Here is a 72,089-nt window from a genome sequence, read left to right on the forward strand (position 1 = left end):
TTGGCCTATCTACAGATCGTAAAATCACTCAATTTTTTCAGGTTAGCTGTAAAATCATCATAACTTTCATCCCTGAAAATTTCAAAAAAAGTTGCGAGGAGCGTGTGCACTCCATTCGCCACGGTCCCGGACATTTTTTTTCGAAATTTCGGGAGATTGTCCTGATTGTATTTAAAAGCTTAAATCTAGGAGATTGGCTGATTTTACTGAAATTTGCTACCTCTAAAATTCAAAATTTTCTCTCTCTCCCTAGTGCATGAGTTTTACAACAATAAGCCCTACTTACACTATTCCCGTTAGACGAAGCCTTAGAATTAAGTCTTTCCAAGGTTTAAATACTGAGAAGATGGAACCTAATTTGAATGGCCTTTTTAATGAGGACATGGGTAATTCCTCTAATCCTCTTAATGATGAAGAAGCTCTCCATGAGGTTTCTGTAGAACAACTTTCGAAATTGGATAACCAATTTGATGATTTTCGACAATGGATGTCTCAAGAGTATCCCGATAGTCAAGCTCTTCCTTTAATTGAGGGTCTAAAACGTATGCTTCAAAGTGATAAGAATGGAATTGATACTTTGCGTGGTATTGCACACATTGTGGATTCAAATGTGATGCCTATGAAGAGTTGTGCCGAAACTTTGGGTTATACACAACCTCCTACTCAAGTCAATCATTTTATCCCTTTGACAACTTCTATTGCTAGTATACCTACTTTTACATCAAACATAATGACTACTTCAATACAAGACATTCCACCTATGATCACCAGTCATGGGGGCAATCCTTCTTCTTCAATTAACCCTCTTCCTTCATTCAATCCTTCTTCTTCATTCATTCCTTCAATAAGTGTTCCTATTATATCTCCACAAATGAACCTGGCGCAAGGGGGCAATTCATTTAATCATTCCATTCCTCCTTGTAGTGTTCCTCCTTTCCAATCATCTCCTATGACTAACTATCATAATGTCCCACCACCTTACTCTCAATCAATACCTTCTTTCAATAACATAATACCTCCATCACAATCTAACACGTCTAATATGAATTCTTCGACTGAAGCGACCATTAACAATCTTGCACAAACTGTCTCTTCTTTGCAGCAACAAATTGCCTCTATGAATCAATCTAAGTTTAGTGTGCTGACATTTGATGTTGCGAGCCCACTTTCTCTTGACATTGTTCGAGCTATTCCCCCTAAACATGTTGAAATTCCGCATTTGGAGCTTTATAATGGTAAGGGTGATCCTCTAACACATGTTAAGACTTTTCAAACAATATGTACTGATTTTGCTTATGACCAAAGGTTGCTTGCAAAACTGTTTACTAGAACATTAAGAGACAAGGCTCTACAATGGTATTGCTCATTGCCTTCCTATTCTATTACTTCTTTCGAACAACTTGCAAATGCTTTCATTCAACAATTTCAAAACAATATAAGTCCTAAAGTTACTCTGATTGATTTAATGCATTGTAAACAAGGTGTTAAAGAAAAAGTGACTGATTTCATTGGTAGATATAAGCATTTGTATGCCCAAATTTCTTTTCCAATACCTGACAATGATATTCAAAGAATCTTTATTTCTAATTTACAAAAAGATATTAGAGAAAAACTTCTGTTTTCTGAGTTTACTTCTTTCCAACAATTATGTGCAACTCTTCACAATTATCAACTGACTGTGAGTCAAATGGAACATGCAAATCCTATGGCTCCGAGTGATAAGGGTGATAGTAGTCAACAACCATTTGGGAAGTTTAAACCGAACAAAGAGTCCATTAAATTCAATGAAAACATCATCAACAACAATGTGAATGCAGCATCAGGTGTGCCTCCTATTTCTAAGTTTTTCAGGAAAGAAAGAAAGTTTACTCCTTCGAATGAATCATTGCATAGTATTATGAATAAGTTGTTGGAACAAAATGTGCTTACTCTTCCTCCTATAAGGCAAATAGATCCTGCAAAGATTAATTCACCCTATTTTGATAACAAATCCTTTTGTCAATTTCATCGTCAACCTGGGCATGATACTGAAAAATGTTTTGCTTTAAAGGGTAAAATTCAAGATTTGATTGATAATAATACTATCTCTGTTTCTGGTGTGAATGATAAAGGCAATACATCTGTAGCTCCTCCTAACCAAAATCTTCAGATTTTTACTGATCCATTACCCTCTCATACCTCTAATGCGATTGATACTAATGATTCCTCTATCTCACCTGATGATCTCGTGTCTATGACTCCGAATGTGATTAACTTTGTAGAGCAGCAGAAAATCCCTAAAGAACCTTCCATCACCTTTGATTCTAGTGAAACTATCAGGGCACCTGATGGTCCTTTATATATAGTTGCAAAAGTCAAGAATACACCTTGTCGTGGAGTGCTTATTGATCCTTCTTGTATGGATAATATCATTACTGAAGAATTTCTTTTTACTTTGCAATTGAATCAAGTGATCTATGATGAAACAAATGTGGTTGTGAAACTATTTGATGCATTTTCTTCTCCTGCAATTGGTTCTATTACATTACCTATTGAAGTCCATAACAAATCCCTTGATGTGAGCTTTGCTATTATTCCATCTTCTGAACAATTTCGTGTGAAGCTAGGCTATCCTTGGCTATCTTCCATGAAAGCTATTGCTTCTCCTATTCACAAGTGTTTGAAATTTCCCCATAATGGTGAAGTTGTTACTGTCAATCATAGTCTCTTTAAACTGGTTAAAAGAACTTCTAGCATTCCTATTGATTATTTTTGGCCTAAACAATTCCAATCTCTTCCACCGCGAAGTGATCATCTTTTCAAATCTTATCAAAAGTGGAAAAAAGATATGATCCTATCTCTAAGTGAACCTAGAACACCCAAACTTGATATTCCTATCGTTCTTGAGAAGGAAGTTCTTCCTTTGAAAGATAAAACTAATGTCTTTCCTCAAGAAGATTCCCAACCCATCCCTATGGATGTGACTATGTCTATGCCTAATAAACTTTCTAAAAGTAGACCTATACCTCCTCGTCACGATGGACTTGGTTTCCTTTCTAAACCAAATATTCTTCCTTTATATGGAGTAGTTCCTCCTCCTTCTTTTTATAGAGAGAAGAGACCTTCTTCTTCTCCTATTATCCAGCCTAAGAGACCACAACCTAAACACCCAAGTGATAAGGATGAGAACATTCCTCCTCCTCAATCTTCTCAACTTCCTACTAAGACTAGACGAAATCGTTCTGCGTGTGAACGCCGACGGAAGCGTTGTCTTAGAGCTCAGGCAGCTGCTTCTCAAACTTTGCAATCCCCCAAAACACCTTCAGCTAGCATTATTCCGTTTTCTCCTCAGCCGAAAATTGAGCCAAAATCTCCTAAACATAAGATGCATGATGGTCTTGATCCTGTGCGAGTTAAAGATCCTATTTTTATAAATCTTGATGATGATATAGATGAAAATGTTATTCATGATGAAAATGTTACTTCTTTTCATTTTGATAGTGAATATGCATATGTTGATGTCGATAACCATTTATCTAACGAATTTTCTAAAGCACTTATCCTAACTCCTAGACAAGAACAACGTGGCTTGGAACATGAACACAGCCCTTGTTTGGATCTTGTGATAGCTCCATCTGCTGTGTTAAATGTTCCTCCTCTAGCGTGTTCCCTACCTTCTCGAAACATTGATCAGCAAGATCGGGGGGTAGATGACGTGCTAGACTAGTTCATTAGCATAGCAGACTCTTTCCTCCTCTCTTTTGTTACTTCTTCTATGTGTTATTCTCATTCTTCTATTTGTTGTCCTTAGTGTTGTCTACTTGAGGACGATGCAAAGCATTGAGATCTCTTTTGGTCTCTCTCATGTTGACTCAAAAGACACTTGTGTTCCCTTCTTCTAGGTGACCTTCCTTGATTGGGGAATGAAGAACAATTATGCATACATACATATGATATACATGAATTATCATACAACATATTGACCCCAAGGAAAGCGAAGTCACCTTGTGCTTTGTGTTTTGTGTCTATTATCCTTGGGCTTATCTCACACTTGGGGGCTAAATCCTTGTGATAACGTGCTCCTTTCCTTCTCATTTCCTATATGTATCACTACCTTAAAGCAATCACCCCCGATGAGGCGTGTGCGATTGCTTTAACATAGGGGGCATACACCCCGTTCATATCTCTTCAAGATACTTGAAAATTTCTTGACAAATTTAGCCTTGCCTTGAAAATTTGTGATATCTTTCTTGCATGACTCATAGTGAGGGAACCTTACTACTGACAGTCATGGTTCTCCCTCGTGATCTTCCCTTTTACTTTGTCAATCGAAGTTGTAAGATCCTTAGTCCACTGGGGGCTTGGTATATCTTGCCTTCTTGACGTGGTGAAAGTTTTTCAATGTTGTTTCCTTGTACTTTACTGGAAGTATTGGCGTACGCTTATACTCCCGCTAAAGTGGGGGCTAAATGCAGCGTCCTAAAATTGCGACACTTGCAATTTCGATTGCATTTGGGTCTTCACGATGGCGGCGCAACACTGAACCTGAATGGAGACCCCGAAACTTGTTCATGACATCAAAAACTACATTTTCAGCACCCTGGCTTGATCCTCCTTGCACCCTGCTGTCCCTGGAGGTGGGACCATGGCGCCCAGCGCCCTGGTCCTTGGCCCTATTTTTGGGCCCGATCTCTTTTGGGTCTCGGGTCTTTATGTTTGCAAATTGGAAAATAATCTTCCCAGGTCGGCCTAAGGTCGGTAAAATCAGTCTTTTAACCCTAAATTGACATGTATATAAACTACATTTCCTCTCCCATTTTGGTAGATGGAAGAAAGGCGGAAGCAATATTCAAACATTCAAGCATTCAAGCATTCCTTCAAGCAATTGATCATTCTAAGTCTCCATTCAAGGCTAGGTGTTGCATTCAAGACAAGGATTCAACCATTGAAGAGGAGATCACTTACAACATACAACATACAACAACATTTACACCTTCGCATGTAAGAATACAAACATTCTTACAACAAGGTATTGGTACTTTATTACATTACAATCATTTACATTTACAGCATTTCTCATTTCTTGGTTAATTCCAAAACCGGGGTTTGACCTAAGGGAAAACCCCTAATCCCTAACCCCCCAATCATCCTCTCTTTTCTGTGTGTAGGTTGCAGGTACACGACTGTAATTGAAGATCTGGAACCCTTGTGCAGAGACGAACAGATCCCCCTTCGTTTTGCGGATTTTTCGGAGGACCGTGTGCACGCCGGGCACCATCGTCCCGTCAACTTTCGCCTGAATTTGCAGAACAACATCATCTCAACATTTTACTGCTAATTCCAGGTCCGTAGCTTCATCCTATATTCCTATCTCCGTTTATAAGCGAATCTTTCTTGCTTCTACATACATTCCTAGTTCAATCTTCTATCTACATTCTTTACAAAAGAGGGTATCCTTGATGTCTCAGCCCTTGAAACTCATTTAGAATCCAATCCTGCATTGTGTGGGATTGGATCTTGTGGGCTTCAACCCCTCTTTTGAATGCAAAGTCCCTCCTAAGTGAAAACCGTCAATCCTAGTGACCCCCTTTCTCCTTGGAGTGGGGGAGAACACCTAGGGTTCGATTTTCCGCTTTACACATTCATTGTCATCTGTCTTTGAATCCTTTGTTGTTCTATGCATCTATATAGTGTTTTAGCAAGTACCTTTTGTATTGATTAGGTTATATATTGTGCCAAATATTTTGTTTCAGCTTGTACAATTGTATGGTTCATATTATCTTTCATACAAATTGAAAATAATGGCCTCTATATGAAGTGCTTATGATCATCTTATGGATCAAGTGAGTTGTGAATTTTATAAGTTTTTTTTTATTGAAACAATTGTAATCAGTCAGTTTTGAAAAATCAAAAAACAAAACATTTGGTGCATGACCTCAAGTAGCAGTAGGTTTTCATTTCCAAAGCATTTCTTCTACCCTTTTCTTTGTCAAGAATTTGTAGTTTTAGGAGGTTTCAAAGGGAACCGTCCCTCTCTGGAGGCATACTTCCATTATAGGGTACCCACAACCTAGAGGTAGTCCCATGTGTCACAGTTTAGCTGAGTCTAGGCTTAGCTAGGGTGCAGACCTTAGAGATAACAGTTTTTGGCACATCTGGTGGGACCTCGAACTGAGTTTCAGTTAAAAAATGAGCTTCAATATTGTCGTTTTCTTGGTGTGAGCAGTGGTATACAAACCTTTGGAAGCAAGAAATCATCACACCTGACAACTCTAAGTTCATATCTTCTAGTTTCAAGCAAATTATGTGTTGATATGTGCAAAGGTCCATTTGATTTGTTCTTTGTTTTGAGATTTCCATGAGTTTGGAGCTTATATGAATGCATTAACATGTCTACATTTCATGGAAATACTACTTATCACCCTCCATATTATGAGCATGCTCCCCATGTACCTTATTATTTGCCATATCAAGCTCAACAAGTTGCTGCCCCAAGCCAAAATAACCCTACTACAACAACAAATCAACATACTCAATATGTGTAGGATTTTGCCAAGATCAAGGGCACAATGAAAAGCATAAAAAGAGACAATAGAATGACAAGAACAAACTGTATTCTCATCAATATGCAAATGATCAACTGGATTAACCAATACAATGAATATAGGCCTGCTTATATAGGCAAGGCCATATGGATGTATGAGGACACAAATATGACATGTGGCTCAATGAGAAACAAGGGTAGGTAAGAAATACTAGGGGTAGGTAGGAGAAATAATATAATATTCCACAAGAGGTGGATGACCCACCGAATGTGGAGTGTAACAGAAAAATAAGACCACAAAAGGTGGAATTTCTCCTACAAGCTCTATCCCTATGTGCACACTTCCCCAAGTGTCTCAAATCCAAACTACGAAGAGATGCATTATCCTAAGTTAACTTAAGTAAGTGTAATAATATCCAAAATGAATATTTATTTACACCAACACCCCCCCTTAAGTGCAACTTAGGGGATTGAAGACTCAAGTCAACAATGCAAGATGGGTCCCAGCTACTAGGCCATGATAGGTACCCAAGTACAATATGCAAATGCAAGCAAAACTATGCAATGCAATCTCTCACAATTGGAGAAAGGGAGAAAACCCAGTGGGAAAAAAAACTCCCCCCCAAAAGAGAGATGAATGGACAAAAGACTCTCAAAGAAGAAGGACAAAACCTCAAAGAGGAAAAAGTCCCCCCCATAAGAGAGGAAGGAGAAGTCAGCTGACCCCCCCTAATGACACATCCCGCCCCCCCAAGAGAGCTCGCAACTGCTGGAACTTGCTCTCAGTGAAAGGTTTGGTGAATATGTCAGCAACCTGCTCTGCTGTAGGACAATACTGCAAATCAATGACATGCTCCTAGATGAGCTCTCGGATATAGTGCATATGAATCTCGATGTGTTTGGTCCGCTGGTGCTGGACCGGGTTCTTCGAGATTGCAATAGCACTCTGATTGTCGCAATGTAGAACTGTCGGTCGTGGAGTAGTGAATCCAAACTCTGTGAGAATCTGCTGGAGCCAAATGGTCTCAGTTGCTGCATTAACAGCGCCTCGACCCTCAGCCTCAGTCGAAGAGAGAGCAATAGCATGTTGCTTCTTGCTCTACCAACAAATGGGGCCTGAACCAAGGTGAAAACTGTAACCAGAAGTAGACTTACGATCATCAAGATCACCAACCCAATCGGAGTCTGTGTAACCAACCAAGCAAAGTCCTGTGCCTGCTGCATAGTGAATCCCATAGTGATGTGTACCCTAGATGTAATGAAGGATGCGTTTGGTGGCTTTCCAATGAAGCTCATGTGGTTCCTGCATGAAGTGGGAAACCATGCCAACTGCAAATGAAATATCAGGGTGTGTATGAGTCAAGTAGATGAGACTACCCACAAGCTGACGATACAAAGTGGCATCAACTGGTGGAGAAGAACACTGAGCCTCAAGCTTGACTCCTGAAAGAAAGGGAGTCGGGGCAGGCTTACAATCAGCCATATGAAAGCGTGCAAGTAGATCAAGAGCATACTTGGGCTGCGAGAGGGTAATCCCGGAAGGTGACCGTGAAATCTCTATCCCGAGAAAATAGTGCAAAAGACCCAAGTCAGTCATAGCAAATCTGTCATGCAAAGCAGATTTGACCCTGCTAATGATGGATGAAGTACTCCCTGTAATGATCAAGTCATCAACATAGAGCACAACTATCAAGTGAGAGTCATCCTGTCGCAAAATGTAGACATTCGGATCAGAATGACACCTGGTGAACCTTGCGGAGAGAAGAAAGGAATCCATCTTGGCGTACCAAGCCCTGGGGGCCTGCTTAAGGCCATAGAGAGATTTCCTTAGTCTGCAAACCAAGGAAGTATCCTGGATGAAACCCTGTGGCTGCTCCATTTAAATCTCCTCATCAAGATCACCATGAAGAAAAGCACTCTTCACATCCATCTCATGTACAACCCAACCATGAGCTGCAGCAATAGAAAGTGCCAAATGAATGGAGTTCATCTTGGCTATGGGTGCAAAGGTCTCAGTATAGTCAACACCTGCGACCTGCGAGAAACCTTTCGCAACAAGCTGAGCCTTATACTTATCCACACTACCATCTGCTGCAAACTTGGTCCGATAGATCCACTTACATCGAACCATCTTTCTCCCCTTAGGGATATGGACTAAATCCCATGTGTTGTTCCTCATCAAGGAACTATACTCTTCCTCCATAGCTTGGTCCCACTCAGGAACCTCTGATGGTTCCCTAAATGTTTGTGGATCGGAAGCGGTAGCAATGAAGGCATGTGGAAGATCCTGATGTTGTGATCGAGTTCTCCGTGTATCTGAAGGATCCCCAACAAGAGAACCCGCGGACTCAAGTGTCTGTCGAGCCCAACGAGGTCTAGGTGGAGGTGGAGAACGAGGCTCCTCAACTGCAAGTGGACCCTGCGGAGGTGTAACCCTACGAGTCGGAGTTGAAGGAGTCTCATCATCTGAATCACTAACATCACTATCCACAATGGAGGAAGGTAGAGGAGGTAGAGAGGCTAAGCTAGGAGAGTTTTCCTCAAAGTGATCACTCCTCTCAATGAACACCTCATGTGTCTCTGGATCCATCAATCTGTATGCCTTAACACCCTCAAGATATCCAACAAATATGCAAGGCCGACTTTGTGGTTCCAATGCCTTGCGTTTCTGCAGAGGTATGCGAGCCCATGCTGGACACCCAAAGACTCTGAAATGTCTCACAATCAGTTTCCTACTAGCCCAAGCTTCAAAAGGAGTAATACCTTGCAAAGCTTTGTGAGGAACCCGATTTTGGATGTGTGTGGCACAACTGATAGCCTCTGCCCAAAAGGCGGGATCAAGAGAACGTGCATGTATCATACAACTAGCCATTTCTTTGAGAGTTCTATTCTTGCGTTCTGCAACCCCATTCTGTTGTGGAGTGTATGCGACAGAATGCTGAAGATCAATCCCCTCAAATGTACAAAAATCCTCAAGTCTTTTGTTCACATATTCCCTTCCATTATCTGTGCGAAGAATCTTGACCACTTTCCTTGATTGCTTCTCCACAAGAGTCTTGAAGTCCTGAAATCTGTCAAATACTTCACTCTTATGAATGAGAAAGTAGACCCAAGTGAAGCGAGAGTAGTCATCAATGAAGGTGAGAACATAGCAGGCCTTACTAAATGAAGGTGTTGGAAATGGACCTGCTACATCGCTGTGAACAAGTTGAAGAACTTCCAAAGCTCTCCAAGCTTTCCCTTTATCAAACTTCTCTTCGGGATGCTTGCCCATGGAACAACTTGAACATACACCCTTTGAAAAACTAATTTGAGGTAGACCTGTGACCATGTCTTTAGTGCTTAGCTGCTGAAGATAGCGGTAGTTGAGGTGACCAAACCGCTCATGCCATAGCTTACTTTCTGAATTTGAATGAGTAAGCAAGGCCCTAGAAGGTGAACTTGGCACAAAGTGGGAGAATGAATAAAGCCTTGATTTGTCATTGACTTGTCCCACTACTACCAAGGAATCATCATCAAGTTCCTTTACCACAACTGAATCTGGTGTAAACTCAACCTTTTTCCCATTCCCATAGTGAGTGATTTGGTAGATGGAGAGAAGGTTGGTAGACATGTTAGGAACATAGAGAACATTCTCAAATGTTCCATCATCCATGTCAACTGAACCTTTCCCTTCAACCTCTACTTGTGTGTCATCGCCTATGTAAATGTGGGGTACCTTAGATGGCTCCAATGAAGAAAACTGCTCCTTTGTAGAACCCATGTGATATGAGGCACCCGAGTCAAGTATCCATTGCTGTGAAGAACCTGTTGTAGCCACAAATGCTTGCCCTTTTCCCTTAGACTGTGAGGAAGAGGAAGGAGATGAATCCTTCTTTGTGTAGGTGGATGGCAAGTTGATGTTGTTTTTCTTGAGAAGATTAGTTAACTCATCAACTTGTTTTGCGTGGCATCGATGCTCATCATGACCATACTTCTTGCAATATGCACAAGTGGGTTTATCCTTCTTAGGTGGTGTCCCCTTCTTGGAAGAGGATGAAAAATCGCCTTGTGATGGAGAGGATGATTGTCCTTTTTCCTGGTGTGGTTTAGACTTAGAGTGCTTCTTCTTCTTGTTGGAATCTTTGCCTTGACTTCCTTGATTCCCTTGATTAGCCACCAAAGCCTTGGACTTTGAAGACTTGAGAAACCCCATGTTCAACAACTTAGATTGTTCCAATATTAACATTTCTGTGAAAGCATCAAATGAAGACATAACATAGGAACTCCCCATTGTCAAACGATGAGTTTGGAAGCTAGACACAAATGCTGCATATTCTGGTGCAAGCTTGTCCAACAAGTTGAATATCAACTGAGCATCCTTTTTGTCAATTCCACAATCCTTAAGCTTTGCTCTTAGCTCATTTGCTGTGGTGACATAATCTTGGATTGTATCAAAACTCTTGGGATCCAAGTTGGTGAGCTCATTGTCAATCTAATAGCCTCTGATTTCATCAACTTGACCATACAATTTCTGAAATATATCCCAAGCCTCTTTGATTGTTTTGCACTTCTCAATGTGAAAAATGAGGTCATCTGATACATACTTGCGTAAGGTTCCAAGAGCCATGCAATTCTTTGTGAGCCATTCTAATTGAGCATTTGGATCAGCCTTAGGATCAGGTGGTGTTGTTATTGTTCCATCTATGTAATGTGTGAGACCCTTTTCCATTAATTTACTCCATACTTTAATTTTCCATGATGCATAATTATGTGGAGTTAAAGGTGGAAATTTATTAGGACTCATTGCAACAAAAATGGAAAGAGCACAAAGAGAGGCACAATCACACAAGACACCCCCCCAAATTCACTCAATCAAAGAAACCCCCCCAAAAGTGATGATTTTGACACTTTATAAGTAGTGCGTATACAATGGGCCACTTGCAAAAAATGGCAAAGTGGACTTCTGATTTACAATTTTACAACTGCCTCAATAAGGCCAAAAGAGACTCAAACTGATAATGCAAGAGATCTAACTAAGATCCAAGCAATTTACAAGTACCTAATAGGCCAAATAAGACCAATATCTAAAAGTACAATTTCCACTCAAAATCTCTAAAATTTGATCATATATTATGAAAGTAGATGAAAAAATATGCACTTTCAAAAAAAACGACACCTGAAAAGGAGGTCGTATGAGCTCAAACGAGGCCTTTGAAGTTGCAGAATTGAGGATTGGACAGGAACAACTGAGAGAATCCAAAAATTCCAAAAACATTGTGCACCAAAATCAGAAAATAACCACACCACTGCGAAGATCACAAAATTTTAGCCCATTTCAAAAAAAATTGCACAAAAAAAGGAGCAAAAAAGAGCAAGATATGGCCTTTCAAAGTTGGATTGCAAAACTGAAAAGCCCAATGGAGAGGGGTCAAAAAAATTTCAAAAAGCTGCCGATGTGGCGCTGATGTCAGCAATTCACTGTCTTAAATTTGACGGCCGTATGACCGTTGCGAAAACTTCACCTCCCTGCTGACTGGGCGTTCGTACTGTACGGACTGCTGATTGTACGCGGTGACTATGCTGCCGTATAGATGCTGACGTCACTGTGCAGGGTGTACGGTTTTGCCCGCCTGCCATGTGGCAGACGCGGGTCCTCCTATTTTAGTGGTCGCCGGAGAGGAGGGAGCGGTTGGAGCCGAGGGGGTCGACGGCGGGCCGCGAGCCGAGGCAGCCGGTGGTTGTCCAGGAGTCGAGGCGGCCGACGGTGTAAGGAGCTGCCGAAGGGTGTGGGCGGCGGCGTGCGCGGGCAGTGGGGAACTTGGACGCCGGCGGGAGGTGCACGGTGGGGCGGCGATGTACACGACAGCGGCAGCGCGGGCGGTGGTGGCTGGAGATCTGGGCCGGCGGGAGGGGACCTGGGCGTCAGTGGGGAGACTGGTCGACGCGGGTCCCGACGGTACTGTACGTGTCGACAACGGGTACAACTGGTATGCCTGCAACCTGTGGCACACGCAGGGTACGGGGGGGTCTGCGGACCCCCCAAAAACCAGCAAATTTTTTTTTTTTTTTTTAAATTTTGATTGCTTTTTTTGATTTTTTCGATTTTTTTTTTCTTTCGAAAAATAAATTTTTTGAAAAAAAATTCGAAATCCGTACGATAATAGCCAAAATGGGGAAAAAAAAATTTTCTCACCAAAATAGGTCGACTTTATAGTCAAAATTTATGGAAACGGCCTCTCGGATTCAACAGTGATGTCCAAATCGCTGTATGACGCCCCCAAAAAATGAAGATCCCCAAATCCGAAAATAGAAGCCTTCCATGATGTCTCCAAAAACCAATCAATGAAGCCCCAATAGCTCTGATACCATGTAGGATTTTGCCAAGATCAAGGGCACAATGAAAAGCATAAAAAGAGATAATAGAATGGCAAGAACAAACTGTATTCTCATCAATATGCAAATGATCAACTGGATTAACCAATACAATGAATATAGGCCTGCTTATATAGGCAAGGCCATATAGATGTATGAATGAGAAACAAGGGTAGGTAAGAAATACTAGAGGTAGGTAGGAGAAATAATATAATATTCCACAAGAGGTGGATGACCCACTGAATGTGGAGTGTAACAGCAAAATAGGACCACAAAAGGTGGAATTTCTCCTACAAGCTCTATCCCTATGTGCACACTTCCCTAAGTGTCTCAAATCCAAACTACGAAGAGATGCATTATCCTAAGTTAACTTAAGTAAGTGTAATAATATCCAAAATGAATATTTATTTACACCAACAATATGCTTACCACCCACCCACCCATGCTCAAGCCCCTTGGCAGCCTAAATATGAATGTACTCAACTTCAGAGTACCGATACAATGAGCATAAAAGATATGGTTGCATACATTCAAAGCCAATTTGATGAAATCAAAAGACAAAAAGAGCTTGAAAGACAATAACATGAATGGACTTATCAAGTCTATCTACATGAGCAAGAGTTGGAGGATCAAAAGAGGCAATTTGAGGAGGATCTTGCAAGGGAGATAGCTGAAAAAGAAGATCAAATGAAATTCTTACTTTCTCAACTTCAAAGGCAACAAATTCAATCAGCTCCTTGTGTCCCAAGTTTTAATCAATCATCATTCAAAGTTGTAGATCAACCTATGAAAGAAGAGGTTCATGAGTTCAAATTTCCAAACTTCATGCAAGGTGAGTCCCTTGAGTCTTCCAAGGTTTCAATTCCTAATTTTAGAGAGTCACCTTTATTACAATAACCTATACCTAATAAAGAAACCCACCCAACTGTTACCCTTCCAAATCCTTTCTTTAGAAAAGAGGTTCCCATGTTCAAGACAACATCCCTCAAGCAAGATGAACCTATTGAGCCTCCTAAAAGTAAAATCCCAAGCTTCAGGAGTTATCCTTCATCACACAAGCTTATATATAGACAAACACATCCTATAATCCCTCAAGAGAAGCCTCTTGAAGAACCTACTTGTTTTCCAATAGCTCAAGAAGCTCCACAAATTGATCGAGTGGACCCTATTACATCTCAAGAGACCTGTTATACAAAGCATAACAAGCTGGAGCAACAAGTTATAGGGCAGGAAATTAGTGACCAACATGAGTTTTTGCTTGATTTATTCAATGAACTTCCACTTTTCTTTGAAGATAAGGAGGTTACACAATGTTCAATGCCAACAAATCAATTGCAACAACAAACTAAAGATACAAAGGAGGTTGTTGTTCAAGTTGATCAAGTTATTAAATCAGAGCTTATCATTCAAGAGGACCATGTTAATGATACATCAATCCTTCGAGAGAGTTGCAATGAGGTAAAAGGCATTCCTCCTCTGCAACAAAATGAAAATGAGAATAAAGAGGACTCATTTTGGGATGATCTTGAGCATTTTGTTTCAAGTTTAGATACTAAGCATCCATCTTTTGACAAAGAGAATTGGGAGCAATAGGTTTTTGAGAATGTAATACTTATTGAATCTTAGGTTCAAGCCGATTTATTTGTTGAACTCCCTTTATTTGTTACCGTAGACACCTAAAAGTTGCAATGAATCAAGTGAATTTTATTCATTTAATTATCCCCAATTCTTCCAATTAATTAAATTAAGATTTAATTAATATACCTATTCTTCTAATTGACCTTTTAATCAAATTAAAGATTTGATTAAATCTCCTTCTTCTAGTCTAACCTATTAATTAAACTAAGGTTTGATTAAGTACCCTTAGCCATTTATTGAATTAATCTTATTTATTTGATTAAAACCCCCTTTTCCCTCTTTGATTAATTTTACATTTAATTGAAAAATCCCTTTGCATTTAAATAAATCAAAATTTATTTGTAAATCCCCCCACTTGAAAAATCTTTCAAATGCAAGTTGCATCCCTTTTGGCTAAATTAAATCATTTTAATTTAACTAAAAATCCTATTTTCCCTCACCCACTTGCAAAATCCTACATCTCCCACTTGCATCCTAATTTCTTCTAGAAACCCTCTAATCCACCTTAATCATGTCTAATCTCCCAATCATGTCCTTTCCCTAAATTTGGGGGAGTCACTTCTCCAAATTTGGAAGAAAGTCTTCAAAATGCATTTAAGACTTTACCTTCTTCAACAAGTTAACTTGTTGAATCTTCCAAACATGTAAGGATCTTACAAAACCACTAGAGGTTTTCCTCTTTGGGCAAGTTAACCTTCCAAAGCCTTCCCAAGAACATTTAATGCTCTTACAAGCCCACACCCCTTAGCCATGATGGTTGTCCCTTTAACCATTTTCCCATGTTGCACAAGAGTTTGCACCTTGGGTAATGACATTATCCAATGTCCTAACCTCTTGAGGTTGTCCCTAATGCTTTCTTAGCATCCTCTCAAGCTATCTCAAGGTGACATTTGTCAACTTAGGATTGTATTGAATCTATCCCATGGATTGATAACTTTCAATCCTAGCCTTTATTGCGATTACTCAATCTCAACCATCCATTTCTCTATTTTTCCTATAAATAGAGCCCATTCCTTCTTCAATTCATGTAACAATCTCGTGCATCCAAATTACAGTCATTTTGCAGGTTAAGGAGCTCATCTTGCCATCTTCAAACATCCAAGTCATCTTCAAGAATCCAAGCATTAGCATCAAGCATCCATCTCATAGCATTTAGATTCACTCATCTTTTAGCTTAATTACACATCTTTGCTAGCATTGCATACTCACATAGCTTAATTAATCCATCTAGCATCTTAATAATCTAGTTTTGCATTTTATCTTCATCATCTCATCTTAGCATATCACTAAGATCTTAGTTGCATTCCATTTAGATCTTAGAATCATACATAAATCTCATTCTCTAGGTTGTCATCCAAGACATAAAGTGCTCTTCCAAGTGAGGGCTACCTTGAATCTTGAGGACCTTTAGAGATAGAGAGCATGGGACATGCTTAGAGTTGGGTTTTTCAAAGTTAGCTTCTTGGTTTTGAATATTGATTTCTAACCTCTAACATAATGTTTCATGTGTATGTTTGAGATGTTTTCTCCTATTGCAGGTTGATACCACATTTCCGACATACAATTACTAATGATAAGGATGACATGTATGAACTAACAAAGATGGAAGGTTGTGATGAGAAAGAGCGTGAGAGTTACATTGACAGGGTGCTAATCGATGAACAAATGAATGAAGATAACATGGTTGTAAAAGATTTGGAGGTTGGTGTTGAGGCAAATATGGTGCAAATGGAGAGGAATCATTAGCATAATCAGACTATGGTCAGGGAAACAACTGAGCAAGAGGAATCCAACAGTGAAAATGTAAAGATGAGTATCTCAAGAGAATGCCCAATCAGGAATCTTTCCATAATAGAACCAAAGCATGAGTTTGTAGCTCCAAATGAGCAGATCCAAGTCACCTTACCACTTCCAAATAACAATTATTTTTCTCAATATGAAGTGGTGAGTGAGCTTGTTTATAATTTTCAAGAACTTTTACAAAATTTCATTAGGTATCATCTTATTTTTTATCTCTTCTCAGCTATCCATCACCATGAACTCATCCAAAACTGAGAAGAAAGGGTAGTTATTTTTCAAAACCAATGAATGGTTTTGTTTGAGTCATCATTTTGTCAATTAGTTTAGGAGTAGGTTAGTTTTTCTTTTCAACAAGGACTGTAATATCTTGTTTTAGCCATATTTTAGTTCAGTTGTATTCCTCCAAGTGCTTGAGCATAAGTTTTAGTGGCAGTCCCTTGGGTTTTTAGTAGTTTTCAGTCATGTTTGGGTTTGTAGCAGTCTATTCTAAGTTTTAAATGTTGTTCTACGTTTCTAGCAGCAAAGTCTAGTCAGTTCAGGTCTGATTTTTTGAGTTTTAACTCTCTATGCCTAATGGAAATGCAAAAGGGCTAGTAGTCCATCTTTTTTAGCAGGCAAACACCACATATAAGTCACCAAAATGTTACCTATTTTTCATTGTTAGGTGAAAAATAGATTGACACTAAGTTGTATGGTCCTGTGTAAAAGTTTTTGAGGAGATAGGAGGCAAAATAACAAAAAAATAAAATAAAACCCTATGCTAAAAAATGTCTCCATCTTTTGTTTGAATATTTTAATATGGCATAAAATGCCTCCATGATAATCTTATTTCCTACTTCCTAGCTTGATGTAGGCAAAGTTAAGAAAAAAACCACATGGCCTCGGTTAGGGAGGGAAATTGGAATTTTCATTTTGGTAAAGCTTTTGCTCCTAGCCCTAACCAGTGGTCATTATAGGATAAGGTTTTGAAACCTTATTTTCTCCAAGATTGATTCAAAACTACAGTTTCAAGGAGAGAAAGATACATATATTTAATGAGAACACCAGTTTGAACATAGTTTACATCACAAGCTTCAAGATTGACAGTCAATTAGCAAGGTTTGAAGTGCAGTTTTGGGTGGAATGATAAGGAGTTTCATTCAATTAAGGAATAATAATAGTAGATGAGCCCATGTGTTGAAAGTAACCCAAACCAATCTTCTTCTTGCCACATATATTTCTATCTAGGAGCTAGGGTTTCATCTTTCATGGGTTTTCAAGGGATGGTCACAGTGAATGTTTGGATAGCCTTCTTCGGAGTTGCAACGTTCAAAGTAGGAGCATTGTTTCATTTATTTTGAAGAATAAGATATGTTTTGTTGCAAACCTTTTAGTCCAAAAGGTTAAAATTTTATAGGGTGTGATGGATAAAATTGGTCAAAGATTTATGATAATTTTAGAAACAGTGCATTCCAAAGACTATAATGATAGACTATCACAGTGGATCAGAACAACAACTCTCCTCTGGCTATAAAGATGGTGAATAGGTATAATTATCATAGTTAATGCATCATCAAATCACAGTGGTAGAAGTCTAAGACTTGTCAATATAGCAGTAATAATCAGTCACAAAGCTCACCGAAGCAACAATATGCAGATAAAATAGTATTGAGCGGCTAATTAAAGTCATATTAACATAGAGGATGAGAAGGCGTAGTCTCAATCACAAAGATACAGTGGGATGGGAAAATACAATCACAAAAGCATAGTCTACATGGAAAAAACACAGTCAATAATGGCGCCACAGACTGAGAAGAAACCTCCAAATATTGCAATCAAGTGTTCAAAGATAATAGTCTTAGGCCTATGAGAAAGGTTCATCAAATGAAAGATTGATGTTGTAAAAGTGATACCACTATTAAGGGATGGTCATTGCACTCATGAGAAGGCTTCCTTGAACGATATCATTGCCAAGGGTTATTAGAGGAAATATTGCAGACCTAAAAGACAATGGGAAAGATGAAAAGACTGTTAAAGAGTCTCATAGATCAGAATATGGATGCAACCATGAAAAGACAGACCCATGACCAAAAAACTGCAAAGTCACGGGTTAGGAGAAATCTCAAGCACCAATATGGTCACCTCTATGACAATATAGGCATTGGAATGAGTTTGGCAGGTAGAAGTTGATAGTTCCAAAGGGTTTTAAGGAAAAAAATAACTATCTAATGAAGTCATGGTGCAGCCTGAAGAGACAAATGACATTCAAAGAAAGCAAATAAGGACAAATTTAGAGGGTTTTAACATTAAAGATGAGCCATGGTAAAAAATGAGTCCCAAACTACATGAGGGCAGTAGATCAGTCGCCAAGGGCCATATGTGGTCTTAGAGCCATCAAAAGATAGCCATAAAGATTGACCACCTCCAAAGCAACAACAAGGTCAGGTGCCATGAAATGGCAGTCAATGCTAGAACCCTACTACAAACCAAGTTTTCAAAAATAGTATATGAGACAGTCATGGGGAAACAATGAGATTCTTATGCATTAAGAGATACCTCTGTCAAAAGTGTAGTTTGAAAGGAATTTTGATCAAGTATTACAAGTATAAATCAGAGAAAGGGATAAGTGCAGTCTCAATCACAAAGAAGAACAATGATTATGTTGATCACAAGTCACTATCACATGAAAGTTTTCTAATACAATCAAAACAGTTATGGACGGTCAATGAGCAATGATCAAAAAGTAGTCACCAAGCCATCAAAAGTAGTGAGCAACATTGCTACTAGTTTGACCTCTCATGACAGTTTAAGGGCAGACTTTGTAAGATAACTAGCTAAAACAATGAGCACTGATAGAAGCAACAAAAAGGCACAATGACTCTCGGCCCAGAAGTAGATATCACAATCACAACGACATCTACAATAAGAATGTTCCAGTCATCATTGGGAACAATCAACAAGAACATTGACAGAGCAAGAATTAATACAATATAGAGTTGCAGTTAAAAGAAATCATCATGAATGTTGTCAAAGAAGTCATACATGAGAAGGATCCCAGTTAGCATAACACAAAACAGTGAGACCATGAGATCCAATGGAAGATTGAAAATATAGTCTTCAAGGAAGGTTACCATTGTTAGAGGCACAAGTCATATCACTATTCACAAAGGGGTAGATTGATGCTGTGACAAAGAATATAGTAAGTACAGTTTATTAGCATGTCTCAGTTTCATTAGAACAACGAGTAGTCTTACCAGTGTGCACACTAAATGAAAGGAGTAGTCATCAAGATAGTCCAAAGGTCAAAAGTTACAATGCTTTTGACAATGAGAAATGAATAAAGAATAAAGTACACATACCATACCATGTCACATATACAACAACAAAGGAAGCAGTAATGTTGAAGTATATATGATGCAAGAAGCCCTAGGGTGAAGTTACAAGGTACAAATAAGATATTGATGACAAAGATATTAACAAGATGTCAGTGATACAACATGAAAAGGTCCTCTTAGAATCACTAGGACAACAAAGAAGCCTACTATAATGTACTCAAAGAGCACATCACAGTCACTCTGGTCAAAGTACAGTCCCCTATGAGAAGGATAGTTGATAACAATAAAAGGGTATGAAAAGATAACCATCTTAATCATCAAAGGAAGTCTCATGAGATATGATGGTGAGATTTGAAATCAATCTTTAATGCAATCTCAACATTTAGTGAAGGGGGTCAGCTAGAAGCAAATCCCGCATTTTGAGGAGGTTGTTGAGCTCAAATGTGTAGTCCTACCCTTGATTTATAGTCCTCAAGGTGTGAGACATCAACCAAGGAGAAGTTTGGAGGCAAAGCATCTCAAAATCTTCAGTTCCAACCCCATTTTGTAGGCCTTTCAATTTTGCTCGCCTAACAAGACTCTTATTTTAAATCCACAGCCTGTTGAGACCCGATTTAAAGGGACAAAGAAGCAGCCAACACACTCAACAAGGCAGCTAAGTCATCAATCCTAAAGGAGCCAGAATTTTGAAATTAAAATCTCAAGAGAAACTTCAATAAAAGGCAATTATCAGTCATTTGTACAGTCAAGATTCTTGCTATTTCCCTGTATGTACAACATAGATTTAAGTCTTGTAACCTTTGATTTTTGTATGTATTTAGCTATGTTATTTCTTGTAGCCTTCTATACATGAAAATTAGAGTTGTGCATATATATGTTAAAATCAAATTCTTTTAAAAATCAATGAAGAATACTATTGTTGTTCCTACTCATTCCTTGTCATTTATATTTTATTGTGCAAAGCATTCATTGTGATTTGTCTTTGAATCATTTGTTGTTCTATGCATTTGTATAGTGTTTTAGCAAGTACCTTTTGTTTTGATCAGGTTATATATTGTGCCAAATATTTTTTTTCATTCTATACAATTGTATGGTTCATATCATCTTTCATACAAACTGAAAAGAATGGACTCTATATGAAGTACTTATGATCATCTTAGGGATCAAGTGAGTTGTGAATTTTATTAGTTTTTTTTTATTGAAACAATTGTAATCAGTCAATTTTGAAAAATCAGAAAACAAAACAGTTGGTGCATGACCTCAAGTAGTAGGTTTTTATTTTGAAAGCATTTCTTCTACCCTTTTCTTTGTCAAGAATTTGTAGTTTTAGGAGTTTTCAAAAGGAACCAGCCCTCTCTGGAGGTCTACTTCCATAATAGGGTACCCACAACCTAGAGCTAGTCCCATGTGTCACAGGTTAGCCGAGTCTAGGCTTAGGTAGGGTGAAAACCTTAGTGATAATAGTCTCCACTATCCAATCTCCTTGAATCATATATCTCCATTTATGTACCAATTTCAAGGTAGTAGTCTCTCTAGGACCCAAACACATTAATCAATATCAAACATTGTTCTTCAAAACCAAACCTATCCATTGATCAATCATCCCAAAAATCTATAACTAGTGTTTCATGTGGCATATTCTCATATACTACATGAATGCAAGGTTATGTTGCTACTGCAAGCATGAACATACCTTCATTCTCTCATCCAAAATTTTGAGCATATCCACACACTTAATGTGTAACAAGAGGCCTTTATGGGACTTGTTTTGATTCTTTCATTTTAGGTGCATTTGCCTCTTTTACTCTATTGGAGGTGAAAATTGAGCATGGAATAAAGGTTTAATTTTTATTTATTTTTTAGTCTTTTATTTGCATTTTTAAATTTATTGATCATAGCTACAACTAACATAGTTACTCTACCCTCGTTAATGGGACAAGGAAGGTTGATCTTCCTAGCAATCCCATGACGGTGTCAGTTGGTGCGCCCCTAAGGTAGGATGGGTTAAGATAAATTTTGATGGGGCCTCCAAAGGCAACCTTAACCCCAATAATGTTGGATGTATTGCAAGAGACTATAATGGAAATAACTTGGCTGAGAGAGCAATTTTCTTAGGAAAGACCACAAACAATGTAGCTAAGTTCAAAGTAGCACTATTAGAGTTGGAAATGGGTAGGGAGCTTTAGATGGATCAAATCCATTCAAAAGGATATTCTCTCATAACAATCATTTATATTAGGCAAAACTCTACCCCAAATTGGAATTTGGACACATGGTTAAAACCAATTAGATAACTTGCTAATTCCTTCCTAAATTTTTAAATATCTCATATATATTGGGAAGGGAATGGATCAGTAGATGACTTGGCCAATTTGGTCATAGAAAGGGGAAACTTAGATCTAAATGGACCATAAAGCCTACCACATTGGAGCCAAATAATAGCTAACGACCTTGCTGACAAGATTGTCAAGCTAGCCTCAAAGAGTGGGGTGGAGGTTGATTTGTCCGTTCTATCATGCCAAGCAACCTTTCCTTGATTGAAATAGAATAATGAATGTGACTAGAAATTAAATGGTTTCAGGGATGATAAGCATGGAGCACACATGACTCGTGCAAGTTTTCTTAAATCATTTAGCTTTATGATGAATTATTTCATGACAACTACTGAATGAGACCCTCCCAACGTGCTTCAAGCATACGTTATCCAACCTCGACTGATGGAATACAAATTTGAAATGACTTCAAGCACCAGTTTTGTGGGTGGCATGATTTAGCTCTTGGATATATTTTTGAGAGGATAGGTAGAATTTCCTAATTTACCCTCTCGGCAGACTTCTATGACTCATCTTCCCCATCTTGGAGTGCTACACCTGTGAACTACTTTGGATGCCCCAATATGTCCACTCTCAGATAAACGATATATGACTTTTGTGGGGGAGGTCTATGAGAAAAGGTCTTACAAGCCCACACCCCTTAGCCATGATGGTTGTCCCTTTAACCATTTTCCCATGTTGCACAAGAGTTTGCACCTTGGGTAATGACATTATCCAATGTCCTAACCTCTTGAGGTTGTCCCTAATGCTTTCTTAGCATCCTCTCAAGCTATCTCAAGGTGACATTTGTCAACTTAGGATTGTATTGAATCTATCCCATGGATTGATAACTTTCAATCCTAGCCTTTATTGCGATTACTCAATCTCAACCATCCATTTCTCTATTTTTCCTATAAATAGAGCCCATTCCTTCTTCAATTCATGTAACAATCTCGTGCATCCAAATTACAGTCATTTTGCAGGTTAAGGAGCTCATCTTGCCATCTTCAAACATCCAAGTCATCTTCAAGAATCCAAGCATTAGCATCAAGCATCCATCTCATAGCATTTAGATTCACTCATCTTTTAGCTTAATTACACATCTTTGCTAGCATTGCATACTCACATAGCTTAATTAATCCATCTAGCATCTTAATAATCTAGTTTTGCATTTTATCTTCATCATCTCATCTTAGCATATCACTAAGATCTTAGTTGCATTCCATTTAGATCTTAGAATCATACATAAATCTCATTCTCTAGGTTGTCATCCAAGACATAAAGTGCTCTTCCAAGTGAGGGCTACCTTGAATCTTGAGGACCTTTAGAGATAGAGAGCATGGGACATGCTTAGAGTTGGGTTTTTCAAAGTTAGCTTCTTGGTTTTGAATATTGATTTCTAACCTCTAACATAATGTTTCATGTGTATGTTTGAGATGTTTTCTCCTATTGCAGGTTGATACCACATTTCCGACATACAATTACTAATGATAAGGATGACATGTATGAACTAACAAAGATGGAAGGTTGTGATGAGAAAGAGCGTGAGAGTTACATTGACAGGGTGCTAATCGATGAACAAATGAATGAAGATAACATGGTTGTAAAAGATTTGGAGGTTGGTGTTGAGGCAAATATGGTGTAGAAATGAAGCATTGGATAAGTGATGCATATCTAAGAAACTGTCATTGATAGTAGTGGCCTAATAGTAAGTGGAGTCTTCATATGTCTCATGTGATAATTTGTGTTAATCCCTCCTAGACCTATATGTCTCACAACCATTGTTTTGATAAGATAATTGTAGTAATAAATGCATAACATAAAAAATTCTTTTAAAAGGGTACAATAGTGCAATGTTTTTTAGACAAAAATAACCTTAAGGCAAGTAGTAATATCAAGGCTAAAGGTGCTCAAGGTATCACAGTAAAGTAAATAAATTTCATTTCCTTGTTGTCCTAGTGAAATATTATATCCAAGCTTTGAAGAGTAATCATCATGGTACATTATAGAGGATATATCTTAACTTGAGTAGATAGAGTACATGCACATATCAAATGAAATGAGATTTCAATGCTTCTAAGTTCATTTTTACTTTTTACTTTTTTTTTTTTTTGGTAATTTTATCTAAATTTAAAAATAATTTCATATTTTTTCTTTTCTTTATTTTATGAGCCTCAAGACTGAATTGCTTCATGCAAGATCAAACATATGTATGTGGGACTAATTTGTGGGAATATCCCATGTATGTAGGTTTAATATGACTTGTAGTATTGAAACCCAAATATTGATATTATGTTTACATGTTGATTTGAGTGGTCTTTTTATTATTTTTATCATTGAATGTTGAATAATTATGATTTTTTTGTGCATCGCGAGTGTAGAATGTTGACTAAAAATAATGAACATTTTGATGTCATTGTAGATGCCTCTTGGCATAATGAATTAATATAGTAGAATATAGGTTTCTTATTAGATATAATATTTGATTAGTATATTATAATAATATTTTTGTAAAGAGATGTTGATTGAGGCGTAGTGTTGTGGTAAAGTCATTTTGTTAGTGAGGCAACCACCAAGAATGAGCTCTCAAGCCTTGGGCCTTCGTTGGGCTAACATGCTCGTAGGATATGTGCCTTCATTGGGTTGTGATCGCAAGTTATTTATCTTCACTAGGACATTGATCTCACAAGTTTGAACAAGTGAAATGTTATTAAATTGGGGATTGAGGTCCCCCAGTGTGACCTCAACAATTTAAGTGGGAAGAGATCTTGCATAGGTGGTCTCTCTAGGCTCTAACCAGACTAAAATCATGAGTTTCCCTAAAAAAAAAAATTGTGTTGAGATTAGCTTCTTTATTCTAGAACCATCATTATATTCCTTTAAAAGACTTATTATGAACATGTTCTCAATCGCCTTTTGTTTTTTTAATTAAAAAAGAAATGTGTAACTAGGGCCTTGACCCTTTACATAGCCAAAAGGCCATAAAAAATTAAATAATAACCCAAAGGCTATCAAAAATTAAATAATAGCCCAAAGGCGGCAAACGGACCAAGTAGGGCTACAAAGCCTTTTGTTGAGAAAATGTCTCTTGTGAGCTTTCTGTTTATGTGCACTCATATCAAAATCTTCACACCTACAATGAAGTGAACTACTATTAATAAGAGTTACTTTCTTTGGTAACACAACACAAGTGGAAAATCCATATCAAATGAATGTCAAGGCTACTTTTCTAATTGGTAATCTCAAAGAAATAATATGCATGACTCAAGCAAAAGATTTTGCACTTGAACATGTCACCAACAAAAAGTGTACAAATCGATAAAATCACTAGATGGTTTGAAACAAGCCCAAAGAGTATGGCATGAAAAGCTCGCTAGGTGCCTCCTAAAGATAAATTTTGAGTCTTTTTCAAATTTTAATTTGTAACTCTTTTTGTCAAGAAAGTTGATAGAACAATCGCATACTTGATTGCAAATGTGGATGACCTATTCATAAGAAGTAACAATGAAAAATACACAACAATAAAAGCAAAGTTGAAAAAAGGTTTCACAATGATTGATTTGGATAATGAAAAGGAATTGATTAGTGTTCACTAGTCTAAACATGCAAACTAGGAATATTTTCTAATCCCCTTATTCATTGGAGAACAATCAATTAGGCCCAACTTTAGCCCCTTAGGAGACGTACGCATTGTGGTTGATTGTTCTCTTTTAATTTGATATGACTATATATGAAATGATGCAAGAAATAGTTGAAATGCTAGGAAATTGACAAGATTTAACATTAACAGAAAGATACAAAATAAAAAATCAACTCAAAAGCACAAACCAAGAAATGAGACACAAAGAGGAACCTGCCATTGGAATTGGAGTTGAAAGTGTCAATCAGATGTGCTAGGCGCCATAGACCTTAACGTCTTCTTGACAACTAAAACTTCAAATTATGGATCGGGATGCCCTACAGATCATTCCCTCCAAAATTCAGCCAAAAAAGTGTTGGCCACTTGTGAAAATCGGAATAGACCATGGTTTTTTGCTTGTTCAAAATCTGGAACTATCTTAGTTTTCACTTTACAACTCTATAACTTTCGGTTGTTAGATTTGCTACCTGCACACAAAAAAGAGGACAAAAGTGTTGTGTTGTGTAGGGGCTTGCCTAAGTCAAACCTTGGTAGGAATTAACCTCCACTATAACTATGATGATGAGAAAAGAGAGCTTGCCATGTCTTAAGCACAATCAATCATTAATCAGGGGCATAAGGGAAAACCACCAAAATAAGCCCCAAATGAGTGTGAAATTGTATGAAGATGCAATTTACAACACTACACTCAACCCCCACTTTAACGGGAGTATGATCTTATACTCGTACTCTTGGTATAGTATATGATAGCATAAAAATTCTTTAACCAAGACATTATAGAGATAAGACAACACCAAGCCCCCAAGACTTGGGATCTTATCGATCTAAAATGTCAGGAGTAACATGATCAACATAGGTTACATATATACATGGAGCATGCAAGAACAAAGAAGGATTGGTGTATAGGACTAGCATGGCAAAGTAGGTGTTGGATTAAGAGAAGAGGATTTACCCAAGCTCATTGGTGAGAATAATTCAACCAAGGCTCAAAACCTTTAGTAATTAAACCATGAGAAGCCATAAGTCTATAACTTCTTTTCACAAGGATATTGGATTGAGAACAATGGGTTATAAAACTCATACACAAGTACAACCTCCAATAAAACACAATTGCTCGTAGGAAACAAAGAAGGAAGGCTATAGGCAAAGGAAAAGGGGATTGGTTTATGCTTTCAATGCTTTTTATATAATTGTGAATAATAATGGATGCAACTAACAAATGATATGCAATGAAAGAAGTGATTATATATTGCTATTAGCAATGAAATGTTTAATTAACCACCTATTTAAACAATATAAGCTAAGAAAATGATGATTAATCAATGAATGCAAGCATGTATAAAAGATGAAATTTAGAAATTAGAGTCTCTAAATCTAAAAATCGTATGCAATTAAACTAAGATCTGAACATTCAAATAAAAAATTATGCAAGCAATGTTGGGTTCACCAAAATGAAAAGGAGGAGATCAGTATTCACTAATCAAAACATCCAAACTACAAATCATTTCCAATCCCCTTAAATTCATTGGAGAATAATCAATTAGGCCCAACTTCAATCCCTTAGGAGAGTGGGGTGTTGTGGTTGATTGTTCTCTTATGATTAGATATGATCGGATATGAAATAATGTAGGTGGGAACTAGATGAAATGCTAGGAAATTGACAAGATTTAACATAAACTGAAAGATGCATAACAAAAAACCAACTTAGAAGCACAAATCAAGAAATGAAAAACACAAAGGAACCTGTCAATGAAATATAGAGTTGAAAATGTCAGTCAGATGTGCTAAGCACCCTAGACCTAAAGATCATTATGTCGCCTAAAACTTCAAATTCTGGATTACAATGCCCTATAGATCATTCCCACCAAAATTCAACCAAAAAGTGTCAGTCAAATGTGCAAATCAACATAGACTAAGGCTTTTCGCGTCTTCAAAATTTGGACTTATGTCTCAGTTTGCACTCTACAACACTATAACTTTCCGCTATCAGACCTGTTACTTGCACACACAAAAGAGAAAAATGGTGTTGTATAGGGGCTTGCCTAAGTCAAACGAACGGTACGAATTAACCTCCCCTACAACTATGATTATTAGAAAAGAGAGCTTACCCCTAGTAGGATAGAGGTTGAAAACATTAAGGAAATGGTGAATTGACAAACGATACATTACTATGATCTTCATACCTTAAAGCCTCATGAAAGGTTGGTGTTGCTTGATAGGAGCTAATGCATGCTTTTATTCATGAAGGCACACATAAACTTTATCATGATTGCTAACTTCATATCTCTCATGTAATGCCTTGAAGATACCTTATTGCGTTGCTCAATTGGGGTGATAAGAATTGAATGCTTGTAGAGAGATGTTCAAATGAGGGGGTCAAAGTTGTATTTATACACAACTTCACATGTTTTGTGTTGAAATTTTGAATAAGGTCGACATTGAGAAGCGCTTTCTCATTTAACAACATTCTGACCGTTAAGTATTCAAATTTGGGACCATTTTAACTAGGCCATGACACTAGGCATCACAATCCTGACTTTTTGACCTAGAATCAAAATTAATGAGCATAGAATTGTGTTGAGCTTCCATATTTGGCCATGTCTTGAGCACAATTAGTCATAAACCATGGTCATAAGGGAAAACCACCAAAGTGAGCCCCAAATGAGTGCGAAATTGTATGAGGATACAATTTACAACATTGCAGATACCTTCATTTTTATTAATGTATTGAGATAATTTAAAATTCCAAGTATATTTTCATCCCTCAATAGTTATATATTGGTAAAAAAAAATTGCAAATTTAGAATGACAGGTTGTAGACCTCTTAAAATTCCTATGGAAAAAAAATGAGATCAAAGAGTACTACAAAGTTTGTAGATACAATTAAATACAAACTTATTCGGCTATGTAAACAATAATGAGACTAGATATTTCTTTATTGCTGCAATCCCCTACTATCTATTAAACAAATTAGAAGAAATTATTGAATAATGGAATGACTTCTTGAATATCTCAAGGGAATTCAAAACTATGGAATAAAATACTCCAAAGCACACGACTCTAAGTTAGTAAAATATGTAGACTCGAACTAAAGAAATGACTTGGAATAAGGGGAATCAACTTTTGGTTTCCTAATGCACTTAAGATTGATAGTCATCTCTTGGAAGTTATAGAAGCAACCAATGATAGCTCTCTCATTAGTAGATTTAGAATATGTGATATCTTCAAAGGCAACAAGAGAAATTTCTTCCATGCCTCTCATGTTTACAACACTTCTACAATCAAAATGATAAGAAAACTAATGCTTCAAATCAAACCAAGTGCATCAACACAATCTTTTATTTAATTCAACATTGCCATGTAACTAACATTGTCATGTAATTAGAATTAAAAAGGGAGATAAAAATAAAGGATATTATAATCCTTTGGTTAAAAGAAAGATTAATAAATAATATTTATGAAAAAATCTCTTTAAGGGGAGGAATAATTATATTTATTAAAAGAATTAATGTGACCTTTTAGAAATGGTGTGATGGTTTCGAAACCACCCCTTAAAAGGTTAAATAAGTTATTTATGTGAGACTTGGAAGAGGCATTGAGATCACTTATGGAAGAAGAAGGTGGTGGCTTGGTGGGCTATGAGCATTAGTGAGAAGGGGCATGCAGTGTTTGTCCAACTTGAGTTACATCATACACTTGGGAGTATCCTGGCAAGGGTTTTGTTTTTCATATTTGTAAAGGCATGCCAGGTTTTGCATAAGAACCGGTTTCCTCAGTGAAGTGTTATAGCCATAAAGGACCCAAGGCCACCAGAATCTTCTTAGAGTGAGAATGACCATTCCAAGTACTTAAGGTTAAGATAGGCATCGAAAACCTTGATGCTATAAGATATTAAGAAGGTTTTATATATGATTTGGTGATAATATGGTTCAGTTATGTGGCTATGCTATTCAATTTATTGTGTTAACAATTGACTTTAAAATTCTTATCATATTATTGCATGTCATAGTCACTTTATTTATTTACATCTAATTTAATCTTATCACATCTTATAATTGATCTTAACATTAATATTTAATTTATTAATTATGTTGCAATTACTCAAGTCTTGGAGAAAAGTGCCATTACAAACATCATGTAAAAGATAGTAACGTATAACTAAAACATTGTCCAATCGCAAAACAAACAACTGACATCCTTACCAAAGCATTTAAAAGAGAAAATTTTGAAATTTTCATACATGTTTGGTCTAACACCGCCACCTTTGAATTAAGCAGGGATGTAACTAATGCAAGTAATCATAGGTGTAAGCAACAAATGTAGTAATAATATTTTTAATTACTTTACTTAAGTACAACAAAAGTTGAATAGTTATTTTGAAGATAAACTAAACTATAATTTCATGTTGATAAGGTACTTTATAGCATCATTTGAAATTAATGAGCATTGGGTTTCACTTTTCCATTTCTAGATTCATTTACAACCAATTTCCTAACCTAACTAACATGTTCTTTTTATTCTTTTTACTTGATCTTGCCACTTGAGGGGCAAGGTATCATTTCTTCTCGTAGTTTTTATGTCATCGTGCTTACTTATTGGGGAAAATGTAGGGGCATATTTCATTCACATTGATGGCACACAATTAAGTATCCGATAGGTATACATTCTCCACTCAGTTTTACATTTACATGTCATTCTCTACTCCCATTGTCAAATTTTATTCATTAATTTTTGTTCGTGTCTCTCCTAAATTTGTGCACACTTCACCATAAGACACATTAATGGCACACATTAAGTATCCAATAGGTACACATTCGTCACTCAATTTTACATTTACATGCCATACTTTGCTCATTGTTAATTTTTGGTCATCGATTTTTGTTCATGTCTCTCAATTTGTGTGCACTTCACCATAAAACACAAATTCAAGGAGGCATCTTATTAATAATTTAACTTCAATTCATGCATGGTTTTCAAAGGTTGGGAGTAAATATTTGTTTTAGTAACTAAAAACCTAGAAGTGTTATATTCTTTGTATATCATGGTTATTTATATGTTGACATGCATACTCATGTTAACTTGCACACACAAAAAATAAGGATAAAATGTAGAAGAAAAAAGTGTAAACCTTACACTTTTCCCTTTTTGTTTCACACCACTTTGCACACATTTTTATGGTATAAGTGGCCCCAGATCTTCAAAGGCTTTAAGTGTCTACAATTGTGTTTTTAAAGTCATATTTTTAGTAAATTTTAATCATTGCATTGTCATGGAGAGCATTTAATTAAAATATGTCAACAAATTTGCATATTTGTCCTTGACAAGTTCAACTAGCAACTAGTATCTACATTGTTGTTCAACACCTTTGTTTATTCTATCTCTATTATTGATGAATCAATTTGTACCCATCTATAAACAATAATGTCACTCACTCTTCCTCATTATTATATTAGAACCTAACCATGCTTCTCAACACCACCCAATTTTGCCTTATGCAAATATGCATCAAGGAAACATCTTTTGTAGCTATTAAAAGTTAAATTCCTTAAAGAATAGAATTATGTCATATAGAACAAAATCACATCATCTAAACTAAAAACAGTTTGATCGTGTCCTAACGTAAAATTTTGAAGACAACCAATTTTCATTATTATGCTTCTAATACATCCAATTTTAAACAATCCCAAACTAAAATTAAAAATTGTGACCAAACGAATGAACACCTTTTTATCAACCATTGAAATTAAATTAATCCTAATCTCTCCTACTACAATCACAACATACATCTAATATATATTATTATTATTCTCAACTCCTTTGATTTATTTAAAATTTGAGTTATAATTAATTTTAATTTATTATCATATAATTTGTAGCGCGTGTTTTGTAAGCAGTTAATCGTGTTTCCAGCTTATAGACAACGCACAAAACCAGCCATCATCTTTTTATATAAATGAACGGTTCTAAGTTTTAAGATTTAGATTCCCTGTTAACTTTTCAAAAGTTCAAACCACTCGGAGCATTTCAATGTTCAGAGTTTGTCCCGTTTTTTACAAGTGCGTAGTCCTTATATATTTACCCAGACAAATCCAAAAGAAGTGGTCCTCATATGTTTACCCATCGAATAAACAAATGAAATGTATTTTATGACAGGAAATGCACATGTAGAAAGGGCCAGGTTGGCCTATTCCCATGATTGTGGTGTTGCTGCACTCAGAGTTTTAACTCTTTATAGTTGACTCTTTTGTCTTTTGATATTCCAGGAATGATTTAGCATCACCAAAGTTTTAAAAGAAAAAAAAATCTGTGAACTGTGTAAATAAATTTTGTGATTGATGTGAAAAATAACACCATATGATCCATCATTGAGGTGAAGATATTCAATCTTCACAGCTATTAGTGATATTGAGTCCTATAGAACATTATATCCATATCGTATTGGAAGCCTTGACGGACCAAATGCAAAGAGCTTGAAGACTTGAAGTACTTCTCATGGTAGATATGAGAATCATGTTTTGTGGGCCAAGAAAAGCTGGCGTCTGAGAATGCAGCTGGGCTTTCTTGTAAAATGACAAGCAGGCATGGCATATTTGCATATAATAGGAGACTGGTAGAATTGGTTTTATTTGGTGTGTATTTGAGATAGAAATAGAGTTAGCATTATGGAAGATTTGGAGATAGGTTTGGGATCCTTGAAAGAGTTACTAGCTAGAAATGTAAGCTGGACAAGTTCAAGTAGAAGGAAAAATGGGGGAATTGCAGATGCTTTTATCAAATCAACAAGAGATAGCGTGGATGATGATGAACAAAACCTAATATGGGCAGCCATTGAGAGATTGCCCACATATGATAGGCTGAGGACAAGCATCCTACTTCACAGTGGATCTGAAATTGGTAATGCTGATGATGTAGCAGGAGACGACACACTAATTACAAAGAAAGTAGACGTTAGGAAGTTGGGATTAGTGGAAAGGAAAAAGTTTATAGAGAGTGTCTTCAAAGTGAATAAAGATAATGAAAAGTTCCTGAAAAAACTAAGAGATCGCATTGATAAGTGAGTATTTCGATTATGGTTTCTTTTATATGTTTCCTTCATACTGCATTTACATCAAGCTTATACAAGGTCGCATGTATGGAACTTAAATAACAAGAAATGTGAGTGTACCTTGTTAAAGATTCCAATTTGATCTTTTGGTTCAAAACCCATGTCCAAAAGTACAAGTAGGAAGCTAGGAACTCTATTTATCTCTTTCTTAATTTCATCATCATATTGTTAACCTTGTTCTCGGTTTACAGAGTAGGTATTGAGATTCCAACTGTACAAGTTCGTTTTGAAAATTTATCAATAGAGGGCCAGTGCTTGGTTGGTGGAAGAGCACTCCCTACACTCTGGAACTCGGTCAGGAATTCCGTAGAGGTGTGTTAGATTGTTTCTCCAATTCTTAATTCTCTCAGATCATAAGAAATGCTCACATCGAAGGTAAGAAAACTATAGAATAAACAAAATAGCTTAGAATCTGGCCATCCATTTAAGAACCAACAAATAGCTGAATTTGATATACTAACATTTTTTTGGTCAACAAACATAGCTAAAATCAACTATTGCTTTACCGTTGAGCTAATTGCCATTTTATTATTTCAAGCTAAAAATTTTAATTATTACCTTCCATATTTCTCTTCAATTCACACTTGAGATTGAGTTCCAAAATGTTCTCAACCCAATTTGGGTCCTGATACCATGTGGGAAAATATAGACAGGATAGGGATGCCTGTTACAGGACTGCCTAATCCTACCAATGAGTTTCTCTATTACAGAGATGCTTACCCTTCCATGAAACCAGAATGATCAAATCTATTCAATTAGATGCTCTATCACGTTTCTCTATTACTGAGATGCTTATCCTTCCATGAATCCAGAATGATCAAATCTATCCAAGTAGCTGCTCTACCCCTGAGATATTTGTCATATCACAAAACGATTTTTTTTAGATGCATCAAAGATTCACTTGTCACCCCCGGTACTTTCTCTCAAGCTGCATTCCACTTGAGATTCTAGATGTCGTCCAAAGCTAATACTGACCTTCCTACTATATTAGAAAACCATATACGAGCTGGAACTCAAATCCTGGTCTCAGGAAACTGAATGCAGTCGATGAAATGATCTAGAGTTGAATTACTTTTCTTTTTATAAATCTAGTTCTATCCAATATGGTCGGAATACTGATTTAACAGAGCCATTGCCCCTTTATGACACATTCACTTCGGAAGTTTGGATCATTAACTAAAGAAATAACTAGAATAAGAACTTTATAAGTCTTAAATCTAGAGACTATTAATTTTGGGACATGAAAGTACTCTTTTAGATTCCATTAAAGTATCTTTATCAAGCTGATTAGATCTGTTGATCTAAAACGATGTTAAGTATCTTATCCATTGGATTTCAGGCCTTGCTTAGTTTCGTTGGGTTGTCACCAACAAAGAAAATTAAAATCCAAATCCTCAGAGATGCCAGTGGTATAATCAAGCCCTCTAGGTATGTATGGAGATAAATTTATACAGGGAAATGAGTTGAACTAACTTTATTCGTTATTCCTAGCTAATGTTCAATTTTGTTTCTATGTGAACTGTAGAATGACTTTGTTGTTAGGTCCGCCAGGCTCTGGGAAGACCACTTTGCTTTTAGCTTTGGCTGGCAAACTCGGAAAGGACTTGAAGGTTTTAACTCGTGATATAATATTTGTAGCAAATAGTTAAATGTTCAATTTTTGGCATATCATTTGCGTAAAATTACTCTGTATCGACAGGTGAAAGGATCTATAACATACAATGGGCATGAACTCTCTGAATTTGTTCCCCAAAAGACATCTGCATATATAAGTCAGAATGACTTGCATATCGGATTAATGACAGTTCGTGAAACACTGGATTTCTCTGCAAGATGTCAAGGTGCTGGCAGTAGATATGGTAAGAAATGTAATCTATATAAAATTTCTACGATAGTATCCGGAAATATACAAATATGAAAATGATTAAAGTTTGAGATTCAAATTACTGACAAACTCTTTGCAACATTGAAACATTAAAAAGAGCTTCTTTCTGAAGTTGCCAAAAGAGAGAAGGAAGCTGGGATTTTTCCAGAGGCTGAAGTTGACCTCTTCATGAAGGTTAGTCCCTTAATTGTCCCCCAAAAAAATGTTTTTGTTATTTGTAGGATTCGAATTAGTGCTAGCAGTACACAATGATTTTGAAGCGCATTAAAGAGTTCACAACGGACTAATATTCAGTAATATTAGCATATCTTGTACAGGTTTTCTGTATAGTATATGACTGTAGTTTTCAACTTTCCTAGAATTTACCCAATTGGCTTTATGCCTGATATTACGATTATTTTCTTTCTACATTACATTCAGATACTTAGATATTTTTCTTGTTTGAGAAACTTTTCGCACACCTGATTTCGTGCACATAAAGATAATTTTTTGAGGGTCTCATAATGGAGAATAAAACTTCTAATCCCAATGGGCAAAGTTTGCTTATGCTCATAAAATCTATCAATATACTTTTTGGATTTAAATATCCTATGACCGTGTACTCTTTTACACAGTAAGATTAATAATTACATTTAAAAAACCTGGGGTTAATTTTGAGTTATTTTTCTTATCTCCTCCCAAGTTTTAAAAAAGTAGTTTTGAATTTTTTATACATATTTTTGGGTTTATATTTACATCTAAATTTTAAAAATATAAGTAAAGATGGATTAAATATTTTTGGTATTAATCATTACAGTTTTTTTTTAACTAAATTTTTTTTTTTTTTTTTTATGTTTTTGTATTAACATTTACATTTAAAAAAGGAAAATACAGAGCAAAGATAAATCAAAGATTTTTGAGTTAGAATATTTTAGTGTTTTTTGGGTTATAGTTTGAATGCGCTCATTTCTCCAACGCTGCAACTAATCTGGAGTCTGATACCATATTATTTTTTAATGGACCAACCAGACTATTGAACCTAGAATCTCCAATGTACACGATGGAATGTTCTACCACTAAACTACATGCCCTCATTGTGACCAAAACTTCTTTTGATAGACCCCTTATTACAATTCTAGTGTAACACACTTCTTCAACATATTTAGCATATCTAATCACTATCATTTTTTATAAAAACAACTACTATATTATCATTATCCAATCCCTAAATTAGTTTTTCCTGCTTGAGAAGATGAAAAATAGCTAATATTTGGTTTTTCCTGCTTAATAGTATGAAAAACTAGCTCATATTTAGTTTTGCCAAGACATTTAGTTTCCTAGGAACTTTTTAGGTCTGTCATGAATGAAGCTTGACGCTAATAAAGAGTAAACAATCAAAGGAACATTCAAAGCACTAAGAACATCAATACTATGTACATTTTAAGTCATTGCAATTCTGTATTTTTCGATGTATCCATAAAATAAAATACTGATGAAAAAAAATAGAATGAAAATGGAGAAGGTAATTGGTATTCAGAAAATCATACAGTCAGGTGATACGTTTTTTACAGAGATAGGGTATTCAAAAAAATCATGGTATTAGGATTGTTGGAAAAAAAAGAGGATGCCAAGAAACAAGAACGGAAAATTCAACTTCTAAAGCAGTTCTTTTTAATATTATACTGGAGTCTCATTAAAAATGTGGTATCTGTAGAGTGTACCCATGTCCATTATCGGTACCTGCATTCTGGTAAATTAATTATACTATGTATAATTCATTCCTGTAAAGCTGCATGCAGGCAACGGCCATTGAAGGTGTCGAAAGTAGCCTTCAGACTGATTACACGCTCAAAGTAAGTAAAGATCAGGAAAGTTCATGCATATTTCCTGCAAAGGTTAATTTTATAAGAGGATTCAAATATAATTTTATCATAAAAACAGGTATTGGGTCTTGATAACTGTGCGGATACAGTGATTGGAGATGAAATGCTAAGAGGAGTTTCAGGTGGAGAAAGGAAGCGTGTTACAACTGGTATGTGAAAAAACATATCAATGTGTTAACGGTTGGGATGTTTTTCAGTATAACTCTGTAATTGCCTTTTCTTGTCAACATGCAGGGGAGATGATTGTTGGACCAGCAAGAGCTCTTTTCATGGACGACATCTCAACCGGCCTAGACACTTCTACTACCTACCAAATTGTAAAATGTCTGCAGGAATTCTGTTCCCTTATGGACACAACAATTCTTATGTCTTTGCTTCAACCTGCACCTGAAACATATGAATTGTTTGACGACATTATACTCCTTTCGGAAGGGCAAATTGTCTATCATGGACCTAGAGAGCATATAATTGAATTTTTTGAAAGCTGCGGATTCCAATGCCCCGAGAGGAAGAGCCCTGCAGATTTCCTACAGGAAGTATGTTCTTTTTTGTTCCTGGATTGGGAAATTAACATCCAAAAACATGTGCTTTAACATCACAAAAAATTTGCACTGTGCCAACTGTATAATCAATCAGTTCACAATAAAAAATAGCTAGCTACTTCAAGCCATATCCATGGTGTCGCCATGGAAAGGTTTAAAAACCATGATAAGCGTGTCTGGATTCTACTGCTTATTATTTGTTTTGTTGATCCATTTTTCCTGTCAAACCAATTTATTTCTGCTGATGGGCGAAGCAGATCAGAAACTTGGGCAGTAGCGTCCAAGGAAAGTCAACACAAATGAAAAATCATGGAAAACTCAATTCTTTAGCATTTTATTTTACATAAGCTTGGTACCATAATGCAAAATTTCATGTTTCATTATTCATTCAATTGAAAACTTTTTGCGGTCTCAATTTGAAATTTAGTACAATCCTACAGAATCTTTCCATGAGAAAGTAACATTATTTTATTTGCAGGTAACTTCGGAGAAAGATCAACAACAATATTGGGCAGACAAGACAACACAATATCACTTTGTCTCTGTTAAGGAGTTCACAAATATGTTCAAAACTTTTTGTGTGGGTTCCAATTTTTTAAACGAATTATCAACAGCATATGACAAAAGAAAAAGCCACAAAGCAGCTTTGGTATTGAGCAAACACTCTGTCCCTAGAATGGAGGTCTTCAAGGCATGCTTTGCTAGAGAATGGCTTCTTTTCAGGCGCAATTCCTTCTTCTATGTATTCAAGACTGTACAAGTAAGCTTTCTTTAGCATGATATCATATGCAATCATTTGGTTTGTCAATCTTCCTCACCTTGCCATTCTCAATACAAGCATAGCTTGAAAATCACTCATTTGATATCTCCTATGAATGCTAATTTACAATAAGTTCCTTGTATCTAAGAAAACTAGATTTCATTATTTATGTGTGAACATATGGACAGATTTCCTACACAATAACAGCTTCAAAGATGGGGATAATTTAGCAATGTCTGACATGTTATGCACAAAATATGAACAAATGTCTAAGATCATTTATATGAATGTTCGAACTTATCTACTCCCCTGGTCCTTTTTCTAATCCCATGCTAATTTCCTATACATATACTTTTTCTTGGATTTTATAGATACTTTAAGTGTTCCCCTTTTTGCATACCCACATTTCCCTGTTTCATTTAAAAGGGGATTACATGGAATAGATTCCCAGAATTTGTCAAAGTTAAAAAACTAACTTAAATGGCCCCTAGTAGTCTCCGACTCTCCATATTTGAATAAGCCTTACAAGGAATACTCTTAATTGCAGATAATTTTCATGGCACTGGTAGCAACTACAGTATTCCTGAGAACCCAGATGCATCAAAGAAATGAGGATGATGGGAATTTATATCTCGGAGCTCTGTTTTTCAGTTTCCTTGTCAACATGTTCAATGGGACTGCAGAACTGGCATACACAATTACCAGGTTACCTATGTTCTTCAAACAACGAGATCTTCTCCTGTTTCCAGCATGGGCTTTCACCATCCCAACCTTATTATTAAGTATTCCTATCTCAATTGTGGAGGCATTTTCTTGGGTTATTGTAACTTACTATGGAATAGGATTTTCTCCTGAAATCAGCAGGTACTCCTTTGCAGTTGCCATTATAATGATTGTTATGTATCTACACTTAAGATATTTACTATGTTACATGTTGTCCGCCCTGGTAATTCTGGGTTGTTGGGTTATTACTAGTGATGGTGTGAATAGATCACAGTTCATACTACTCCTTTCTCTTAATCTAATAGTGTCATTAATCATGCAGGTTTTTCAGGCAGTTCCTCATATTGTCTCTTATAAATCAGATGTCAGCTTCTCTGTTTCGTTTAACAGCAGCAATTTGCAGGACAAAAGCAGTAGCCAATAGTGGAGCAGTATTTGCCTTGCTGGCTATTTTCATGCTTGGAGGCTTTGTTATTCCTCGAGGTGTGGTTGTCATCGAGTTTGTTTTCTATTATGAATTCAAATGCATAAAGAACTAAATGTAATACCATCGATGAATGACCAAAAGCTAGTCAATGTGAATGCCAATGGCTTACTCTAAAGTATTAGAAAGAAGCTCCCAGGGCATCTTCAACGTTGTAATGTCCCCACTTTGAAATAGAATTTAATAATAAATAATAATAATAAAATTAAATTAAAATATGAAAGAATATTTGTTGTCCTCATTTTTTCATTTTCAAAAATGTGACAACCCTTACAAAATTTTGGTTTAAATGTGTTGTTTTTGTCTCCAAGGCACGTTTTACGAGGTACAAAACTCACATTTGTTAGTGTCAAATCATCAGGGGTTGTCTTTGCCATCATTGTCCAAGTTTTGGTGAGTTTTGGTCTTCATTTTCCTAGATTTTAATGCAAATTCGGGTTTCAGAGCAGTCACTGCAAGTTGGAGATTTTACTCTTAAGGCGCGCTTCCTGAGGCAAAAAATTTGCTCCTTGTTGAACTAGACTGATCTTCAGTCCATTCTCGATTCATATTTCAAATTTTATTGCGTTTCGAGTTTGTTTGCTATGTTTTTTTTTCAAAATCAGGTTTTATTCTCTGGACTGCAAGTGGAAAATTTTCTTTCCTTTGCAAGTTTAGAGTTTCCTTTATGTTTTAGTGTTGTAGGGGTTTTTTCTAGCAATTACAAGTGAACTTTTATAAAGACTTGTAACTTGCTTTTTATTTCCCCTTTCCCCTTTTTGTCTTCTAAGTTGTTGTAGGAACTTTTTAAACAAATTGCAAGTGCATTTAAAATTACAAGTTTAATGAGAAGTTGTAAGTTTTCATAAAAGTTCCTACTTTGTGCTCTTAAGTTGTAATAGGGGTTTTATTTCCCTATTACAAGTCTTTTAAAGTGATTTTATGTCTTGTGTCTTACTTGTAATGGGAATTTTATTTCCCTATTACAAGTTTTTATGTTTTTATTCCTTTTAGTTGTAATAGGGATTTTATTTCCCTATTACAAGTCTTTTATTATTTAAATTGTGTTATTTTAAACTTGTAATGGGAGTTTTATTTCCCTATTACAAGTTGTTTTTTTATTTCTTTTTGCTCTTCTTCCTTTCAAACCCGAAATTGCTCAAGTGAAGGAAAAGTAATGCAGTTTAAAACTTGTAAAGGGGTTTTAAAAACCCGATTGCATCTTTGGAGGGCACATTTGCTTGTAGTTGGAGAGAAAAAACCCGATCTGCATTCTTGTTCTCACAAATCTGATTTTTGTGTCATTATTCCCTTGAATCCATCCCACATTCTTGCCATGCTGCTGGAGATTAATGGTTGGTGCCACGTTTTTGGGATTCAACGGTTTTGGCAAACACGTTGTGCATAAATGTGGGGATTTTTGACTCCGTTTTTTGTTGTGTAAGCTCCACGTTTTGGGTGCCCATATTCCACCATTGTTGCCACATTTGCAACACGTTTTGCATCCATCATTCATTGAAGAGTGTTTGACATCAAACGTATCTCTCCTTCCAAGCCGTTTTTTGTGGAGTTGGATGAAAGGAAATCCATTTTTAGCTGCCAAGGAATATCAACGTGGTGATTTCTCAATCTATTTATAGAGCATTTCGGTTCTTCCCGAGCTCATTTGTTTTGGTCTAGGGTATTCTTCAAGCAAGGTTCATTGAATGCAAGTTGTAAATGTGCAAGAATTTCCCCTCTTTCATTTTTCCTATTTACTTTTATTCGGGTTTTCAAAACCCCATTACAAGTAATTGTGGTAATGTTGACCTTCCCCCTTTGGTAAAAAGAGTTAATCTTCTTTTTACAAAATTTACATATGTTGAAGAATTGCCATGAGACTCATTCATTTGATTTCGGGATTTACAAATCTGATTACAAGTTGAAGTTTTTCCCTTTTTCCAAGTTGTCAAGCTGAAAATATTCCTTCTCATACATGTACATGGTCATGAGCTTCATCCCCATCATTTCCCACATATCAAAATCCCTATTCCCACCATTTCATCCATTCATTTCACACCATTCGTTTTCCCATTTAAAGTCTACTTGTAGTTGGAATTTTAAATTGCAGTTGTGTCTTCACTTGCAGTCAGCCTTCCAGAACCCGAAATTGATCCAAAATGCACTCAAAAAACACTTGAAAATGAGTCTTAATGGTCCAATTACAAGAGCAAACTTGTGGTTACCCATTACACATATGAAGTTGCATGTTTGTTCTCCACAATTGCAAGTTAATGCTCTTGTTTTTCGACACATGTAATGCAGTTCCCAGAACCCAAAATTCACTTGTGAGCCCATTTTTTGCATCAATTTATCCCTTCCTTTGTCAGTCCTGTTTGCACACACGACCTACCAAATTAATAAATTAAGGCATGGGCCTTATTTTGCAAGCAAATTATAAGATTGGAGGATGATACAAAGAAATAACAACAACATGATTGAGTCACACAAGGAGATGGATAAGTGATATGAATGATTGAGAACATAGAATGCTTTCAAGACAAAGATAGGCTTCTTACTTCAACTTTGCAAAGAACTTCCCTTCTGAAAAGCCAGTAGTACCCTAAGCAAGAAGATAAGATTGAAGTTTGTTGGCAAAAGACACAAAGATCATTAAGGATGCAAATTACCGTTCTGGTTCGAGATGTCTTCACCAATCCTAAATACTTCAAGTTCTAGCAACTTGAAGCAGCATGAATATTTTTAAAACAGAGGGATGATGTAATTAGAGTTGCGTCTTCAAACACATAGAATAGTTTCAATTGTGTATTTGTAATTTTGTTTTGACAAGTTTACTTTTAAAAAACAATTTTGTAATTGCAAGTTTATCACTTGCACTCTTGTAATTACAAGTAAGTTGATTACAAGTAAATTTAGAATAGGACTTGTAATTTTGAATAAGTTTTAGTTAGTAGTTGGAATAAGTCATGGTGGTTGGGGGAATTTCTCAAGTTAGTTAGGATCCTCCCACCTTTTTCTCAAGGCTCCTCTCCTATAAATACTTGAGAGGGTCTATTGTAATGGATCTTTTGGCAATGCAACAAAATTCAGCCAGTTTGTATGTGCACTCTAAGTCTTTGAGCTTAGATGTAAATCAAATTGCTTTCAATAAAAGAAGCAAGTTGTGTTGAGACTTTGTGCCAATTCAAGTTGTTATGTGACAACATTTTCTGGAGTTGATTGTGAGTTTTGTTCTATTGTTCAAGAGGGATTTAAATTCAATCTTGTAGACTTTGAGTTGCTAATTGTATTTAGAGTTATATGTTTGGTTTTCAGATTTGGTCTTGCAGACTTTGAGCTGCTTAACATATTTGAAGCTAGTGTGGAAAGCTTAAGTGGGAAGATAGCTTCTATTTTTAAGACTCATGCATGTAAGGTGAAGTGCATCATGTAGATAGACTTTGAGCTGCTACATATTGTGCTTAGTTAGCAAAAAATCATTTTGAGAAGGTTGATAGGACAGTAGAAGTGTTGAAGACTTTGTGCTTTCATTTATGTTTTCCCGTCTTGGGAAGTGATGGAGGTCTTTGTGCTTTCATGGAAACTTTGCTTCCCATTATGTTCCAAAAATCCTACAAAAAAATCTCATTTCTGTATTTGCTGTTATTTATTTTCAATTGCTATTACTTTTCTGTGAAGAGAAAAGAGTATAGTTTTTCTTGAAAGAAGAAGAAAGACTGTTGTCCCACCCATATTAGATTAGTTTAGTTTGTAGATAGGGAGAGCCTTACCTAAATTAGGAGAGTATCATACTCGCACACTGTGGCTGAAACCACAATTTTGCACATCCCCCAAGTGTACAAAATTTTCAACCAACAATATTATTAAATATATTTAAAATTTAATTAAGTTAACGAATGGTCAAAAGGGCATAAAATGAAAAGTTATGACTCCCTCAAACATGAGATATAAAAGGGAGGAGAACCTCATTTGTGGGAGATAATTTGGGGAATCAGAAGTGCAGATCTGATTTCAATAACAAGTGTAGATCTGATTGTAAAAGGTTGGGGAATCTGATTGTAGAAATAATGAAGAGCTGCACTCTTTCAAAGGTTGCTAATGGTGAAAGGGTGTGTCTCTTGCCAAAGAGCATACATGATGAAGAGGTGTGACCTCTCCCTCACATGGAGAGATATAAAGGAAAGGAATCAAAAGCATCCAATATCATCACCATCAATCGGATCAGATCAGAGCTGTTATTAAGTTACAGGCAGTAACATCCTTGTTCTTGGTGGTATGCATGGCGATGTGCTTAATATGTATGCTTAATATATGAAGCCAGATAATGGTCTTATGCAGAATTTCATAGTAATATTAATATAGACTGCAATATGTATGACAGTCATACTTAATTTCATATACATTCATACTACATGAAAGACTATTATATTAATGGCCTAGACTTTAATTCATTTGTTAATGCCTATGAGAGGATAGATTGGTGTGTGTAGGGGAGGGGTGAATAAATCCTCACAAGTGATGGTTAGCCCAAGATTGGGTAGGGACGGAGTCCTGAAACCTTGAGAGAGCCTCCTCGTAGATTGGTGTCAGCACCCTATGACAGTAAATCCCCATCCTTCATTACGGTTAGGAAAGAAATTAAGATGGGTCTAAATATAATAAATACTGAATGTATTACAAATAATAATACATTCATTGGTTTAGTAATATGAATTAAAACATAATAATGCATAGTAATGTATGTCAACCTTTGGGAAAATGGCAGACCCTAGCAGGGGACGTTACAAAGGTTATCTGAAAAATGATTTAGACTGGTAGTATAACTTGAAGGTCTTCCTTTTTTGCAGGTAAGATTCCTAAGTGGTGGATATGGGGCTACTGGTCCTCACCAATGATGTATGGCCAGAATGCCCTGATGATAAATGAGATGCTTGCTCCTAGATGGAATAAAGTAAGCCTTTAACATTACCATGCATGCTTAAGCTTTTGTCATCCATATGGTGTGCGATGAAGTCTTGGAGATTTTTCTTTTCATTTCATACGAGTGAATTTTTCAGACAATATGGAGCAATGTTTGAGGCAACTTGAATACTTTTTACTTTGAATCAATATTGGATTGCACAATGCAGAGCATCAATGGAACATCAATTTTGGGTCTTGAAGTGCTCAAAAGCCGCCAAATATTTCAGAGAGAGTACTGGTATTGGATAGGGGCTGGTGCTTTACTTGGGTTTACAGTGGTCTTCAATGTCTTATACACAGTGGTCCTTGCATACATAAATCGTGAGTATCTTTGAGGTTGATGCTTATATTTTTCTTATATTTATCCTTTTACTTTGAAAATCTGTGGATTCCTGCATATTGACTCAGTATCATATTGGTGTATAGCTCATGGGAAACCTCAGCCTATCTTGTCTAAAGAAAGCATTGTAAAACATCAAGATACCAAGTATGACAATATGGCACAGGAAGTATCTAAAATGCTATCATCAGAGTCCAAAGAACAATTTTTGGACCATATCTCGTCAAAAGACTCTGGGAAGGATATGGGTAAGAAAAATACTGCATTATTAATTGTCAATATCTTCAAGATCACAAGTTGCCAGCTACACACTAGTTTATAAAAAACAGAAAAGAAATAAGAAAAAAATATTATTCACCAGGAATCAGGAACTCTCCAAATGGGATCTTTTACAGGGAAGAGGAGGATCTGTATCTTATAAGATTTACATTAGGAGTATTCACAATTTACACATTTCCTGTAGAGATTGACTTGTAGCACTGAAAGTGTAAACAGAAATCAAGCTACTTATGGAAATGGTGTAAATGGCACACAGGCTTCAAAAATCCTGTTTTACCTTACTCCATCCCATAACTCCTATTTGTGAAAAAGGAATATAAGATGCAGAAATGTCGTGTAAATTCTATTGTGCTGTAGTTTAGGCAATAGATCCTCACTCGGTCATTCCATGATGTAAATAAACATGCTATATTATTAAATCCTAAAAAGATTCTAAACTACATACCATTGCTTGCATGCACAGTGCAAATGGATGCAAGTAAATCAATGCATGTCTTCAACAACCATGGAGCAGATGAGACAGACTTGGAAGCGGCAACATCTGGTTCACGAAAGCCAGGGATGATTCTTCCATTCAAACCATTAACGATGTCTTTTAGCAATATCCAGTATTTTGTTGACATGCCTCAGGTACAGATGAAGCTAATATATAGTATGTTAATGCATGCTTCCCTTTATTCTGACTTTAATTTGAGAGCCACTTTGTATTTCATCCCAACTCAGACTATTTGCCTTGAAATTTCTGCAGGAAATAACACAACAAGGTGTTACTGATAAAAGACTTCAGCTGTTGCAAGATGTGACTGGAGTGTTTAGACCAGGAATTCTTACAGCTTTGATGGGAGTTAGTGGGGCTGGAAAGACAACACTAATGGATGTATTGGCTGGCAGGAAGACAACTGGACATATTGAAGGGGAAATCAGAATCTCTGGATTTCCCAAAAAGCAAGAAACTTTTTCTCGAATTTCTGGTTATTGTGAGCAGAATGATATACACTCTCCCCAACTAACCACAAGAGAGTCCTTAATATTCTCTGCATTTATTCGTCTTCCTAAAGAGTTTGATGATAGCACCAAACTTGTAAGTCCAATCTCTAATTTCCTCTTGTTTACTCTGCCCTGTCTCCTGGCAAGGTTCCATGAATTTCCCTGATTTGGCTAGTTATCAAACTACAGACTTTTGTGGAAGAGATCATGCAACTGGTGGAGTTGGACAACTTAAGAGATGCATTTTGGGTTACCTGGTGTAACTGGTTTATCAACAGAACAGAGAAAACGATTAACAATTGCTGTTGAGCTTGTTGCAAATCCATCTGTTGTTTTCATGGATGAACCAACTTCAGGACTAGATGCCAGAGCAGCAGCAATTGTGATGTGAACAGTGCGTAATATTGTTAATACAGGAAGAACTATTGTCTGTACAATACACCAACCTAGCATTGACATATTTGAATCGTTTGATGAGGTAAACCATTAAATATCTGCATCCTTTGGTATTTTTCTCAACATTAAAATAAAATCACTGATGTCTGATTGAGTTCTCGTGCAGCTTCTATTAATGAAAAGAGGAGGGCAAATTATTTATGCTGGGCCCCTAGGTCAGAACTCCAACAAGATAATTGAATATTTTGAGGTAATTTTAGCATGTAGGGACAGAGAAAAGTTCATAATGCAGAGGACGAATATAAATTGAATTGAATTGATAGGCCATACGGTCAATGTTGACAATAGTAGTAAATGGTACTATATGAAGTGTAAACTATAGAAAGTTACAATGTTTGACACTCCAATTGAATTAAATGATTTCTTCCAAATTTGCACTCATCAATATGCTACACAGTCTGTTCCAGGAGTACCAAAGATAAAAGATAAATACAATCCAGCTACATGGATGCTTGAAGTTAGCTCTGCTGCCTCTGAACTTCGCTTGGGAATAGACTTTGCAAATAACTACAAGAAATCACATCTCTATGAGTAAGTACAACATAAGGCTGCTAGTAATGGTGTCACAACATGTGCTTTTCCAACTTAGTCTAATAAATACTGCTACCTTTACCAATGCAGAAGAAACAAAGCATTAGTGAAAGAGCTTAGTGTACCGGTTTCTGACACAAACGATCTTTACTATCGAACACAATATTTGCAATCATTTTGGGATCAATTCACATTCTGCCTATGGAAGCAGTGGAAGACATATTGGCTAAGTCCAGGCTACAATAGCATCAGATACTTAGTTACTCTGCTCACTGCTTTGGTATTTGGAACTATATTTTGGGACTATGAGAAAAAATTGTAAGTTTTTAATCATACTCATGCTGACCAAGAACAGTTAAATGTATGCCTTACCTACAATGTGGTTTGAATAGGTTATCAACGTGTCCTTTATTTTGATGTGATTTTTATAACTTTGAGTCAATTTCACTTTTCACATGGAAAAATACTAACAAGTTTCATGAATTCATATCAGGGATAATGGCACAGATCTCTTTGTTATCATTGGAGGTATTTATGGGGCTGTGATGTTCTTAGGAGTTAACAATGCTTCAACAGTGCAGCCTGTGGTTGCAGTTAAGAGAACAGTGTTCTATAGAGAACGAGCTGCAGGAATGTACTCTGCAATTCCCTATGCCTTGGCACAGGCAAGTCAATATTCCTAGGTTTAATTTTTTATGCAAGCTATAAGCCACAATGGGTGCCAGCTAATGAGAAGTTTTTTCTAGCTTATTAATTTCATTCCTGACTTTCTGTTCAACTTGATGTACTCTTGGATCCCCATGATCTACTTTCGTTATATGTGGACATCTACAGATTTTGTTTGGTTCTATGTTAGACGTTTGCAAGCAATCTCAAAAAATAATATAGATGTACACAGTTTTCAACCTACAACATCTAGTGAATTAAATACTTTTTCTTTTTGAACAGGTAGCTATAGAGATCCCCTACATATTATCCCAAACGGTTCTCTATGTTCTTATTGTCTACAGTATGATAGGTTTCCAATGGACAGCCAGTAAATTCACTTGGTTCTTCTTCATTTATTTCTCAACATTCCTCTATTTTACATATTATGGGATGATGATAATTTCAATAACACCGAATGAGCAGATGGCTGCAATAATAGCAGGGTCCTTCTATGCCTTATTCAATCTCTTTTCAGGATTCTTTATTCCAAAACCAGTAAGCAATTGATGAATTTTTTATTTCATTTGGAGTCTTAGAGGGGAAAAGTGACTGAACTAATTGCCGATTTGATTTTTTTTATAATCCAACAACGACAATTTGTTTGATATGAAATATATAGGTGATTGTTAACTTTTTATGTTGTAAATTGTGATGTAGAAAATCCCAAAATGGTGGCTTTGGTACTACTGGATCTGTCCAGTTGCTTGGACAATTTACGGACTCATTATAACACAGTATGGAGACATCACTAACCCAATTATGGTAAATGGGCAACAGAGCATTCCATTGAATAAATATGTGGAGGAATACTTTGGATACCACAGAGATTTTATAGGCTCGGTTGCTGTAGTTCTCATTGGTTTTGGAGTTTTCTTTGCAATTATGTTTAGTATATGCATCAAGGTATTGAATTTCCAGAAAAGGTGAGCCATTGATCTACAATTTTACTTGAGTTTTTACCTGGAAAGTAATTGTAACGGTTGAACAATAGTTCTTCCTCCTGCTGATAAAACAATGGCCTACCAGAGTCATTTCAGGGAGCAATACAATTTTTTATTTTGGAACCGAAACAGGATATATCATTATGTAGTAGCTGTATATATTTTCTTGCCATCACAGTGAAGGTTAAATACATCCGATTGTTTTGATCCTGCAAACAGTTTTCTGATACTAATTATTATGAATTCAGAGATGCGTAAATCCTCAAAAAATCCCAATTCTCACAATTTTTAAAAAAATATTCAGCCGAAATGATTTTTTCCCCAATTAATCGTCTACAATTGTCAACAATTTTTAAATGTTTAAATCACCAAAAAAAAAAAGTGAAAAAATCACCAAAGAAACACATTTACTATCCACCAACCTATCGTGATACCCTAACCACATGATATCACTATTTAAGCAGGTTTGTTCATTGATTTTTAGCACAAAACTAAGTGCTGGCCGCTGGGACGTGGTTCACCATCAAAAATTTGCCAGATCTCATCAAATTGTTGCGGCAAATCACATGAAGGTGATCTTGAATGGATGTATATTTCTAATAGATGTTAAGGGCATTAAAATAGAGACACATTCTTTAATATGCTTCTATGTTTGATGTTAAGGATATTAACATGGAATGGTTGAGAGATGTGCTATTTTTTTCTTAGTATTCCACACTACTGTAATTTGCCTTAGGCTTGTAATAACGTTTTCTATGTATATAAATCCAAAGACAGAATTCAGAGAGAAATCGTAGACAATATTATAAATACTAAGTAAGGCTTCTATTAAAAACATAGATTAGAAGAGAAACTCACAAAGGAACTCTGCTGAATACAGGCTCAATCTATTATATTTATAGCCAAATACATAATTAATTATGGAGGTTAGCTGCACCATCAATAATGGACATTTGGAGATAAGGTTAAACTTATCAATGCAGAAGATAAGATATGGCTGAGCTGCAAGATGTGAGCCTGTAGTTGCTAACTGGTGATGACATGGGCTACTGCACCTCTGTGCCGTCAAATTTAGTAATAATTACTTTACCATTCTAACATCTCGCCATAAATTAATTATGCCAACTATTTTCAGATATCCCCCCATAATCTAGAAAAGCCTTATTAGGTACCCATTTACAATACTTATACACGTTTTGTTTAACTGGGCTTTAGCATGCTGCTTCATTTTTCTAACTTTCCCTAATCATAATCACCTTGGGATTTTGCAGCTTATCCCTAACCAACACACTTCTCAAGTGGTTTCTAGCTTGACCACAAACTCTTCTCACAAATGGTTTCTAGCTAGCCATAGACTCTACACTCAAATGGTTTCAAGATGACCATAAACTCTACACTCAAGTGGTTTTGGCTAACCACAAACCTCGCATACAAGTGGTTTCATCTAACCATGAACCTCACATACAAGTGGTTTCGGCTTACCACAAACCTCTCATACAAGTGGTTTTTGTTCACCACGAACTTCACAAATGGTTTTGAATTACCACAAACCTCATAAATGTTTCGGATTACCATGAACCTATCACACAAATTGTTTCGGATAACCACAAACCTCATAAATGGTTTTGGGTTACTATGAACCTCTCTCACAAATGGTTTTGGCTAACCATGAACCTCTCATGTTGGAAAAACTAACTTATCATGCACACACTTGTTGATCATCACTCTAGGTTTAATTCACTGACTTTTATGCTTCTCCTTCGGTACCTACACTATTTATTGAGTCCATATGAAAAGTGATCCATCTACCAAGATATATGGGTAACCAATCTTTGCACTCGCTAGCCCTATACGAATCCAATTCAAATACACGGTTCCTCAATATGTTAAAACATAAACTCTAGAGTATCAAGTACAACCGATCATGCACCCCCAACAACAAATCAAGTACGAGAAGCATTGCGACATTTTCTCTTTTACCTTTTAACAAAGGTTACTGGCACTCAACACATTTGTCCAAAAACACAAGTTTATTAACTTTGCCCATCTACATCTCATTACTATGGATAATCTTTGTTTTACCTCTTTTACCCTTCTTTGTGGTGATCTCAACAATGCTTTGGCGATTTTTGATAGATTTGGACATCTTCAATCTTTTTTCACAATATCTTTGACTTCAGCTACAACTGGCTCTTCTAAATCTACTCAAACATCTGCAAATCCTCTCACCTCCAATCCAAACACTTAAATGATCTCAATTAGACTGATATCCTTCCTTGACAATGGCGGCAAGATTTACGACTTCCTCATCCTTTTCATCAGTAGCAATCTCCACACTTTTTGGAGCGACTTCTCTTTCATCGGCGATCTTCTTCACTTGATAGTTTTCATTTGCTTTCAAATCGCTTCTCTTAAATAACTTGATAGCTGCATCTAACCATCATCCTCTGTTTTCACTAAGAGCCTTCAACTAATGTTTCAACTTCTTGCCTCTTTAGAAGCTTTACCCTATAACCTGTTGCGTTTTATGTTTTGTATTTTGCAATTTCTAACAACAAGGCTAGTTTTGAACAAATAGTATGCAAAAAGCAACATTGGAAAGAGCTGGAAATTAATTGAACTTCATAAAATTAGGATTATCAAACCCTTATTAAATCCAATTTGCATAAACACCTTCAATAAAGAAATTAGACAAGACCAGGAAGATTTATTGTCAAATACCTCAGATTTATGAAACCCCTTATTTATCCTTGTTACCGTACAGCAGCAAATAATGACAGCAAAATTATTTATCAGTCCAAACTACCCGGAATGGTGAGTTTAGCAGCTCAAACTGAAGCTACCAGCTAGGCATCTCCTTTAGGATTTATTTCAGAATTTTTGGACTCCTCCTTCAACAAAATCGTACCCTTTCAAGGAAGAAAGGTACGGCAGATCTGCAGGCTGTACATGCACAAAAACCCCAGTTGTAACACACTTATTTCTGCCTCTGTTCTGACTCTGTGGCTGCAATCAATCCTTTGCATAAAATGAATAAAACCCTTTCTAATCTGCCCAATCTTGGTTCCTGGATAAAACCAACTGAAAGCAAAATCAACTGATATTTCACAGCCTCTAATGCTATTAATATTTAACTAAAGTAATTAAATATTAATATCTCTCTACGTATCCATTAGAATTGCCTGCCGTCAGAATTGGAGACTGCCAAGCCACACTCTGCCACTGCCCAACCCACTGGCTAAAAATAGCAAGACTGCTAAAAAGAGTAAGTGTCTCAAACGGAGTCTTGGAGACCTCAAATGAAAGCCAGTCCTGTAATGCTCACTCTGAAGATGAAGAATCAATCTCCAGGAGACCCTCTAACCAACCTCATCAGCCTACAAGGGTCAGTGATAGGCTAATCTACTCAGCTAACAGATGTCAACTAGAAGGGTACATCACAAAAACTAATAAACTATGATGTTGTTTGGACCTCTACACTCACCATGTTTACAGGGCAGTAGTTCAGTTTATCATTGACTCCTTTAAGAATTTTCTACAGATCTCAACTTTATTTGCTTTCTCTATGACTCACAAATACATAGCAATTTTCCTGCTCAGTCACTCTTCTACAGAACTATTGGGAAGGTCAAGTATGTGACCAAATTCCACAATTATCATGTGGAATTCATACCTCACGCAAAAACAGAGGATTCTCCCCAATCATGTGGTCGTTGAGCAGTGATACATGGAAACAAAAACTCTTGCCTGCTAACGATGAAGATGTTGGATAAAAAAGACTCGTTCTATTCAAATCTCTGTAACATGATAGATCTGCTATCTGGACTTTGGCAGCTCTTCCTTCTATCTTTGATCTTAGCTTTCAGTGGTTCCATTCAGCGGCGGTTTCCACTTGGCGGTTCTGGCTGTAGCTAAAGCTTTCTGCAAACTCTTTGGCAGTGGCAAGACAGAGGAGGCGGCTTCAAGATCTCCTTAACAGCTACAGCTGCGATCACCTTTCATTGAGTCGATCTTTAGTGGCAACAACACTGATTCCTTAAAAACTTTTGGACGCTTATGTGAACAGACTAGGCAACACGTTTGTCTTGTCTGCTCCAAGTAGCAGTATCACCTTCAAATCAACAAATCTGCCTTTCAAGGCTCTTCAAGGTCATCTACCATAGGCTTTGATACCATGTTAAAAACATGGATCAGAGGAGAAACTCACGAAGGAGCTCTGCTGAATACAGGCTCAGTCTATTATATTTATAGCTAAATACATAATAATTTGTCATAAGGTTAGCTGCACCAATTATAATGGACAGTTTGGCTGATCAATGCAGAAGGTAAGATAAGGTTGAACTGCATGATGTGGACCTGCAGTTGCTAACTGATGACAACATGAGTTGTTGCACCTTTGTGCCATCAAATTTGGTAATAATTAATTTACCATTGTAACAACTTCTATTATCTAAACTATATAAGAGTACTTGCCAAAAGTAAATATAGAAAGCCAGACTATACTAAAATGAAACTCTATTGGTTTGATATCAACCTAAAGAGGTTTGTTTTCTTCGAGTTCTTGTGATCTTGACTGTCCAAAAGAATTTTAATTTGTAACATATAATTGTCAACAATAATACCAAGGCAATTGTTTAGATTATCAAATAGTTGATAATCTCTATATCTCTATACTATGGAAATGCCCTTAAATTTCAAAAAAAACAAAAGTTCTAGTCTTTTTTCTACAGTTTTTTACATTTTTCTAAAATCCAAATTTTTTCAAAAAATCTTATACTTTTGATTTGCCAATTTTTTCCCCAAATGATTTTTGCTGCTATGCTTATGATTATGATTTTCAAGTTAATTATTTATAATCATGAATCTGACTTACATGCTATGGAAAATTATTATCATAAGGCACATATGAAAGCAGGTTACACTAATTTAATTACCTTAAAAAAAGTAAATTCTATAGTTTTCTACATCTGGTTGTTAGGGTTTTCATAAATCAAGGATAATTAAGAATTTTTAACACTGTTGCTGCGAAGAATTGTGGCATCCAAGTGCGTAGCAAAACAAATTAAAATTTAAACCAGCTCCTTATCCATCCTGAAATTTTAACACAGGAAATATATAAATGCAAAGAAAAAAGTAAAGATCAAAAGCGCTACAACAATGGGACCCATGAAATCCATGTTAAATGCAAAACTTTCTTCAACATACTGGTTTAGTGGCAGCCCTGGCTTCTTCCCATCTTCTTCTCTCAGATCAGTTATGCCTCCATACTAATAAGTAATGAGTCCATAAACTGACGGCATTGTTGGGTAGATCCAATGGTCCAAACTACCAAGTCCACCATTTTGGATTTTCTACATTACTAAAAAGAAAAGTAATCTCCAAGGTTGCATGGGTACGGGGGTACTCGGAGACGTTGGAGACTGGTACCGGTACGGCTATTTTTTCAAAATAGGAGATGGGGGTACTTGGAGGTGCCAATTTTTTTAAAAATATAATTTAATAATCTATAGAAAATCTGAAAATATAATGACATTGAACTTACAAAACAAGAATTAACATTCACTTTGAAGTTTAAGTACACAAATGTGAAATGAGACAAATCAAAATGTCATACAAATGTTTGAAAATGGGGTTCACGTCGATGGCTTTTGCTTCTGCCCATGCATCGCGTCAAACTTTTTGACTTTTGCGCGTGTTATTTAGGGTGGAGACGGGAGGGTTCGTTGACGTGGAGTCTCCTATGTGTAGAGACGTCTCCTGACGGGTCTCCGGTACGTGTTCTAGGGGGTTGGGTACGGGTACCCATGCAACACAGGTAATCTCTTTTCCTTGGCTGCACGGTAATGTTGTAAATTTGAATGCACTAGCAGTAGCTTTAAATTTCCTTTTATTTTAATAGAAGTTAGCATATATGTAATAACCACCCCTCAGTTACTCTTAATTTTTTTTTTTTTATTATTCAAAATAAGCACTAACTTAATCAACCAAGCATCTTCTATCTATTTTAGAAGTGCCAACCTCATAACCTTTCATCCACAATCATGGTGACAACTCTATTCCACCACTCATATACTTACACATTAAAATAGGGTAGCCTTTTAAAGTAAGGGTCATCTCTTGACCTAGACCTAAACCTTGAGAGTTCACCTATAATGTCCCTGCCTACATATCCCTTTTTAGGAATCAAAAGCTCAATAGTGCATATGCCAATAATAAAAAAATACATCCTCACATCTACGATGAGACCTTTGACCTCACTTTTAAATCACAACTATTCATTGAGCTTATGTTTTCAATTTAATCCAAGCAAAATCGAATGATATTGAACACATTCCAATCAAGTGCTGGTTTCAAAGTTGCAAACCAACATTAGTGTTTGAACACACACTAAACCACATAAGGACAATATCGTTCCAACATCACATGCTCTCATAGTGATTGGCTCAAATATACATCATCTATACCTAACAAGACTAGCTCCTTCTTATATCGCATATACATAGGTCATCAGCTCTTATACACCTCACAGGTACACATTGGATTAGCTCAAACATGTCATCTATAAACAACGTGACTAATTCATACACACATCACAAGTACAAATAGTGACTAACATAAGCATGTATCACATATAATAAAGTCATCAATGGACTCAATGCTCCAGGATCACCTACAAAACCAAAAAAGTGTCTTCCATAAGAGAACAACAAGAGCAAAATATTGCTTGATTATGGGCACAATGGATTAGATTGATATTGGACAATACATCACAAAATGTACATACGATGCCTTGCCTATAAAAACAAATTGGTATATAGGATTAGACAAAACCATCGCATGTGTCTTAATCCTATGACTTGAGACAACTAACTTGACAATTATTAAGTGACCGAGGACTTAAGAATTAAAATGTCAACAATAAGATAAGGTCTAATTGACAACTAAGGCTTTCTAAGACTTTCTAAAAAGATTCCTAAGATGTGTCTTAATCCTATGACTTGAGACAACTAACTTGACAATTAGTAAATGACCTAGGACTCGAGAATTAAATGTCAACAATAAGATAAGGTCTAATTGACGACTAAGACTTTCTAAAAAAGATTCCTAAGACCTAGTTAAACATGTGAATAGGACCTACTAGTGAACTAGTTAGTTAGCTAAAACACCTTATTCATACCAACAACCTAAGTCACAAGGTTCGAATTCAAATTCGCATTCGGCAAAGGAAAAAAAATTTGTCATTAAATTCAACTAATATAAATAAATAATTTTATTAAATTACTAAAATAAATAAACTTTAATATATTAACTTTTATATTTTATATATATTAATAATAAAAAATCTAAAAAATATATTTTAAACTATTAAATTTTAATCTATAACATTAATATATTAAAGAATTATTTATACGTTTTAATATGTTAAATTTTATAAAAAATAAAAAATAGGGCCATATTTTAATAGCCACTACTCGCATTAATTCCTATAGGACAAATAGATAAAATATATTCAATCGTTAGAATATATTAATAGCCGCCTTTTAATAGTGTGGGTTTTTGTTAGCAGACAAGAAGAGTTGCTTGGTCGACGAGAAGACCTGCCAGCGGATACCGAATCAAGGGATTTGATGGTTGTACAAGTCGTCCATCTTGTTTCGTCCTCCATCCCAGTGTTTTACAACACTTCAAGTTCACATAGGAGCTTTTGCCATGATCTTACCACCATGACCTCCCCACCATGATCTCCTCGGTGGTTCCCCACCATGATCTCCTCGGTGGATCGTACAAGAGCTATTGCCGTTTGATCGCTAGTCTAGAATCGTTGCCCTAGGTTTCGAATATTCACTGCATTTTAAAAATATTTTTTAATAAACAAACTTCAATGCCTTCTCCGTACAAATTTGGGTGAACTTAAACGAATTTTTAATATTTTTATGAAGTTCGCTGAATTTCAAATTTCTTCCTTGAAATTTGGCGAATTCTGTAACACAGCCAGTAACATATACATAGTGTGAATGATTCACACGGAGGAGATCAGCTAACAAAACAGAAGTGGTTGCAACCTTATTGCACGCATCTTCCCTTTCATCTTGTTAACTAACACATAAGTCCTTAAGTACATCCCATCCAAAAAAGGAATATTGATGCATCCTAGATTGCATCATGGGTCCCATCCTTTTTTTAATCCACCATCAACTATGATGACAAGCCAACATCCCATACTACTTGTCATCACTGATAAGAGTTGACTCACACATACATAGTGGCCAAATAGCAATAAGAAGTGGATGCAACACTATTGCATACATCTTTCCATTACTTGGTTCACTAACACTTATCATCTAAATGCATCCTAACAAGAAAAAGGAATGTCAATGCATTCCCTTTTACATCGTGGATCCCATATTTTTCTCCAATTCTCACACCAGATGTGATGATGGACAAGTATCACATACTACTTGCAATCATCATGGAATAAAGTGTAAGTGCAATAACACATCACATAAGGCCATTAATAAGATTTAAACATCATGTTGAATCTTGAGCCAGTGGATCTTGATATTCATTGCCACCATGCAACTGGCAAAAGTCGATTCAACCTAGTATGGGGTAGTCTAAGGCATCTATCACTTGCATGGTAAGCAGTAACACTATACGAATTAAGAGTAACCAAAACCACACAAATAATATCCTCAAACATCACTACTAGCTTCTAGCACTAATACTTCGACTATATCAATGGCATGACAAAATAGCTTACAAATCCCTATGCATCCCCCTTATCTTTAACTAGATGGATTACAAGACAACAACATAGATGTTGCCATACATGTATCAAGGACAATGGCAAGGTTACCAAGTTTATAACATCATGACATGATATCACATATGACTTTACAAGTTCTATTTGTTAGTTTACTAGTATTTAAGAATTTAATGCTCAAAACTTGATTTAGGGTTCTCAAAGGAAACACTGGCATTTTCTCATTTTAAACATTCACACAATCATTAAAGGGTACTTGGAACAAACATATCCGTAATTCCAATTTGCACCATGTACATTATACTACCTTCATCTCTCTAATAAATATTTAATCATCCAAATCAATAATGAAACACTAATGTCTTGCCACTTTTATACTGACTATAACTTAGTCCAATGCTATCATAACAAGTTTCTACAAATAGTTCCAATGGAAGTCTTACAATGTTGTTCATTTGATTAGGGTCAACTAGTGTTAGCTTAGTAATGCATAATTATGGTTAATTATGCATTACAAAGTACTCGTCGTAAGATGTAAAGACACCATAATCAACATGCTTAACCCAAACTAATAATATTGTCCTATATATAAGGATATTATAACCAAGGGATATCATAACCTATTATTATATTCTATAGTGATCTCTAAAATCACAAAGCTACAAGATACCCTATCAATTCCATTACATTACAAAGTACGAACCCACTTCAAATGCTGGTAAACGAATCCAACCAATGCAAGCACAAAAGTTCATAGAAGGAGAAGTGTTGTTGCCAAACCCAACGTAACTGCAAGTTTATTATATAATAAAGGTTCCACACAATAAGCTACATAGAGAGTTAATCACAAATTGAAATCATTCAAGAGAGAGTTTGAGCATTTATTCCTCTTTATTGAGTTTTGTGAACGAATTATGTGAAGGTTACGATGATAAGAAATAGCCCTTGCGATTACATACGACAAAAAACCATTTTCAAATACGCTTTGATTAGTAATCCCTACCTTTTCCCAATCTCTAAAAGTAAAATTTGAGCACAGGTAGGCAGAGTGCTGTTTTATATTTCATCTATTCTTCTTTATTGAGTTTTGCGCACAAATTTTGTGAAGGTTATGATGATAAGAAATAGCCCTTGCAATTACAAAGGACAGAAAACTATTTTCAAATACGCTTTGATTGGTAATTTCTACCTTTTCCCAATCTCTAAAAGTAATTCTTAGCCCTTGCGATTACATATGACAAAAAACCATTTTCAAATACGCTTTGATTAGTAATCCCTACCTTTTCCCAATCTCTAAAAGTAAAATTTGAGCATAGGTAGGCAGAGTGCTGTTTTATATTTCATCTATTCTTCTTTATTGAGTTTTGTGCAGGAATTTTGTGAAGGTTACGATGATAAGAAATGACCCTTGCAATTACAAAGGACAGAAAACCATTTTCAAATACGCTTTGATTGGTAATTTCGACCTTTTCCCAATCTCTAAAAGTAAAAATTGAGCATAGGTAGGCAGAGTGTTGTTTTATATTTAAATAAAAGTTTCAAAAGCCTTTTCAAACAGACCCATTTCAACTTACCTGCTGCCAATGCGTTTCCTAATGCTTTGTTAATATTAGTCATTTTATCAAACAGCTCACGTGCATTGCCTATGCTTTCCATTTTGCATTCAGGTTTACATTTCGCATTCAGGCTTGCGTCCTATTGGTGATTCCCTTCCAAGAGCAGCAGTATAAGATTTTTCACGATGGTAATAGACCATATGAATAACACCAGATCTTATTTGAAGCGGTTGAGGGCACTTCCTTCTTGATGAGGGCATCCCCCACAAATGACTGAAAGCTAGGCTACCCCAGAACCATGCGCCCATTACATAAGTGCTTCCTTGTATGTGGTTGATTTGCAAATGACCTAAAACCAACCTTTCGTGCATAGGCAAATGGCAATACCATTTTCCAAATTGGACTTTCGATTATGCGTCATCCATTCATGCAGACTAACCAACCTTGGGCTAAACATTTTAGGAACTTACAAACAAAGGTTGCTTATGCCATTCCTTCAATTCAATCATATTCTTCTCAAACTCCATTAAATTAAAATGATTAGGATTAATCCTTCCACTAGCCTGGGTATCTTGACTTGCCCTAGGAGACTGGGGAGCAGAACCAATATCATCATCGAAAGAAAAAATCAAATTTGATTTAGGTTGTTTGCAAAAACCTGGCATTAACTCGCCATTGCCGCTACCATGTACTAGAAGATCAAAAGACGAAGAAAATGTTGTTAAATTCTGCGTCCCCACTCCCACCTTCTTCCACACCATCTCTCCTGCAGATGTAATATTATCCTCTCTCAATACTGATATCAAATGCAAAATGAATTCACAAGAACTATAATGCTATCGGGCAACTTCCTCTACTGAAATTCCTCCATCTATATGCTTTGATGGACATCCACCCTTACAGCTTTTCCCTCGGAAACCTCTCTTTATTTTTATTTGATCTCCCGCTCTCCTTAAATAAGGGACATGATAGTTATGCCTACTTAAATAATAATAATAACTAGCAATTGCACTTTGGTGTGCAATGGGTGCGTTGATGAGGCATGGAAGGTCAATAAGGAAATTTGTTGGTCTATTTCTTTCACACATTTGTAGTATATGAGATCAATCAATAGGTCATTCAGTAAGTAATGTTGTCTATGCAACAAAGGTCTAAATGGAGAAATGATGTTTTCAACTATGCGTTCACGTATAGGAGTCCAAGCATAGCCGTCAAAAGAAAACCTCTAAATTAGAAAGATAATAAGCCTCCATCACCAATAAGCTCATGTCATGTTTGCAATAGGGAGAGAGGGAGAGAGGGGGAGGGAGAGAGAGGGAGAGGGGAGAGGATCAAGAGTTTGAGATAGGGGATAAAGATAGTGAAGAAGATAGATATAGAAATGGAGATGAAGATAGAGATGGAGGAGAGGGAGGGATAAAGAGAGAGAATAGGAATGGATGGAAGGAAAAATATATAGAGAGGGAGATATAGAAACATAAAGATAGATATAGGAAGTGATATATATAGAGGGAGAGAGAGCGTTAGATATAGGGGTAGAGAGATGGAGAGATATGAAGATATAGATATATGGAGAGATGGAAGAAGAAATATGGAGAGAGGAAGACATGGATAGAGATGAAGATATATGAAGAGGGGAAGGAGGAGAGAAATAGATAGAGGTATGTGTAGAGATAAAGATAGAGAGATAGGGGGAGAAGTATAGATAGAATAATAGAGATGGAGAGAGGAAGAGATAGAAACGGAGAGAAGAATAGGGCAAGGTGGAAAGAGAGAGAAGAATGGGGAGAGATAGAGAGGGGGAGAGGAATAGGGAGGGACATATATATATATGTGTGTGTGTGTGTGTGTGTGTGAAAAGAGGGAGATAGATAAAGATATATGGGAAAAGAGGAAGCAAGGGAGGGAGAGATGTGGAGAGCTAGAGAGAGGAGGGATATAGAGAGGGGAGAGAATAGGTAGAAAGAGAGAGAAGAGGGGAGAGAGAGAACTTTAGATATGGAGAGATATAGAGAGAGAGATAATGAGATACAAATGAAGAGGGGGAGATAGAGACATTGAGATATATAATTAGATAGAGAGATAGGGAAAGGGTGGTAGAGAGGAGAAAGAGAAGTAGATAGAGAGAAAGGGATATTAAGGAGAGATAATTAATTAATTAATTAATTTATTCTTCTATTTATAAGTTAACCACCTTATATTTATTATAAAAATTTCAATTATACGTATAAGTTGCATATCATTTATTTTGTAGATATTGATGTGATCAAAGGAAAAAATTAATGCCTTCAGTCAAATATAAATCGACTGTAAATATAATTTTCTTCATGTGCATCACCACTTGTTCCATTCATTTGAACAATTTGAGTTTATAATTACAAATGTTGGTGATGGTCATTCACAGTATTTTCTACCCTAAAATTATCAATTATAATTGCCTAACCTAATTGGAAAACTATTTAATTAAAACATTTGAAATAATTATATAATTTAAAATAATTATTAATTAGGATTACAATCATAATATAATTGATTAGAATATTAATAGATATTTGATAATTATTTTAAATTTAGAAATAAGAGTTGATAACTTAGAAAAATATTTTTTATATATTGAAACCTTAAAATTAAAAAAATATACAATAAAAAAAATCTATATAATATTAATTCTAATTCTAAGTAATTAATTTGTTCTTATTCTTATATTTATAAGCTAACAACCTTATATTTATGATAGCAATTAAATTTATATTTATTATTTTCATATCATTTATTTTGTGGATATTGATGTGATCTGTGAGTTTACAATTAGAGAGGTTGGTGATGGTTATTCGAATATTTTATAACCCTAAAATTATTAATGATAATTACCTAAGCTTAATGGAAAATTATTTAATTAATTTTTTTTTGAAATAGTTATATAATTTAAAATAATTATTAATTATGATCACATTAATATTATAATTGATTAAATATTTATAGGCATTTTGTAATTATTTTTAATTTAGAAATAACAATTGACAACTAAGGAAAATATTTTATATATATTGGAATCTAAAATTAAATAATTATATAATATAAATAATCTATATAATATTAATTTTAATTATGAGTCTAACTCAATATTAACTCTTATTTATATAAAATTAAATCTTTATTAAAGTAATTAAACATATTCTAGTTAATTATAATTCTAATTCTAATCTAACTAAATATATGTAAAATTATAACTTAATCTGCATAGTTAAAACTTTTATTATTATTATTACCTTAAATTATGTTTTTTAATTAAATTTATATAATATTAATTACAACTCAAAATATAATATTAAACTTAATTTTAAATCTAATTCTTAAATATAATATTATTTTAAACATACAATTAATTTTTTTTTTTTATCGGTAATTGGCCGAAGCTTGAATAGCTTTTGACTGAAGCTATGAACTAGTGGGGACACAGTACGGGGCCCCATCCCCACTACATTGATTAGATTAACCCCAAGACCTTCTCATCCTATATAAGGCCAAGAGTCACAGCTTAGAGTTCCATTAGATTGACCCCAAGACCTTCCCCATCCTATGGAAGACCAAGAGTCACAACTTAGAATTTCACTTCAGATGTCCCTATTGGGAGTTGAACTTGGGTCTCCACAGTGAGAACCCAGTGTTTTAGCCAGTTAAGCTCAACCCCTTGGACCATACAATTAAATTTATTATTTTAATTAAAAAAGATAATAATAAATTTAATTATAATTTATTATAATTCTAATTATATAAAAAAAATAGTATAAAATAAAAACTTAAAAATTTAACTTGAATCCTAATATAATTCTAATAATGAATGGAGACAGTCTAGTTGATGTTATAAGAGGCTTATATTACGTATATATTGTAGACTCCAAACAGTAATTTTTACAAACTTATAACTAATTCACTCAACATGCAGCAATAAAGGACAAAAAATAAATTTATAAATAGATTTTATTCTCCTTCATAACATTTTTCTGTTGAAAAAAGCACAAAGTGAATATGGGAAAGGATCCAGTAGTTGAGCACGTTCCAATTCTTTTGATAGAAGTTGTGGATTTAATACCCCAATACTTGTCGATTTAATGCCCAACATTTGTATAACATTGCACCAATAGTTGTATAATAAGTACCAATAATTGAATGAAATATACCATTTGTTGTGAAAAGTAACCAGTCATGTGATGCCACTTCAACTACACAACTATTGGGGCCCTTTTGCACACCTATTGGTCTCACTTTTTTTTTTTGGCTGTTTTGGACACCTTGACAAAAAGCATGCTAATGTGGCATCATATTTGATGATGTGGCCCTGAAACCTTAGTTATAAGCAAGGGACTTGCCAAGTAAGCTGCTGTAAAAAAATCATAGTGATTTAAAATTTCCACGTAGGATTTTGAGAAGCGCGAAGGTAGGGTGCACAACTACTGGGTCCTTTCCCCTAGTTCTGACAAAAGGTAAAACCGTAGCTGGAAAGTAAGAAACCTATCAAAACATGCCCTAAAAAATAGTGAAAGCAATGGACGGTTCAAATCTTCTTAATCGTCTTGCATCCATAGAGGTGTGTTTTCAATCGTTGATGCATTTCTTGAGGCGTAATAATTTGTTTAAATAAAATGATTAATAATAATCTTTGTAGTTAAAAATTGAAGGCAAATAAAAAGGAGGGGAAAAATTTGTGGAGACTATATTTTTTCCAATATACAAGTGCTTATTTTCAGGTCCCCTTCTTTCTAAGCTTAACCCATGTGTTTAAGGGGGACTTGATATGATATTTTCTCAAAAAAATTACTACAAAAATTATTATTAATGATTTTATTAAAAATAAAATTTAAGATAACTGCTTAGAACATAATTAACAAAACTAAATATCCATGGGGCCACCAACTCCACAAATTGATTCTTAACATATTGAACAATGGTTGCTAGCTAAAATAGCTAAACAACCAAGCTAAGCAAGCACATGGGGACCTACTCTAATTTTCAATTATTAGGTAGTTCTTACATTAAAATAGGAAAAGATTCCAATTTTTTATCCTTTTCCCTTAATTAAAGATGTGTGTGGGAACACTCTAGTTGTTTAAATTTAAGTAGAAATTGTTCTTAGATAGTCGCATGCGAAGATGGGGTTAGTTCAATTTTCAATACTGTTGTTGTCAAAGATTGTGACACCTGAACGCATATCAAAATTAAAATTTAATGTGGCTCCTAATCCTTTTTAAAAATGTAACACTTTGATACAAAGACAAAGCATAAATGTCTTAAGATCACAAGCACTACAACACCAAGACTCATGAAATCCATCCATGTTAAATGCAAAATTTTCTTCCATATACTGGTTTAGTGGCTCTGAATTCTTCCCATCTACTTCTCTTACATTGGTTATGAAGTTTGTAAATTGGCGATTTCATTGATTAGATCCAATAGTATCATGTATATTTTGGGATTGTCATTGGTTAGATACAATAGTATCATGTATATTTTGGGATTTCCTAGTTCTATACAGAGAAAATTAATCGAAGTTATCTTGGTCGCAAGGTGATGTTGTAAATTTGTACACATTGAGTAGTACGTGCACATGTCCTTTTGATTTAATAGAAATTAGCATATGTGTGAGGAAGAATTCAAAACTTAAATCAGAAAATGAAATATAAACCTATTTTGAATCAAAGCAAACTTCATATTAAGCAAAATGCAACTCAAATAACAATATGTAAATATCAATTTTTTGTTAAGTTTAATGATCAGAATAGATAGACAAAGAATTCACACAATTGCGCAGTGTATATCCTGGGAAAACCTTCCTCTTGAAGGTGAAAAACCCAACAATTAAGTCTCAGATTATATTTAATGAATATAGATGCTTATTAAACAAGATCACTTCACTCTTTGAAGCTTATAGATAGATCAAGTCACTCTAGACTGAAGGAGATGTAATCTGAACTATTGTAGGATGCACGGACAATGCTTGCCTCTGCCAATCAATTCAGCTATGTGTGAAGGACTATCCACTGTAGACAATCCACAGACCGTAGATGAATGTGCACAACTGAAGATGAATGCACACAGGTTGCTTGTAGATGAATGTGCACAACTGAAGATGAATGCACACAGGTTGCTTGTAGATGAATGTGCACAACTGATAATATACTCCGATCTGCTTGATGATCGTCACAGTATTCGAACTGCAGATAGACTGAGAATGCACGGGCTGGGAGTCACAAGACACAAACAATATGTAATGGCAGAATGATATAGCAGGCACTGAGAATGAATCTAAGATAAACCCAACACTTTGTATATCCGTTAAGCCAAATGAGGGAGAGCACTTAACATATATACAAAAGCAATAGTTTTATGCATTAGAAGTGAACATCTCTATATAAATTGAATGTCTTCTTAAATGGGTCAATGTTGGTTTTGTTATATGTAGCCAATGTCAAAGATTTTACATCTTAGAAGTTGACAATGGAAATGCATAGAGGAGGAGCTCATGGAGATCTATAAACCCTTTGGTGAAATCGTCAATACTAAATGCACTATGTGAACCAACCAGATCAAACCTTTGTTGAATTTGTAAGTGTTAACATTACACTTTGAGATCACAAAACTTGGACTACTTTTTTACGTCTTGGAACATGAAATGGTTGAATCTTTATTGTGCTTTTGGAAGTTCTAGAATTTAGTTGAACAATATATTGATTAGTGTTAATAGCTTATTTTTGTGGTAAAACAAGAAACAAAGAATTAATTTTCATTATGAAACTCAATCTTGCACTTTTTTTATGCTAAATTTTATGAAGAGGTGAGAAATTGTGACTTAGTTGATATTGAAATAGTTAGTGAATGGGAGGAGAGTCGACCTATCATTCGAACTAGAGACCTATAGCAAATGGCATTGCTAGGAAAGCAATGTGTTAGCTATGAGAAAAAAAAATGAACAATTTTGTGTATGAGAGAGCATAATTAGCCACAAATATTGGAGCCCATTTAGTTATTCTTAGATTACTTACTAGTTAAAAAAATGTTATCGACTAAACCTGCTTTCTTGCATAGGACCTTATATGGCGACATAACCCATTTATTACACTTTGGTATCTATTAAGTAACTAGAATTAATATGCTTATTGAGAGAAAAATGGGCAAATAATAGAAGCTAAATTAAAAAATTGCCCACATGATTATATTATTATCCTCTCATGCTCATTCTATACAAATTACATATATATAGGATGTGATTTTCACATCCTATATTATAGGAGGGTTGTTCCACCCTGTATAACTACTCCTCTAAATTTATGAGTTGTTAAAACAAATCAATACAAACTAATATTCGTACAACCTTGATATATTATCCTACACATAATATTTAACAAACTATAACAAACTTAATATCCTTAACACCCATGATAACTAAGTGAGTTGTTACCCCAACTCACTTTTATTCTAACATAACACACAATTTTATTTTAACATAACACACATTATTATTTTATCCCATGTGCAAACACTAACATAATTTATTAACACCTCCCTTAGTGTGAACATGGGAAGAAAGTTCAACCCATGAACTAGAAACAAAATCATATGCCTATGCACACTTTTAGGTCTGCATATTACTATCTAGATCTTGATGCACATGGGCACCTACATATAAGATCTTATTCCACTTTCACTTTCATTTAACTCATCACTAGTCAACCACCCTTCCAAGAAGTTTGACAGTTAAAGGATCTTTGTAGTCAGTTGCTCTCTTATAAAATTATTTGCAATATTGATGATAGCTATATTCTCTTTTTTCACATTTAAGACTTTGAATTGTGGTAAGCCTAATTCTTGTGGCTCATGATCTTGATTCAAATGAAAGACACCTCTCATCAACCTTTCATGGTTTTCACACAGGTTTACCACAAACCTAGACACGAACAAGAACTCACTCATCTATTCACCTCATATGCTTTCTTGGATTACTGCTAACCTAAGTTTCAAGATTCACAAATTGCATTACACCATTTCACACTAGGAGGCTACGCAACTCACACAAAAATAAAAAATGAAAGAAAATGAAATTTACCACTTGAATACAAAAGGCGACCTCATCATAAGTGGTTGATGAGAGGTGTTATTGTCTTCAAACCTCCTATGCTTGCATCCTCCATACTTTTGATAAGACAAGAATTATTGACTTGCAAAGAAAATGAACCCTAATCTAAACAAAATGATACAACCAAACTTTGATATCGTACAAACAATATAACTAAAAACTTCTCTTGAAACCTGTCAATGGGTCTTCAGGGGTTGATCCATCTCCTTCTTCAGAGATGGTTAAATGGGAACCACCTAGTAAACAGTGGATAAAGATTAATTTCGATGGTGCATCAAAAGGAAATCCGGAAAGCTCAGGTGTTGGGGTGGTGGCGAGGGATGATAGCGGATTTATCCTTTTCAAAGGAGCACAACATTTACAGGATGGTGCTAATAATGAAACAGAGGTCCAGGCGGCTTTTCTAGCAACAAAGCTAGCTTTAAACATGAAAGTCCAATGACTGCACTTAGAAGGGGACTCTCAGATAGTTATTAATGCAATAGCTAAAGGCAACACACCATGCTGGAAAATAAACCGATGGGTGGCTATGATCTGAGAGAAGCTCAAAGTATTTGTGGAGTTTCGTGTCTCTCATATAAGGAGAGGAGAAAATGCAGTGGTAGATTTGCTATCTAACATTGGAAGCGAATTGGATAGTTGTGCGGCCAAGTGGTGGCAAGGAGATGGTCGCATGTGGAAATGGTATTAATTGTAGCCTTTTAGAAATGTGCAGTCTTCAATATGAAAGTGAGAGAAAAATTTGGCAAGTACATAAGACAAGTTGGCGCCTGCTCTTTGAAGATGGTAGTTATCTGTGGCAGGTCGCACGATTGGAGCGGGTGGAGGATGGCAGTAAATCCTGTGTATGATCTCATGGCATTAATGCCATATCTTTGGCACTCATTATCTGCCCTATATGATGGTGAAAGATTTTATTACCCATTGAGCTGCGTGCTAGGGTTTGTAGTAGAATTGATTGCATCTTTTTAGCATTGTATGACATTTCATTGGGGTACCTGCAAGAAGTTGTGTCCACTTTTTGGCCAAAAAGTGGAAGTTTTTTCCCATTTGTTTCAATTTCATCTTGTTTGACCTAAAGATTTGAAGCACTTAAAGAATGAATCTTGAAAAAATTCAATAATAGAAAATGTAGTGCTAGAAGTCTACTTTCCAAATATGTAATTTATTTTAATACCCAGATCTTAAAAATGAAGTTTGAATAGGCATTACTAAAACCTATAGTTTAAAAGTCAATTTTCAGGACCATACCATGCCCGTGTACGACAGGCATAATTTGACCTAAATGAAATTATATTTATAAATCCTTTTGGGAAAATATCTATAACTCACTCACCTTTGATGAGAATATTTTTTTGTAATTTTTTTCTGCACATATTTTTTTTTGTTAATTTTTTATTGGGCTCAATCATTGTTTTGAAAAATTCTTGTGTACGACAAGCATAATTTGACCTAAACTTAACATTTTTTTTAACTGTATAGAATTATCTTTAGTTTGATGCCATATAATTTTTTTTTCAAAAACCTTAGAGACCAAAAAGTTATTAAAAAACTAAAAAACCATGTTATTTCAAGTTTATGGACCTCTTTCATTAGTAATTATTTTAAAAATAAAAATATTGATCTATTTTTTTTTAAATTATATATTTCAAATCTAGACAGTCTCTACTATAATGGGTTTTCATTGTTTAAAAAAATTCTGAAAATTTGGTGTTCAAATATATTTTTGAAGTCATTATTTTATATGAAGATTGATTTAGCCTTCAAGTTGCAGTCAAACTAGTTCCAAGCAAAAGGGTTGGCTCTCCAAGCCATTTCCCAAGCCAAAACCGAAGCTACAACTGAACCAAAGTTTGAAATTTTTAGAAACGAGATCCCGTTTACGAAACAGGATCCCGTTTCATTTTTAAAAATACATTTAGCAAACGGGATCCCGTTTCAAAAACAAAACGGGATCTTGTTTCCCTTTTTTTATTTTTATTTTTTTAAATAAACTATATATACTTTTTATTTTTTATTTTTTTAAACAAACTATATATACATGAATATAACATTTAAGTTTAAGTCACATTTCCCTTTGTCTTTTTCCTTTCTTATACTTTAAGTTAAGTTATATTTCATGTATAAATTGGAAGGATGTTTAAGAGTGGTTTCAGATCTCTAGGAGTTATAATACAGATTCTAGATTTTAGAAGATCTTATAAATTGTAATGTAATAGGACCTATAGTGTCATAATACAACCTATTATGTCATAATAGGTCCCATTGTGACATAATAGGTCCTAAGGTGTCATAATAGGTCCTATTGTGTCATAATAGGTCCTCTAATGACATAATATGACCTATTAAGTCATATTAGGTCTTATTATGTCATAAGACCCTTCAAAATGACCTATTATGACATTATACCTCTTACTAGGACCTATTATGACTTAAGACCCCTTAGTAGGACCTATTATGACATAATAGGATCGATTATCACATAATAGGACCTATTATCACATAATAGGCTCTATGATGTTATAAGACACCTTAAGAGGACATTTCATGTCATAATATGTCCTATTATGTCATAAGACCCCTTAAGAGAGTGTATTATGACATTATACCCCTTAGTAGGACCTATTGAAGGGTATTATGTCATAATAGGAATTATGACATAATAGGACCTATGATGACATAATAGGTCATATTATGTCATCATAGGTCCTATTGTGACATCATAGGTCATATTATGTCATGAAAGCCCTTAAGAGGACCTATTATGACTATATACCGCTTAGTAAGACTTGTTAAGGGGTATTATGTCATAACATGACCTATTGTGACATAATAGGACCTATAATGTCATAATACAACCTATTATGTCATAATAGGTTTCATTGTGACATAATAGGTCCTTTTATGTCATAAGACCCCTTAAGAGGATCTATTATGATATTATACCTCTTAGTGGGACCTATTATGACATAAGACCCCTTAGTAGGACCTATTATGACACAATATGACCGATTATCACATAATAGGACCTATTGTGTCATATAGGTTCTATAGTGTCATAAGACCCCTTAAGAGAACCTGTCATGTCATAATTAGTCCTATTATATCATAAGACCCCTTAAGAGGACCTATTATAACATTATGCCTCTTAGTAGGACCTGTTAAAGGGTATTATGTCATAAAAGAGCCAATTATGACATAATAGGATCTATGATGATGTAATAGGTCCTATTATGTCATTGTAGGTCCTATTATAACATCATAGGTCATGTTATGTCACAAAACCCCTTAAGAGGACCTATTATGACTTTAGACCCCTTACTAGGACTTGTTAAGGGGTATTATGTCATAATAGTACCTATTGTGACATAATAGGACCTATAATGTCATAATATGACCTATTATGTTATGATAGGTCTCATTGTGACATAATAGGTCCTATTATGACATAATACAACCTATTATGTCATAATACGACCTATTATGTCATAAGACCCCTTAAAAGGACCTATTATGACATAAGACCCCTTAGTAGGACCTATTATGACATATGTAGAGAAAGATAAGTTGGTTGGAAGAGAGAGATGGTACGTTTAGAGAGAATTGAGGGGTATTATGTCATAACAGGACCTATTGTGACACAATAGGACCTATAATGTCATAATATGATCTATTATATCATAATAGGTCCTATTGTGACATAATAGGCCCTGTTATGTCATAATAGGTCCTATTGTGACATAATAGGACCTATTATGTCATAATAGGTCCTATTGTGACATAATAGGACCTATTATGTCATAATAGGTCCTATTGTGACATAATAGGACCTATTATGTCATAATAGGTCCTATTGTGACATAATAGGACCTATTATGTCATAATAGGTCCTATTATGTCATAAGACCCCTTAAGAGGACCTATTATGGCATTATACCTCTTACTAGGACCTATTATGACATAAGACCCTTTAGTAGGACCTATTATGACATAATAAGATCGATTATCACATAATAGGACCTATTATGTCATGAGACCCCTTAAGAGGACCTATTATGACATTATACCTCTTACTAGAACCTATTATGACATAATAGGATTGATTATAACATAATAGGACCTATTATGACATAATAGGTCCTATAATGTCATAAGACCCCTTAAGAGGATCTGTCATGTCATAGTAAGTCCTATTATGACATAAGACCCCTTAAGAGGACCTATTATACCATTATACCCCTTAGTAGGTCCTGTTAAAGGGTATTATGTCATAATAGGACTAATAATGACATAATAGGATCTATGATGATGTAATAGGTCCTATTATGTCATCATAAATCCTATTATGACATCAAAGGTTATATTATGTCATAAAACCCCTTAAGAGGACCTATTATGACTTTATACCCCTTACTAGGATTTTTTAAGGGGCATTATGTCATAATAGGACCTATAATGTCATAATATGACCTATTATGTCCTAATAGATCCCATTGTGACATAATAGGTCCTATTATGACATAACACGACCTATTATGTCATAAGACCCCTTAAGAGGTCCTATTATGACATTATACCTCTTACTAGGACCTATTGTGACATAAGACCCCTTAGTAGGACCTATTATGACATATGTAGAGAAAGATAAGTTGGTTGGGAGAGAGAGATGGTACTCTTAAAGAGAGTTAAGGGGTATTATGTCATAATAGGACCTATTATGACATAATAGGACCTATAATGTCATAATACGACCTATATGTCATAATAAGTCACATTGTGACATAATAGGTCCTATTGTGATATAATAGGTCCTATTATGTCATAATAGGTCCTATTATGTCATAATAGGTCCTATTATGTCATAATAGGTCCTATTATGTCATAATAGGTCCTATTATGTCATAATACGACCTATTATGTCATAATAGGTCATATTATGTCATAAAACCCCTTAAGAAGACCTATTATGACATAAGACCCCTTAGTAGGATCTATTATGACATAATAGGATCGATTATCACATAATAGGTCCTATAATGTCATAAGAACCCTTAAGAGGACCTATTATGACATTATACCCCTTAGTAGGACATGTTAAAGGGTATTATGTCATAATAGGACTAATAATGACATAATAAGATCTATGATGATGTAATAGGTCCTATTATGACACCATAGGTCATATTATGTCATAAAACCCCTTAAGAGGACCTATTATGACTTTATACCCCTTATTAGGACTTGTTAAGGGGTATTATGTCTTAATGGGACCTATTGTGATATAATAGGACCTGTAATGTCATAATGCGACCTATTATGTCACAATAGGTCCCATTGTGACATAATAGGTCCTATTATGACATAATACAACATATTATGTCATAATAGGTCCTATTATATCATAAGACCCCTTAAGAGGACCTATTAAGACATTATACCTCTTACTAGGACCTATTATGACATAATACAACATATTATGTCATAATAGGTCCTATTATATCATAAGACCCCTT

The 72,089-nt window shown here is 35.5% G+C and overlaps 1 pseudogene; it reads left to right on the forward strand.

Moving 5' to 3' along the window:
- The first annotated feature begins 31,665 nt into the window (after positions 1-31,665).
- On the forward strand, positions 31,666-48,517 carry LOC131050456 (ABC transporter G family member 35-like; annotated as a pseudogene).
- Positions 48,518-72,089: the final 23,572 nt, after the last annotated feature.

Source organism: Cryptomeria japonica, chromosome 1 (assembly GCF_030272615.1).
Source record: "Cryptomeria japonica chromosome 1, Sugi_1.0, whole genome shotgun sequence".
NCBI lineage: Eukaryota > Viridiplantae > Streptophyta > Pinopsida > Cupressales > Cupressaceae > Cryptomeria > Cryptomeria japonica.